Source organism: Phyllostomus hastatus, unplaced genomic scaffold, assembly GCF_019186645.2.
Source record: "Phyllostomus hastatus isolate PE091 unplaced genomic scaffold, TTU_PhHast_1.1 phas_contig_57, whole genome shotgun sequence".
Classification (NCBI taxonomy): Eukaryota; Metazoa; Chordata; class Mammalia; order Chiroptera; family Phyllostomidae; genus Phyllostomus; species Phyllostomus hastatus.
Window position 1 is genome coordinate 2,361,711 of NW_025333912.1, and position 72,089 is coordinate 2,433,799.

The 72,089-nt window shown below is 39.4% G+C and overlaps 3 protein-coding genes and 1 long non-coding RNA gene across 5 annotated transcripts; 3 read left to right on the forward strand and 1 right to left on the reverse strand.

The window, feature by feature from the left end:
• The first annotated feature begins 3,995 nt into the window (after nt 1-3,995).
• On the forward strand, nt 3,996-15,548 carry CUNH2orf69 (chromosome unknown C2orf69 homolog). Its single transcript, XM_045847584.1, has 2 exons — nt 3,996-4,439; nt 12,460-15,548. The coding sequence occupies exons 1-2, from the start codon at nt 4,110-4,112 to the stop codon at nt 13,285-13,287; spliced, it is 1,158 nt and encodes a 385-aa protein (XP_045703540.1). The 5' UTR covers nt 3,996-4,109; the 3' UTR covers nt 13,288-15,548.
• A 225-nt stretch (nt 15,549-15,773) lies between these two features.
• On the forward strand, nt 15,774-29,638 carry LOC123824442. The gene is made up of 2 exons (XR_006786698.1): nt 15,774-15,840; nt 27,842-29,638. It is a non-coding gene; the product is annotated as an uncharacterized LOC123824442 (long non-coding RNA).
• Nucleotides 19,298-38,736, reverse strand: TYW5 (tRNA-yW synthesizing protein 5). 2 transcript variants are annotated; one of them, XM_045847586.1, is made up of 8 exons: nt 36,175-36,193; nt 31,052-31,206; nt 27,402-27,471; nt 25,680-25,724; nt 24,743-24,880; nt 22,918-23,005; nt 22,409-22,525; nt 19,298-20,153 (listed from the first exon to the last, which is right to left on the reverse strand). In XM_045847586.1, exons 2-8 carry the CDS (start codon nt 31,180-31,182, stop codon nt 19,897-19,899), a joined length of 846 nt encoding a protein of 281 aa, XP_045703542.1. In that variant the 5' UTR covers nt 31,183-31,206; nt 36,175-36,193; the 3' UTR covers nt 19,298-19,896. The 2 variants fall into 2 exon arrangements, with proteins under 2 accessions (XP_045703542.1, XP_045703541.1); XM_045847585.1 differs by lacking the exon at nt 36,175-36,193 and adding an exon at nt 38,578-38,736 and having other exon boundaries at nt 19,306-20,153.
• Nucleotides 38,737-38,831: 95 nt separating this feature from the next.
• On the forward strand, nt 38,832-47,556 carry MAIP1 (matrix AAA peptidase interacting protein 1). The gene is made up of 5 exons (XM_045847587.1): nt 38,832-39,437; nt 43,908-43,979; nt 44,402-44,528; nt 45,733-45,880; nt 47,261-47,556. The coding sequence occupies exons 1-5, from the start codon at nt 38,985-38,987 to the stop codon at nt 47,337-47,339; spliced, it is 879 nt and encodes a 292-aa protein (XP_045703543.1). The 5' UTR covers nt 38,832-38,984; the 3' UTR covers nt 47,340-47,556.
• The last annotated feature ends 24,533 nt before the right edge of the window (nt 47,557-72,089 follow it).

Genomic DNA, 72,089 nt, shown 5'->3' on the forward strand with positions numbered 1-72,089 from the left:
CTCCTTACGATTTTCTGTATACAATATCATGTCATCTGCATGATTAATCTTCTTCCTTTCCAATCTGGATGTCTTTTATTTCTTTTTCTTGCCTAATCACCCTGGCTAGACCCTTCAATACAATGTTGATTGGAAATGGCAAGAGTAGACATCTTAAATTCTTTCTGTTCTTAGGGAGCAGACATTCAGTCTTTCACTATTAAGTACAATGTTAGCTGTGCTTTTTTATTAAATGCCTTTTATTAGGTTGAGAAAGTCCCTTCTCTACCCAGTTTGCTGATTTTATTTTTCTTTATCAGGAAAGGGTGTTAGATTTTGTCAAATGACTTTTCTATGTCTACTAAGATTACCATGTTGTTTTTGCTTTTTATTCCATTGATAGGGTATATAATGTTAATTGATCTTCAGATGTGAAACCAACCTTGCATTCCTGGAATAAATTCCACTTGTCATGGTGTATAATTCTTTTTGTGTGTTGCTGGATTTGGCTTCCCAGTATTTGATTAAACATTTATTAAGATTTTAATCAATTTTTCCTACCCTTTTAATAGTGAGTCAAGTACAATGTATAGAACTACATGTACCAACATCATTGCATTTGAAGATTGATTTAAGTATTAAAGATAATCCATAAGGTCTTGGATTATAGTGATTTGTATTTTGCTGAGTCATGGATTTTGCTGAAGCATATGTATAAATCATATACTAGAAGAGAAGTTAAAAGGTGCCACTTAGCTAGTGAAAGTAGTTATAAAATAAGCTTTCAAATCTCCAAATGCCTTTACTCTCATCTTATCAGGTATGTTGGGGGAAAAATTATATGCTATAGTTGTGAACTTCATGTGAAGCCTGCTCTTCTCAAAAGCTTAATAAAACAGAAAAAAAACCACCTGTCCAATATCAAGAAAAATTGTAAAAGTTAAAATATTTATTGTAATCTCTCAAGGATATTAAATGGTATCCAATCCAATCCCACAAAAAAAGCTTCTCAAAATCTGCCCCCCCATTCCTTTCCTGTTCAATCCTCAATAGAGACCCACATTTAAGGTCTTCTGTCTTTTCTCCCTATTTTTTTTCTCCTGTATCTATTCATTTTACTTTTTGGTAGAGAAATTGCCCATTTGTGGTCCATATGCCAAATTTGGCCTATGCATGCATTTAATTTGATAAAATATTTTAAAAGCATTATTAATTAGTTGTCAACATTTGAGGAATGATACATAAATATCTTTGTATCTTATTTCCCTTGAAGAATTTTAAAGTTTGACAAAATGTTGCATTCATTTTATAACTGGCTTCTAGTAAATATGACTGCCTACTTCAAATATGACATGCTCCTCTGGTTTTTTTTCAGTTTTTATTACTCCTTATTGATTACATATGGCCCATTTTGCTTTTTTATTATATAGTCCTAGCCTCTATAGATATCGGAATCTGTGATCTTTATGTTGCCCTTTCCATGTAAATTTGCCTTTCTTAGAATCTTTCTAGTTTTGCAACTTTTTCTACTTATTATACTGAGTAGTATAAAAAGAGTTCTGAGAGCCCCACAGGATCCCATGAGAATTATAGAGTCCAGAGTTGAGCAGTAGCCTTTGGGTTCTATAAGCTTAATAAAATCCCAGGGGAGATCTTTGTCAGTTAGAAAGGAAGAGTGAACTCAAACAACTGGTTGCAGTAACTTTGTATATGTGAGACTTTTTGTGGGGAAAGTCCCGCTGCAAGAGAGAATAAAGAGGGAAAATGCTGGGCTGTCTGTGCTGTGCCTATTGATATTAGAAAAGTACTGATTTACAAAACTGGTCTTCCTGGAAAAAGGAAGAGGAGAGGGAAAGAGAAAAACTGATATTACAATAGTACCAACAGGGCCTATAAGAAGAAATGACAATTTCCATGACTGAGCATAAATCAACTGATGAATTAGAACTGTTAATTTTTCTGGAAATGGCTCTTGTAGGGTTGTGTAAATCCTTGCCTGTGGGGAAAAAAACTTGTGCTTACTTTAGTCTGCTTCTTTACTCTGCCCCTTAAATCTTAATTTGTATTTCTCAAGGACCTCAGTATTATTAGAGATATTGAGACCTTTGTAGTATTTATCTTTACTACAATTAATTTTCTTTCCAAAACATAAGAACTCTCCATTTGCTTCAATAGTGATAGATTCACTTAAAAGGTCAACCTAAAAAAAGACCACAAAAATAAAAAACTGCATTTGAAGTGCATGTACAAATTTGGGCTTTCGGATTAAATTTTTAGTAATCATCTACCTAATGAAATAAAGTAACAATATGTATATTATTTGCAAAATAGAGTGAAGGCTGGTTGCCTGAATATGGTTACATATTAATTATTATATAATTAGTTTCTGCTTCCTTGTAACCAGTTAGTTTAGAAAGCAGATTTACTTAGTAATATCAATGAAATAATTTTTGATTGATTACACTATTATGATGTCAGCTAGAATCCAATAATTTAGACCAGATTAGACGGCATGTTATACCTCTATGCCACTAAGAAAGTATCATTTGCTCATTTGTGTTCTTAAAGCTATCAATACTTGGTATGTGGAACTGAGAACACAGTATGTGTGCTTAAACACACACATATATATAGAATCAGGACAGTTAATATATGAAGTGCTTAGTTTGATTCCTGGCCTATAGTAAGGCCTCAATAAATATTGGCTGTAATTTTTATAATTCTCACTAATATTCTCCCCCACAAGGTTCTTTACCATTCCTTGCCTCACAAGCCCTTGAGTTTAGAGCATTGGGTCTCCCCCTACTCCCTTCCCTGTCTATAGCATACACTTGGCCAAATCTTATTCCTACCCAACTGGCCACAGATAGTTGTTGGCCATCTATGATGTGCCTATTGTTCAAACTGTTTTTCAAAAACCCTAAAATAGCAAATAACAGCAAATGTATAATAAATAATGTCTTGCCCCCATTCTTCCTGTCCCAATCAATCTATATGCTCTGCTCCCCACTACCAATCATAATAGGACAAAATCCACTTTTTCAGGCCCTCTTTCCCAGAACTGGCCGGACCCCATAATGCATGACTGACCCTAACTGTTTTATGAGCCTTTATCCTCAGGAGTTGAAGATTACTGGAAACGCCCTGAAGGTGCAGAGGCTCTAGGAACTTACAAAACTGACCACAGCGACAGAACCCTGGTCCCAGAACCCTGCTCCCAGGGAGACAAGCTGCAGCCTATAAAAGACGAACTGAAACATCCTGCTGTACAACTACCCCAATCACCTAATAAAAGCTCAAAGTTCCCACCCCTCAGGCTGGGGCATTTCTCTAAACCTAGTACTTTCTTGCCCTTGGGAAAGTAAAAGTAAAAAAAAAAAAAAAAAAAAAATCTTTAACTTTCTACACTTTCTTCTCTTTGTGAATTCTTTCACAGCCCGGGTCACCAACCACCCTTACAGATCGGAGATGCATTAGAATTCCTATCAAACCACAAATTCTTGTGAACCTAGGCATCTTCATACACCTACAAAGAAAACTCCAGGATATAAGAGGGACGTTCCCTTTACCCAGAACATGTAGAAGACTTCCCACAGATTTCTGTACAGGGCAGAATTATGCCACTTATAACTTTATGTCTATGTTCATTTTAAGGCTGAAAAGACTAGAAAACCATCACTGAAAGGTAAGCCTATCAAAACTGGCACATGGTATACTCAAATCCCTGTTCTCTATTACCGGACATGGACCTTCAGGCCGCGCCTGCTGCTGCGCATGCGCCACAAATGCCCGCCTTCTAGCCGGGTGTCTTTGGTTCATTCTTTCTTTGCAGTCCTCGGGCTCTTTCCCAGACTTTGGTTGGAACTTCCCGCTAGGGCAGAACTCACCAATCACAAACGCCCTTCCTCAGGTCACGCCCCCCCCCCGTCGCCCCCTCCGGAAACCCGAGTCCGACTACACGCACACCCCTCCTTCCTTACGCACGCTGCGCGCAGACGTCTCCCTGTGACGCCGTCGTCGCCCCCGCGCTGACTCCCGCCGGGGGCGCTCCCGCTGACCGTTGAGCGGCCTGTGAAATCCCTCCCTAAGGACCTTCCCCTCTCCGTCAACCGTTCTCGCGGCGGCGACTCATGTGGGGGTTCGGGCTCCTGCGGTCGCCGCCGCTGCTGCTTTTGCTGCCGCATCTAGGAATCGCAGCCTCGCGCTCTCAGGCCGGAACCATGAACTTGGAAGGCAGCAGCTCTGAGAGATGCTCCCCCTCCGCCGAGGGGCGTCGGCACCGGTGCCTGCAGCTGTCCACGGTGCCGGGAGCCGATCCGCAGCGCAGCAACGAGCTGCTCCTGCTGGTGGCAGCTGCGGTGGAGGGACCTGAACGGCGGGATCTCTCTGGAGACCGGGCGGAGGTGGAGCTGCCACCGCCGCCCCAGCATCACGTTCTCTATTTCCCTGGAGATGTGCAGGTAACCTGGGGCCTGCCTGGGCACCTGTTCCTTCCTCTTGTGCATGTGTGCGCATTTCCCAGATTCTGTCCTCTTAGCTGGCACCAGGTACCTTGCGTCACCTGAACACTACCACACGTGGTGGCTCCTCCGTAATCCCACGAAATCCAAAACCACCTCTTCCACACCCCTGATCCCCCTTTTTTGTAGCCCCAGAGTGAAGGTGTCCTTGGAGAGTTAAGACCTCGAAGAGTCTAGGCTTCAAGGGAGTTGAATTTGAAACAGAAGGAATAAGACACATAATACCGAATATATGCTCATTCTATGACTTGGTTTCTCAGAGGAGTGTGTGTGTGTGTGTGTGTGTGTGTGTGTGTGTGTGTGTGTTGGGTAGGAGCCACAGCTGGCTTTTAAATTAACTTAGGGCGTAGTGTTCCACTGGCAGTAATTTAAAAGCAAACAAACAAAAACCACCACGACAAGGGAATGACACTCAGTAACCCTTAAGTAAGGGAGGGTGGGTGGAGAAAAGGGACAGTACTTGCTAAGCATGTCAGTATTTTGATGCTCACCTAAATTCTGTACTTATGTTTTTTTGTGTGATTTTATCGTTATTGTTATCTTTATTATATTATCTTTATAGCTGCAGGCAAGCAACCGTAGCTCTGTTGTCCTGGAAAGTTGGGTGTCAGTCGAGATCTTAATCCGGAACCGTTTTGTCTAATACTGCAACCATTAGTTATATGTAGGAATTTAAGTTAATTAAGTATAATTAAAAATCTAGTTTCTCAGTTTCATTAGCTGCATTGCAGGTGCTCAGCAGCAGCTGGGGTTTGCGTGTGTTGTAATGGATAAGGCACATACAGATGAATGCTTCCAGCATCACAGAAAGTTCTATTGGATAGTGTTGCTGTAGACAGGTAGAGCTAGAATATGGCCATTAAACAATATTAATTTATCGTTTTTGAAATTGATGCTTTAAAATGATACACTTACAGACTTTGTGCCTTGAGTCAAATGAGGATTAAGATATCTGTAGTTTTTTCTCTATATAATAATTGGCTGATCTAGTTGACTGAATAAACACTATGGGGAAAAAAAGTAAGATTTAAGAGAAGCTTGATTTAATCACTGCTCTATTGCTCAGTTTGGGAAAATAGCATAACGTTGCTGACAGACTTCCAGTTTGTGGACCAGCTGTTGTGTGCATCTTTAATAGTGATGGTGATAGTGTGATAACTAACCTTTATTGAGCACCTACTAAATATTGTTTTTTTTTTTAAGTGTGCCAGCCAAAGTACAGTACAAGTCTTCAGGTGAGATCTAAAAAGTGCTCATTACATTTAGAGTAATACCTGCTTTTTTTTTGACATCATCTGTTTCTTTATGTAGCCTGAAATTCCATTAGCTTTTTGGAGAGTGATATACAGTTGATTTATGCATAGTATGAAGTCCTCTAAAAATCCAGGTCTTTTAGAAAAGAAATAGAGGATAAGGCATCAAAAGGCTTTTAGGCCAAATTGCCCAGGTTTGAACCTTGTGTCAGCACTTTTTAGCTATTACATCTCTGATCAATTGCAGCTACCTCAACTATAAAATAGCAATCATAATTTATAAGATATCAGTGAGGGTTAAATATGTGAATACCCAGTGAATTATAGTTCTTTCCCATCATTCTGATGACCTTTTTAACTGTGGCAGCATCCTTGTTCTCAGTTCTTAGGCTTTTTCTCTGTCTACTGTCCCTCGGTGATCTCTTTCAGTCCTGTGGCCTTACATAGGACCTGTACTCTGCTGACCTTCAACACTTGTGCATCTAGCATGCACATACACTACAAACTTTAGACTGACCACTTCTGTGTGCAATATTTTATTTTGGATTTTTAATAGATATCTCAAACCTACAATGTCTAGATCTTTGCCTCTAAACCTGTTTTTCCTGCAGTCATCTCAGTTAATGGAAACTTCCTTTTTTAGTTGCTCAGGTTAGATATCTTGAAGTTATCCTTTAGTCTCTTTCACCTCATCTCTTAATCCACCAACAAAGTGGCTTTACCTTCTTAATGTATCTAAAAGTGATCACAATAGTCATTTTAAAATGTAAGTCAAATCATGCCACACCTCTCTGCTGAAAGCTTCAAGAGTTTCCCATATCACTCAGAGTGAAAGCCTCTGGATGACCTATAAGACCCTTCACTGCCTTCACCTTTTCCACCTTGCTGATTTTCTGATTATCTCCTTTTTCTTTTTACTCTGCTCCAGCCACACCAGTCTTCTCCACCTTCACCTCAGGCACACTCCACCTCAAAAGCTTTGAAGATACTGCCTGCAAGAACAGTCTTTATGCAGATACACGAGGATTTATTGCCTCACCTGTTTCAAGTCTTTGCTCAAAAGTTGCCTTCACACTGAAGCATTTTCTGATCATCCTGTTTAATAATCAAACACATTAGTTATTTATTTTGTTTTTTGTCTATCTTCTACTACTACCGTGTAAGCTTCATGTCTGTTTTCTTCACTGATGTAAACATCACCACAGTGAAGTTAGTCTGTGATGCTTAGTGATTGCCGTGTAGTAGGAGTTCAGGAGATACCTTGTTGAAAGAATGAATGAATGAATGAATGCTGCTTTGAACAATGCATGAAGTGTTTAGTAAGTCTTGGCTATTATATGAAATGCTTTTAGGCACAAGTTTCCTTATCCATATCTCTGTACTTGATTGTTTTGAGCTTAATGTTTATCCATATGAAATTTACCCTGTTACATACAGGCCATCTTTCTAGTGTATTGATCCTTTTAGAACTATTATTTTGGATTGTATCACATATACATTAAGTAAGCATTCTTTTTATATCTTTATTCATAACTTGGATACGTAATGAACAGAATAAGGCCAAGTGGAACTTTGCAGGGTATCATTGGAAGCTTTGCCTCATCTTAACATAGATTCATTGTTTAGTGTTAATTGGATCTGGTTGTCCATGTAATTTTAAATCCTAATTACATTACTTTCTTGATGTTCCTTTTGAAATCATCTTTTATTGTACAGTGTGTCCTCTTTATTTTATACTTGTTCTTTTATCATTTGAATTATAGGAAGGCTGAGGCCATAGTAATTCATATTTCTTAAGGTATCTCTTGATGTTTTTCTTGTCCATCAGTAATGATTTTGGAGGCAGATCAGGATTCTTTTAAGTAGACACTTTCTAATTTTCTTGCTTTTTAAAGCCTCAGGATATAGATTTACACATCTCTTTTTTTTTAAGAGTAAACTTACAATTTGATGAATTTTGACAAATATTATCGTTATGTAATCAATACCACAACCATGTTATACAACATCTCCATCCTAAAAAAGTATCTTGTGTCTCATTTCCATCAGTCTCTTTTTTTCCTCAGCCCAGGCAGTCACCGATCTGCTTTCTGTCAGCTGGAAGAGCTGCATAGGGTAAGGTATATGGGAAGGGGTGCAGAGCTTCCTTGGTCTCTCTGAGAGCATCACATTCCAACACTTCCACATGTTCACCCGCCCAGAAGCTACCCAAATCTTTATTTTGGGGATTTTTATGGTGGCTTCATTTCTAGTCCCTCGCTGGAGAATGGGTAGTGGGGCTGAAAGTTCCAAACTTCTGATCGCCAGCTCATATCCAGGAGCCCACCAAGAGTTACCTCGTTAGAACAAAAGACATTCCTATCACCCAGGAAATCCCAGGGGTTTTAAGAGCTCTGTGCGTGGGGGGGTGGGGGGGAGGGCAAAAATAGGTTTACAGTTATTCATATGGAAAAATAATATAATAATAAATAATAATACAAGAATAAACTGTGTGTTTCACATACTCACAATTGTAAACCTGCTTTTGTCCCACCATGTATATATTTTCTATTATTTGACACCTGGTCGTGTACCCCTAGGACTGTGTCAGGCAGCCTTGTTCTTAGACTGGATCCTGTTGTGGTCCTTCTGTTTTGCTCACTTAGGATATCTGCTTTATGCACCCTTGCCCCATTTTTTGATGAAAGTACAGCTTGTAGCCAATCTAGTTCTCTTCACTCTGCTGTAAGACAAGTCCACCTAGCTTAAATCGTTATCATGAATGTCTACAAATTCTTGGAGACACGTGTCATGTTTTCCTAAAAATTCTTTGTACCTTCACTTCAGTAGTAGTATGAAGGAGCCCTGTAAGTTTTTGCAGCTTAGCTAGCATCTGCCCATGGAGTAAACACTGCTTAAACTCTCCAAGAGATTCTCTTGCCACCTGCCTCACTGGGGATGAGGAGAAGCACAGGGGTTATTTACCCCTACAGGGAGAATAAGTGCATTACATTCCCAACTGGGATGAAAACTCTCCAAAGAAAACCCTCTCTTTCCATAGTCTTCAGCCTTTTCTGTAGATTGACACAATCATTATCTGGGTTGCAGAACCAGTTATGGCTACTTATTAGCAAGTCCTATGAGAATGTCTGGTGTCTTTTTTCTAATGGGGAGGACTTAGCCATTGTTCTCCAATCTGGGCTTTAACATAACAGTAAGAATCCCACTTTTATATTTTATACTCACAGTTCCTTAGTATGAGCTTTCCCCACTCTGATCATGGGGGAAATAAAACAAACAGGTTTTTAGATTTACCACCTCCTATATGGTAGAGACTCAACAGAGAATCATAAAATCATAAATAACTATACAAATAACTATAGTCCTAGGCGCTCAGTTTCCTTAGCTGTAGAAAGAATTTAGATGAGCCCTTAGATATAAGCTCCTGTGATACTTTTATCATACTTGTATCACAAATGTTATGTGCAGAAGGCAATAGAATAATCCATAAAAATTAAATGATAGCCTTTTAACGTATGTGACAAACTATTAATGAGATGAAAACTGTTAATGAAGGACTTGGAGCATCCTATTAAGAAAATGATTAAAGGACACAAAAGGAGAATTAGCAAAGGAAAAGAATGAAAATTGCCAATAAACATAGAAAAATACTCAGCTTGATTAGGAATCGGGCATGCAAATTAAATCAAAAGTAAGACATTTTATCATAGTAGGAAAGATTTTTTAAAAATCAATGTCAATAGCCAGTGTGGACCAGGATGTGGGAAAATAAACATTCTTTTATACTTCCAATAGGAATGTAAATTGATACAAATCTTTCTGATGGGAAGTCAAAGTTATGATGCAAATCTATATTTACTGATTGGAATCATACCTATAATATATTTTTAAGTGAAAACTGTATTTATAAGCTTGCTGAGGGAGAATTAAAGAATACTCTTGTTATATACATACTTGTATATGTATGTATACTAAAGAAAATGAATGCTAGACACCAAAATTTTAATGATTATTTTAATTGGTGATTTTACAGAGTTTTCTATCTTATGCCTTTGTACATAGACTGAATTTTTGAAGTATGACTTTTATTAGTTTTAATTTTTAATGGAAAAAATGTTCATTTTGCTACAAATATAGTCCACTTAAGGTGGTACATTGTAAGGTTAAGTCTCCTTTCCTCCCATACCCTCTAGTCTCCCATTCCCTTTCCCCAAGGCTGTCCCTCTTACCAGTTCTTAAGTCCCTCCAGGGATATTCTGTGCTGATGCAAACTTGTTTTAAAAAACACAAATGGTGGCATAGCATACATGGGCTTTTTAGTCAAGTATTTTACAACCCATGAGTATTAATAGAGCTGCCCCATTCTTTTGAAGCAGAAATGTATATCATATTTTCATATGATACACATATATCACATTTTTATGCATATACACAAGTATATGATTGAGATAAATTCCTAGAAACACAATCACTAAATCAAAAGGGAGGTACATTTAACTGGTATCTATAGTACATGTTAAAAATAAAGAAAAATTCTATATCCAATCCATCAGCAAGTGCTGCTGATTCTATCTTTAAAATATATTCAGATTCTACTAATTACTACCTTCAGTTCTACTACCTATAGTTCAGTTCTTACTACATAGAGGTGGTTCAAGCCACCTTCTCTCATCGGGATTATACTTCAGTAGCCTCTGCAACTGTTGCCCTTTCACACATACTAATCCTTTCAAAATACAGATATCATCACTCTACTCCAAACCCTGTAAGAGCGAAAGCAAAAGTCGTCATAATGTCTTACAAGCCCCTCCTCCCCAGTAGCTTTCTGGTTTTTGGCATTGACCCTTGCTCTTGTTCACTCCGCTGGTGCTCCTCTGGCCTCTTGGTTGTGCCAAACATGCTTCCACTTTTGCAGTTGCAGTTTCCTGTGCCTGAAATACCATGATTCACTCCCTCAGTGCCTTCAGGTCTTTCTCAGTTACTGCCTTGTTGGAAATCACCCTGATTTTCAAATAAGAATCTCCCACCCTCTCCAAAACTTTGTACTCCCTTTTCCCTGCTTTGTTTGTAATACTCCATTGTACTTAACCACCTTCTAATATTTTGTGCTGTCCAGCCACTAGCCACTTGTGGCTGTTGACCACTTGAAATGTTAGTCTGATCAAGGAAATAAATTTATAATTATATTTAACTTTAAATCTAAAAGCTAGTAAGTCAGGTCCTGGAAAATTGTTAAGTATATTTGAACAACTTGGTATGTGAATCTAGTTTTTCACCTGAAAGTTTTATGGAAATCTAAGTTCAGATTAAGTATTTCCCATGGAAATTTAGCACCCAAATTGAGATAATGCTGTTTAAGTGCAATATAGACACTGGATTGCAAAGACTTAGTAAGAAAACAAATGTCATAATTTCTTAGTACTTTTTCATATGGGTCATTATGTTGAAACAGTAATACTCTGGATATATTTGGCTCAAATATATTTGGATATATTTTGATATATTTTCACCTGTTAACTTTTTAATTGTAGTTACTAGAAAATTTTATATGTGGCTCTCGTATTTCTGTTGGACAGTGCTGCTCTGTTTACTAATGGAGTTGTTCATTGTGTGTCTGTGCACCTAGGGTGTGAGCTGCATGTGGACAGGAGTGTTTAGTCTGTTCTGATCCATAGCCAGTCAGGAGGTATCCAATAAATCTTATAGAATAAGTGAATAAATTTGAATGAATTTCCCTTTTTAAAAAATTACATATGAAAATTAAGAGGAAAACAATTTACATACATGTCCTGGAATCTAAAGTTGTTAATACATATAGAATACTTACAAATAAATAAGATCCAATTTGAAAAGGGCAAAGATATGAACTTGCACAAGTAGACACTCAGATGGCTAATAAATATAAGAACAGAATTCCATCTTCATTCAGATTTTGAATAAATCCAAACTAGAATATCATTCTGTGCCTATGAAATTTAACAGAGATAAAAGGAAAGTTAAACATGCCTCTCTGGAAGATACTATTATAGTCTCTATAAACAACCTTATGTTATATTCTTTGACCTAGATTTTCCACATCTAGAAATTTAAGGATATATTCACAGATATATAAAAAGATTTTTCTATCATGTTTATTGCCGCTTTATTTGTAAAACAAAAACTGAAATCAAACATATAGCATTCAGGTTGCTAGAGTAATCCAAATAGGAAGGGGTTCAGGATTGCAGGTTTAATTGGAAAATATTTTAAAATACTGTGTTGGTCAGAAACTCTAATAAACCAAATTTTTATTTTCAGTTAATGTGTTACAAATAATAGATTGTATGCTTACTAAATAAAATTTATTAAAAATATCTATGATCCTTCTGAAGTGTGTTATTTAAATTCCTGTTACTTAGCTATTATGTCCTTTTATTTTTTATTGAATATTTGTAACATTACCATTTATCTCCCTTATACCCTCTTCCACCTAGCTATTATGTCTTAGAATCTTGTCTTGATGGATTTGAGGCTTAAACTGAAAAAATGATTTGTTCAAACTTTTATAACCAGAAAGTAATGACAGATTTATAGTTTTCATTTATGGCATATTAACCATAGGTCATAACAGCTCAACTTCTTCCACAATAAAAATGGGAAACTATTTTGTGGAAATAATTTTATATAAATGTGTATTTAATTCTTGTTTCATCTTTCTTACCTTTCAGAATTATCATGAAATTATGACTCATCATCCTGAGAATTATCAGTGGGAAAACTGGAGTCTAGAAAATGTTGCCACCATTTTAGCTCACCGCTTCCCCAATAGTTATATTTGGGTGATAAAGTGTTCCCGAATGCATTTGCACAAATTCAGCTGCTATGACAATTTTGTGAAAAGTAATATGTTTGGTGCTCCAGAACACAATACTGACTTTGGAGCTTTTAAGCACCTTTATATGTTATTAGTTAATGCTTTTAGCTTGAGTCAGAACAGTTTGCTATCAAAGAAGAATGTGAAAGATTTGAATGAGGACTCCAAAGCATCTAATTGTAGATCTAGTTCCTCTCATACTACTAATGGTTGCCAGGGAGAAAAAGAGAGCCCCTGTGAGAACTTTGATGAGTCTGCCGTGAGTTTTTATCCACCATCACTAAATGGTGCTTCTTTTACTTTGATTGGATTCAGTAAAGGTTGTGTTGTTTTGAATCAGTTGCTTTTTGAATTGAAAGAAGCTAAGAAAGACAAGAACATACATGCTTTTATCAACAGCATAAGAACAATGTACTGGCTGGATGGCGGTCATTCTGGAGGAAGCAATACTTGGATTACTTATCCAGAAGTCTTGAAAGAATTTGCGCAAACAGGGATTATTGTTCACACCCATGTAACACCTTACCAAGTATGTGATCCAATGAGATCTTGGATTGGAAAGGAGCACAAGAAATTTGTTCAGATACTTGGAGACTTTGGTATGCAGGTGTCTAGCCACATACATTTTGCAAAGGAGGCTCCTTCCATAGAGAATCATTTCAGGGTTCATGAAGTATTTTGAGACTACAGAAATATTAATGTACTTGTTCAGTGGAAGAGAAGAAGCACTTTGAGTTTTATAAATTCAGATAATGACATGTAATTCACAGATAATGCATCCATTTTGGGTGGGAGGGAACACACATTCCTAAAATATAAATGTAATGTGCAATAGTACTTCTTGCTTCTGAATGTGAACCGTTTTTAATTTGGACTGGGTTAGAGTTAGTGCATTTGGAATCTAAAAGGTGGTTTGTGATAATCCTACGAGACACAAGACCCTTAATAATGAAAGTTACAATACAGTCCTTATAAAAGGTAATTAAAGTTGTTATTGTTAGAAATAGTTTATTTTCTGAGTGACGTTTAAAACTAATTTTGGTGGCACAGTATTACCAATTAAACAGTAATTACCAATTTTGGCACTCAAAACTCTTGAGTAGAAACACCATTTCTCTTCAAACAAAGCAAAGGCACACAGATATTTTCCATCGTTTTGGAATAACTGTACCCTGCCTTGATGTTTTGTAAACTCGTGGAATCATTCTTTAGTGTGCCACCAAGTGTTTTTTCTCAGGAGTCAAAATATATTTGTTTCCAAATATCCAAGAACATGCAGTAGTGTAAAGTTGGTTTTTAAAAACATTGCACTTAAGCACTGTGGCTAAATTTTTAATTGACAACTTTTGGCTAAGACATTTTGGAGTTTCTTAAATCTTGGCCAAAAACCAGTTCTTTTGGGAAAATTGTTTTAAAATGAACATAATTATGTAAATTGGGTAAAAATATATTACAGATTGAAAATTTTTTCATATCAGTCTCTTGAGATCAGTTTAGGTAAAATAAATATATAATATTCTATTTGTTAGTGCTCTGTTGACAAGGGGGACAGATTCTATAGATCTAAGTCAGCGTTTCTCCAGAAGCATGATTTTGTCTGCCAAAGAAAGCAGCTCCCTTTGGCCAGAACGCAAAAATTATATTGCTATAAGAAAAGTTATAAGGGAAAGTTTAAAGACATGATTTAATTTTGGCTCAAAAACTGAATTTGCTTAACACTGCTGCATAATTTGGGTGAGGTTTCCTTCTGCCTGTTTTTCTTGACCTAGATAAATACTTTTCGAGAAACCGAGATCTAGTTAATGTCAACCAACATTGAAACATAGCTGTGTGATTAAAGTAAAAGGTGAGTGGTCACTTTTTAATTGTTTATTTATAATTAGCTTTTGCAGGACATGAAATAAAGCAGGGAAGAAGTAACATGCTGCTTTCGGACTGAAAAACGACTGAAATTAGTATCTTAATAACCCAGAGGACCTAAATTTATAAAACAATATAGAAAGAAAATGTTAATTTCTTGTTTTTCCCCAGAATTATATTTTAATATCTATGAATGTATTCCAAATATTTGGTCTTAAGGTAAAGGATTCTTAGCAAATGCTTAAAAATAACATCTTTTAGTTCTATAAATCAGTAGTATCTCTTAAATTTTTTTTAGGACAAAGTTTTATATTTCTTCACCTTATTTAAATACCTGTTTCTTTTGACACCAAAAATTTGCAACGAGTCAGTCTGATTCCAGCATTTTATTACCTTAAAGCACCATAATTGGCTTCTTTCAGTGTTTTGTAATCCTTTGTTAAATTCATATGTATCTGATGTAAAATAGCTAAGTTACTGAATGCTCTCAAGGGGGGAAGGAAAGGCATTTATTTTTATATGATTAACTAAAATGGAAGAAGTAGGACTTTCAGCCAGATTCATTAAGAAAAAATACCTGAGATATTTAAAAATCGGGATTCTTTAGCTATCCAGTCATGTGAATGCTTGCTTGTTATATGTTGAACAGATACTGAAAATAAGTCACTGGATACCTGGAACTGCCATAGCATGTAAATGAGACAACATTGGAGAGTATTTTTTGAATTAAAAATATTCAAGTTTATCCATATTCAAATATTTTAATACTTCAAATTTGTTATTTCTTCACATTTAAAACTATTGTAAATGTTAGTGTATTCTTTTGAATTGTGCCTTTGTGTTTGTGTCATGAGTCAACTGAGAGAAGTAGTCATACAAATAATGTGAAAGTTACTGCCACAGCATGAATGTACGACTGTATTAAATTTAATCCACAGAAGTCTGTTTGGATGTGCTTTATGTTATTTGTTAAACTTCAGATCTCCCTTAGGAAGGAAGCTATGTTCTCTTCACTTGCTGGCTTGGGTTTGTATGTGCTTTTATTAACCCCATGTTTTTTTCAAATGAGTGACTTTGAACCTTTTTTATAACAATACTCTCTCTTCTGTCTTATAATGCTCCACAAAAATTTGCATTATTTTCATTTTTTCAGTTGGATTTCCTAGAGAACAAAAAAATCTCTCAAAAATAAGTTCTTCCTTTTCTGTGCTAATCATCTCAGGTATCTGTTTTCCTTTAGCTGTCCTTAAGAGATTTAGTCAGAATATAGTGTGACTTTTTTCCCCCATTTCATTTATGTAGTATCTACGCACCCACCAAGGACAAGGAAAGTCTAAGCACTAAGGACATAGTACCGACAAAACAGTTCCAGCATGTGAGTACAGGAATGTGTAAGGCTTAAGAGAAAATATTCTTAAAAAGAGCTATTGTGTTCTACTTTAAGGGCCTTTAAGGAAAACAAGCTTTTGAAGATGCACATGTAGATAGACCTCATCTGTAAATTAAGATTGCTTTTTACAGAGGCAGAGAAGCTAGTAACTTTAAGATGGTCATTTTAGTATGTAATAGAACTTTTAAAACTAGAATATAACTTAAGTGTATTTAAGGCATTCAAGCGCTTCATAGCCAGTATGCTTGAAATGAGACTTTAAGGTAACACCAGCGATAAGTGGCTGACTGCCAATCCACATTAGTTCCTCATGACTACATCTGTCTTTCAGCACTGGGAGAAGGAGTCTCAGCAGTGCAGTTCCAACTCCACCCAGACCCACGTTCCAGCTTCCCACCTTTTTTTTCCTCCGTCAACTTACAAACTTCAGCTTAGATATCTGTTGGCAACTTTAGATAGGTGAGAGAAAAGCCTTGTTATTAAAGTTCTTTCCAAATGTTCACATAGCTAGCTGCAATTCAAAAGAACAGAAAGATACAAAGTAAGACTGGTTGACTTTGTTTCCCTTGTTTTGATCCATGGAAAGAACAAGTTGATTACTGAATAAATACATAGAATTCCAGTGTAATTATGTACCAAGACAAATACTGTTAATGTTCATGAAAAGGTAGGAATTACAACCTACACACATATGTTTAAAAGCTATTTATTTATAATAAAGGGCAAAAACAAATACACAATTCAAATACAAAATTGCAGATTCGCCTTCCCAGCTACTTGTCTAACCTCAGAAGCAGTCACTATTCCTGGTTTCTTGAGTATCTTTGCAGAGATAATTCTGTGTATATACAAATATATGGAGGTGAGCAAAAGGTTTGTAGTTGTAAATGCATGAAAGTTTATTATTGTATAATAACTGTAAATCTACTTTTGCTCATCCCTGTATGTTTACTTACAGCATAAATGGCAGCATACCACACCCACTTTTGGTCCTGTTTCTTACTAGTCCTTGCTAGTACATGTATATGTGTGTGTACACACACACATCTGCCTCATTCTTTGGCTGCATAGTATTCCATTTTTCTATTACACCTTCTTGTCTACCTGTGCATCATCATTCGTCTTCGTTTATATCCCTTGTCTATGTAGCAAGCAATACAATGAAAAGTTTCTGGTAGAGGAAACCTATTCCTTTGTGGGTCAGGTCAAGCCCCCAAACTGTAGCCAAAGAATAACTCTGTAATATATTCATAAGTGTCTGAGATGAGCTGCACTTAAAGGAGAAAGAATGGAGAATTACTGATATGGTCACTGCAACTATAATTCCAGTTTCTACCACCCAACTGTGTGAGTCTGGACAGTCATTTAAGCAATCTGGATTGATTAGGTGATTTCTAAAATCCCTTTCAACAGTAAAATTCTAAGATTTGGAATTCCTGAGAAGTTAGAGCTCACAAATACCATGTGATATTCTGTACATTAAAACATCTCATTTGGTTTCAACCAGGTAGGCAAAAAAGATTAAAATAAACATTGACATTAAAAAGTATAACCAGGGAGATAAATTTAAAACTTCCCAAAGTGTTCATCTCAAGCTTTCTAGATAAAATTCACCTCAAATTTCTCAGCAGAGGAATATAATGCAAGCTTGCACCAATTATATGTCTACCCTTAAACCATCTCCTTGTATTTTTGTAGCAACCCTGTAAAGTATAAGTTCAATTTTAAAGATGAGGAAAGTAAGTTTCATAGATTAACCTGCTTAAGGTCATTCATTCTGCTTCTTAAATAAAACTGAGTTGGATTACTCATTGAACAAATTATAATTTTTTTACTTCCATGTTTTCTTTGTTGCTATATACTTTGCACTGATTCTCTTACTGATAAAAAAAAAGGCAAAATGAAGGAGGGTTTATTAAAAAGCTGGCTATAAATACTGTTCAAATTAACAGGGGTTTTATCTTCTATTCCTTCCATAGGAAAAAAGCTTTTTTAAAAGTTCTTTAAAAGCTCTTTTTAAAAGTTCTTTGCTTAACATAAGTAACCACATATCAAAAATCTAGAAATTAGATGTAGTTAATATAACAGTTCCTTTTCTGACAGACTCTTCACTTTTGTTGACCTGAGTAACTTAAATATCTCTTCTCAAAGACTTCTAGGAAGTCCAAAGCAATTTTTATATATTCTTCCTTTACTATTGTAATTTTCTTTTCATACTTGAAATTAATCAAACTATAAACACAGGATGTGAGCCAGAAGGGACTGGCATGAAATATTCAAAGGGATGAAAAGCAAGGACCTACTATACTACTTGACTCAGCAAGGCTATCATTTAAAATTGAAGGAGAAATAAAGAACTTCCCAGACAAGAAAAAGCTAAGGGAGTCTGTTCCCACTAAACCAGTATTGCAAGCCCATTCCTCCCACCTCCACTTCTGGCAACCACCAATCTGTTCTCCGTACAAAGAGTGAACCCTAATGTACACTACTGACCTTTAGTTAATAAAATATCAAAAAATTAAACACAGGATATAACTACACAAATTATTTTCAATAGAGGAAATTATTTTCTCTAAAATGCACCAAATATATATATATTCGGACTGCTTTAGATGGGCAGATTTGTGTTCAGTAAATCTATTTTGTCTTTAATGACAGTGCAAATTACTAGGTCCAAACAAAGAAGGGCACAGATCTACATACAATGGCTCATTGTCTTCAATGACAACACTGTTGGGATATCTCATGTATTAAAATTTCTTTTTAAAATATGAGAAAGGTGGAAAGGCATTGAGGAAAACTTTAATTAGGTGAAAGCTTAGCCTTCGGTATAAACTAAAACTGATTTGAATATTTTTCTGACATTTAAAAACTGCAAGAGAGGACAGGCTTGACTTACACTGGATGCCAAGAAAAACGAGGATCAGATGAAACATTTGTTTTGGCTGAATCGCAGAACTAGTAATCCAAATTAGCATCAGGTAATCTAACTGTTCTCAACCCTAATTATGGATTAAAACCTATAAGATCTATCAAATACAGATAACCTACCCAAGTCTATAAAGGTTGGACCTAGGCATCTATTTTTAGAAACTCAAAAGATTAACGTAGTAGACATTGTTGGCTGCCCGCCTTTTCTCCTTACCAAAATCCTGATGTGAACAATCACCTATTTTGCCCACGTGTGCCTCAGAGGAAGAAAATTCTACTTCCATCTCTTATAGACCAGGCTGGGTTAAGGGTTAGCCCATACCATGCGCTACTGGCTGGCTCAGGGATGGAGAGGTCTAAGCCACTTCACATCAATGAGACCCAATGATCTGGTAGCGAGTTTTGGGAAATCTCTCATCTTGAGAGGGCCCATGGAATCCAGCCTGACTCCTCCACAGCATGTAAATGAAGGTGTATATGGCCTGAACTGCTAGTGGCAATCATTCCATGAAGGCAGCCCGCCTTAGGATGCTGCCAATGCTGCAGCTGAAAACAGGAAGAAAAAAACCCAGAGGTTCTTTTTTTTTTTTTTAAGATTTTATTTATTTATTTTTAGAGAGGGAAGCGGGGAAGAAAGAGAGAGAGAGAAACATCAATGTGTGGTTGCTGGGGGCTGTGGCCTGCAACCCAGGTATGTGCCCCAATTGGGAATTGAACCTGTGATGCTTTGGTTCACAGCCCGTGCTCAATCCACTGAGCTACGCCAGCCAGGAAACCCAGAGGTTCTTAATGACACAACTGATCACTGGATGAGAAACACTGAAGCCCAATATCTTAGTAGATTTCATGTATTACAAGTCAATACCTTCTCTTGTCATTTTAAGTTAAATTTTTAGGGTTTTTGCATTTGAAAGCTGAAGAGTGGTCCCAGTACACCATCTTTTGAGCCACAATGATCTGTATTAAGTACATACCACGGGAACACCCCTTTGTACTTAAACTGTAAATAAGAAATTGATTTTCCTTTTTTAACAAAGAATTATCTTTTTTTCCCCTAATATTTGAGCTTAACTGTATTTAAGTTTATATGTATTACATTCACTTTGTTATTTACTCGAAGTTTTTGCTGTAGGCTTTGTCTTGAATGTGTAAGACCATTCGCCGTGCATAGAAGTCCCTGTATTCCTCTGGTAATTCAGCCAGTGTTTTCAAGGCTCTGTCCAAAATTTGTGCAGCTCTTGACGCTGCAGTAGGATCTTTGTTTCCATAGGTATCTGTTTTATCATAGCATTCAGATGGAAGGTGCTTCCAAAAGACATTCACTCCCACTCCAAACTCTTCAGAAATTACGTTATGGAACCATAAAGCTGAGGGAAAAAATGTAGTAAGTTAAAAATAAAACTTGCAGCTAAAGAAAAACCAAAATGTCACTGAAATATCACAAATTGTGTATACCCAATGTAAGAAATAATTCTTATAACTAGATCTCTTCGTTAGCATACTCAGCAGCTTTTAACAGAATCATTTTAACTTTTATGAATTGCCAACCAATTTCAAGTGTCAATAGCACAACCCTACATTTCAAATTTTTGTAAATAGCAATCTTTCCTTTTTAACTTGAAAGACATAATAAAGTTATATTTGTTTTGTAGTTCTGTGATTTGGGGCTGTGTTTTGTTTACACTTCTGAGTCACTCAACCACATCAACAGTATTTACTTTTTGCCCTGGCTGGTATGGTTCATTGGATTGAGTGCTGGCCTGCAAACCAATGGGTCGTCAGTTCGATTCCCAGTCGGCACACGCCTGGATTGTGGGTCAGGTCCCCAACTGGGGGCATGTGAGAGGCAACTGATCTATTGATCTATCTCTCACACATTGATGTTTCTCTCCCTCCCTTCCCCTCTCTCTAAAAATAAATAAAATCTTTAAGTATTTATTTTTTGTACACAGAACATTTTAATTATTTGAGGAGTATATTTGACCTTTTCTGACTCAGTAGAATACTTTCATTCTCAAAGATTTCCTGTTCAAGCTCCATCTGCTTTTCTAACTTGCTTAAATTTGCATTCACTATAGCCTCCTCAGTTTGATATTTCTAATGCAATTATAATTTTATTTCAGCTCCTTTAAAATAAGTATGTTAAACAAAAGCAAATACAGGGTGGGAAAAAGTAGGTTGATAGTTGTGAGTATGCAAAACAGAATTCCCGTATTTTTATCTATTAATTATTGTATTATTTATTTGTATTATAATTGTAAACCTACTTTTGCCCAGCCCTGTATTTTGGTGAAAGAGATGAGTAATCGTTATCCTATTATATATATGGCTAATTTTTTACTTCCACTAGAAAGTTTACCTCTTTGCTTTCAATTGAGCGGAAACATTTTCAAAATATAGGTGCTACAAGAATACTAAGGCAATATCACAATATAATAAAGGTGAAGTACTATCACATCAAAAATGTTTTAATTTTGGAAACAAATTCAAAGAGTACCATAGGAAAAGCCAAAGCTTAAAATATTTTGATTTGTAAAACTAGTTTTCAAACATGGTTTTAATCTTAACCACTCTTTCTTTCAGAATCTTTTTTTTTTTAATTCAGTATAACAGGAAAAATGCTAATCATTTTGTTCAATTTAAATCCAAAGATGGAGCTTTTAATTTTATTTCAAAATATATACAAACATTGAGCATTTCTGGCTTTTTTTATTTTTTAAAAATGTTGTAGACAGAATAATGGAAAACTATATAGTCCTTGACCATGCTCTAAACATGAAAATAATTTAAATAATGGCAATAGATTTAAAAATTAGTGTGCTGGTTGTTTTCAATGAATATAAGAAGATGACAATGTATCAAATTTTTTAGGCAATCAATTATGTGAAGGACATTGCATCAGGCCCCTTGGGGCCCACAAAGATTAACCAAACATAGTTCCTTGTCCTCAAGGAATTTATAATCTGTCCTCAAATGAGATCAACATATTTTTATTAATACTTTTTACTTAATTCTATCACCAAAAAGAGGTATTAATGTTTTTGAATATATTAACGTAGATATAGGAAAATAACTATATATATAGAATTTGTTAATGCAACCATTTAATCTTAATTATGATTTTTATGACTTTCAGGTATTTAGAATAATTACAGATGTTTATTGTAAGAAGATGCCTATTTATTGTATAAGAAATTTACACTATTTCAGACTAAAAAAATAATAGACAAGACAGGTGTTGAAGATATAACATTTTGATATTTTATAAAATCTTTCTGTTTTGGCTTTGAAATATATTTACCACTTGGAAAAAAATGACATAGTTCTGAAAATACATAAATATTTTAAAACAAAATGATTAAAAACAATCTGGTATAATCTTTTTGCTGATATAAAGCATTTTGCTTTATGTCACTTAATAACTTAAGAGTTTAATAATATATGTATAGGTTGCCTTTGAAAAACAAGACTCCATTTTATAAGAATTTGTCTACGCATAAACACACAAACACACAGCTGTGTATAGCTGTGTATAAACATCATCTTGTATAGGCCAGGATACGTGTAACAAATATGCTTTTGTACATTTATAAATAGCAAGTCACAGGTCCAGAATTCTTACCAGGAATGAATAATACATCTCCAGCTTTAAGGGAACACTCATACCTTCTAGCCTTTGAAAACAGTGGATATTTCGCTAAGTCTGGGTTATCTATATTCAGCACTTCTGATTTAGTACCTGAAAAGTTCCAAAAGAGGATAATAAAAATTGAGCAAAGTTAGCATTTTTAAAAACATGATTACAAATACAAATTTGAAAATTTCTTCTTTTCCGTACAATTAATTTACTGCACCCACACTGTGAGGACAACTACTACTCTCCTAAAACCTGTGATATTTTCAATGGCTTGTCCTTCATGACCACTGACATCCATGTAATGCAATTAAGAAATCTATAAATCTCATTCTTCCTATAGCCTGTCATTACATGTTCACATGTACACAATGGAGAACACAATATGTTTTAATTAGAAGCCATAAAATGTTTTTCTATGAGAATGAAGAGATTTCTCAAAATCAAGTACCGAATAAGCCAGAGTTTAAAAACAAAAACTTTAAAAAAAAAAGTACCTGATAAATACAAATACTGGGCATCTCGAGGACTGAACAGTACAACACGCTTTTTTCCTTTCACTTGTATTAAGAAGTTATCCATTACCTAAAGACCAAAAAGAACATAAGAATGAACAGTACCTAAAATTTACATAAACAGAACCAATGGTACTCCAAACAGTTAACTATAAATCCTATCCTTTAAAAAGACTTGACTCAGACTACCTAAATCTCTTATAGTAATGAAAACATTTGTATTCCAAACACAAATGTTCCTTTATTAAACATATTTCTGTAGCACTGCCTTAAAATGCAAAGGGTTGGCAGGCCGTCAGGAAACGTGAAGTCCCAACTGTTTGCCTTGCCCCACCATTATGACAGGAGGGGTGTTACACCTATTTGAGGCTCCCCTTGCTAGTGTACTTGTGTGTTACTTACCTGTCAAAGAGTGCTACAGGGCCAACATTCAACAAGAGGTTAAAAGCACTTAGACAATTAGGTGTTGGGAAAATACAATGCAGTGTGGCAACCACTGCTCTTTTCACAAGTTCTGATACATGGCCAACATAATTTGATTACAGGCATCTTGATTTCTAAATTATTTCCTATAGGACTGTAGGACTGTAGCCTTGCACATTTCCTTGGCACAGTTACTGACGGAGCAATCTTGACTCTTCCTGTGCATGCACGGGTGCACTTCATGGGTGGAGAATGTGTAAAATGTTGGAAGGCAGAGCTACATTAATTCTCAACTAAGGAATTAAAATAAATGCTAAAGAAAATATATTCGTGATTATTTACATATCACCTCTACCTAAAGATTTCTCATTTTACCAATAACCCTTTCCTTACATAAACCTTAACCATATTACTAGCATTCCTTTGACTTATTTTTAATTTAAGAAAAGCTTTATAATATCCCGTTGTAAGTCAATATAACAGACATACTACTTAAAACTATAGTCATAGAATTCAGTTAAAAATGTATTCAAGTTATCACATTTTCTCACCATACATATCATTTATGTAAAACTTTTAAAAACCAATAAGCTATGATTTTATGTATATTTCAGTTAATTATAGAGTTGCTATGTTAAAATCTGCGCAAGTGGTCCTCAGCTGGAATTAAAAACACTCATAAAAATATAGCTGGATTTAGAACTTTTTAAAAAATACCTTTATAAACCCATTAGGTATTGCTTTAACTTCTTAAATTTCTCTACCCAACCCCAAACCATACACAATGCTAGCTTTTTCTAAGTTTTTAAAATATATGCATATATTTAAGCAAATAAAATTATTAACACCATAGAATAAATAATCAAGATGAGTAATCTACACATCTTGCTAGTCAACAAATACAGTAGACAATTGACATCCTAAGACCTTCAGATTCCCAAATTCTTATAATTTGAAACGGCTCTCCACAAGCTCCTGCTGCCCTTCTCCTGAATTACAGTTCCCTTTAGTCGTGTGTGTCATTTTTAACACCTTCAAAGCACAGCCTTATCACCTCTTGCACTTTCACCAGTTGGCCCCTCATCTGGTGACCACTTCACATGTACAAAAAAAAAAACACTTCATAAAACTATATGTGTGTGTAGTGATGAATCAAGGACAAAACCACAGAGAAATGCAAATGTGATCAACTAGGCTCTAGTATTAGCTAGTAATTCACTCCCACATCACTACCTTGCAGTGCACCTGTTTTCAAATGTCCTGTTTCAACAAATTACATGTTAAAGATCTTCAGGGCACCCTATAGAGAGCTGAAACAGTGGCTGTTAACTCTATTAACACTAAGATCTACAGCAGCTTTAGATTTCTCATTTATATAGCTTACGTCATAGTGGGTCCAAAGTTGTAATCCTGGGGAGCTAATTCGAAAAACACTGGAAAAGAACTGTTCCTCTTTGAAGAATTTTGGAAACTTAATATCTCCTTCCAATAAAGGAAACTGCTTTCTGATATCTGCAACATCCTGCATTGAGAGAAACAGTAAGCATTTTAATAAACACAACACTGGTGTAATGCTCATTTTATCTAAGGCTGCCATCAGAGCCTATGACATAAAGGAGGATTGGAATAAAATTCTGTTCACCACTTTAAAATACTAGGATATGACCAGAGCCAACGAGTGAAGGAATACACACTGTGTTACAAGAATGCAGATTCAACATCACTACTGTTAAGCTGAATGTGCTGCATTTGTAGTTCTTCCTACTTTAAGCAAGATTCAGACAGTTGTTAATCTAATATTCAGTATTTTAAGTTTAGGAGTCCACAACTTGAATGTTACCAGCTATGTAAATCCTGTGGTTCTATTGGGAGAGGAGAATTAAAAAAGGTAAACAAACTAAACGGTGACATAAATGGGAAAAATATTATCTTAATCATTTAGGGAATACTCATTAACATTGTAGCCTTATTAATTAGATTCCAAATGCATATCAAAGCTTATATAATGAATTATTTAGAATTTTAAAAATTATTTAAGATTCTATTAGCAAAATTGCAATCCATAAAATATACAGTAGAAAGAATTTAATTGTGTAGAGAGATTACAGTAGATGACTTTAAACACTAAGATTCTATGGTCCTACTTAAAAACTAAGGTATCAACTTTTAATAATCGTACTTATTCAAGGACATGAATCACTGAGAAAAGAATGAACAAAGATAAAACAGGTTGTATGTCAGACAGTAGGTACAAAAATTGTAGTGCCAGTTAAAGTGTATACTTCCATTTAGGCTTATGTTTTCACATTCAGAATTCTTACCTTTCTGGGGTCTTCCCCAAGTGACCGTAAGTAGTACTTCTCATCCTTAAACATCCCAAAGAAAAAATGACATCAATATTCACTTAAAAATATTAGAAAGTAAAAATGAAAGGAAATGAGTTTTAAAACCTAACTCAGTTGTTTTTGAAAAAGTTGTTTTCTTACTCTTTCTAGTAATGCTCTCTGGTGGCCGTATGAAGAAATGTCTTTATATACTGTGTGAAATAATGACTGGATCCACAAAATATAAGTAAAATAAATTCTAAAAGCAATATACACATACCACATCTGAAACCACAGTGCTCAATTTAGACTTTATACTTCAAATTATTTAGACTCGTAAAAGAACCCCCATGTGTATAATACACATGATCTCAAGGTATCATTGAGTGCCAACAACAAACTTCTGTATATAATACAAATGTACAATAGGGGATAAATAAAATATACTTTAATGATTTTTTAAAATCTAGAACACTGTATTTTATCAAGCTATGGCTATTTCTGATTATATAAATTCTTAAGCCAAATCCTCCAGTGTAAGTTCCTGTAATGAATAAGAAATGTCATTTTATAGTAATAAATTTGATATTTCAAAAAATTATCAATTATACTGTACCAAGTAGCTATAATAGGGGACTGTCTGAACTGTAAAACATTACTGCTGCTGGCCTCTCCCGTGAGAAGAGAACTGAGAGATACTGGGTCCAGCACAGGTTAAGCCAACGCAGGGGTTCTGCCGCTTGGACACCCACACTGGCCTCTACAGCATGAACTTCAGAATACATCTCACTTCCCTGAACAGCATGTCCTAAATCTATGATTATGAATATGCCATATCAGGTAAATTCTATACATTTACTGCTCGCTAAAAAGGTTTCAAAATATGTTCTTCAAATTTCTAAGAGTCTTCTACCAGGATTTAATAATATTTCAGGATTTAAGAATTAAGTTCATGTGGCAGATACAGAGATGCACTTCTCAGACCCCTCTTTAAGAAAGAACCCACTGCTAAGCCCAAAGGAGTGTGGTTAACATAGCTGCCACCTGTTTACTCCTTCAAGGCCACCCTAGCCTTTGAACCAAGGTCATGACCTTCTTGGGGCAGCCCCAACTAATGACTCAAAAAAAGGCCTACTTGCTACGGAACACACGACTCCTTTAACAGTCAGTCTTTGCTTAGGAGTTCCATGATACTTAAGTTGAATTATTTAAAGGAGGATTATAATATAAATAAGTAAACATTTTTGAATAAATGCTATAGCAAAAACAAAAAATCACATTAATAGTAACTAACAATAGTAAAACATAGTAGTAGTTCTCCATTAGCATTTGAACTTGGTATATCAAACCAAAGCATTGTGTTTCATAAACACAAAGTAATAAACACAAACTTTCAAAGGAAGTAATACTAACAGCTAACATTTAGTGAGTAGTTTCTAGTCAGACACTGTGCTAATAATTTCTCTATAGATTTTATTTAGTTAATTGTCAAAAGACTCTATAAAATGGGTACTGTTACTCATATTTTATAGGTGAGTATAGCGGCACAGAAAAATAATTTGGTCAAGGTTTGAGATCTAATAAACAGCAGAACTAATATCTATAGCATACACAGCCAAACCCTAAGAGTGGCTTTCAGAGAAGGACACAGGTCTTGTATATACAATATTCTCTTATAAGAAAGTAATGCTTTCTAAAAAACATGTTAAAACCAATTACCTCAGAAATAAAGAATTCTTTATGCTTTTCTTCAGCTGCCCTTTGAACCAACTTGTCAAAAGGTAAAGTTCTGAAATAAACACAAAAGAATCCTTGGACTTAATAATAATAAACCAATTCATACTCTAATCATTATATATTAATATACAGGAGTTTGGAAGTTAGATATGGCCTTCTGTTTTACCATATCCATCAATTTTTATTATAACCTGTTATGTGGAACTCTAAATTTTCAAAATTCATTTAACAGTGTGCCTATTTGACAGAGATTGTCTGAAATTTCACTTTAAAAAATTAAAGCTCTTTAAATCTATATTCAGATGAATCCTTCTTGTATGTCGATATCCCCCTATTCCAAGTTATTGTTAGAAAAGTGTTTCTGTGGTGTCTGGTTGCCTCTGGAAATACACACTTTCAACCTCTTGCTGCTCTCTTTTCAGGTGTCCTGGCAAAACCTGTCCTGTGATGAGGGGCAAGTGCCAGTGCCCCTCTGGAAGAGACGGGAGGCACAGGGTGGACGGACACCCAGGCCCCCCCACCCACTGATCCTCCTGCCTTTCGGCATCACCACAGCACAGAGGCCGGTGCCACTGCTCTCAGCGGCCAGCACCGGTCGTGATAAGCCTCCTGAGGAATATCTCAAGGTGAATTTCAAGTGCAGTGACACAGAGTCATCTTCTTCTTCAATATTTTTGTCCACATGCCTGGCTCCTTCCACCCAGGTGAACAGGGCTGAACATTGTAGAAGCAAAGTTTGTTTCCTTTACCTCACATTCTTGAGCCTCGAGGGTTACTTTCTCCCCAGGTCCCATCCTATCCCTTCAGTCTTCTTGAATCAAAAGCACTGTCCCCTACATAAAAATGATCCCTTATTGGTTACATCAAAACAATAAAGTCCTCAAAAGCACAGGGTCAAAAGTCTCTCCCTTCCTCCAGCACTGCACCCCAGCCTCCAAACCTGATAAAAAGTTAGAATTTTTTTACTCTTATTTTCCACTTGAAATCTGTACTGGGGCGAAACCTGTTCTCCTCTGTACGACCTTAGGCTTACTTTCTCCTAGCCACATTTTCCTAGAAACATATTGGGTTAAGATAAATGTGGAATGTCAACTGTGATATCACATAATATTATTTATTGTAAAAATGGTCCTTGACTGGTGAACTACGTCTGACTAGAAAGCTGGTGGTAGAATATAAATACTTGTTAGGAAACAGGGGATTTGGCCTCCCTGTGTGCAGTGTAAGTCTTGCGACTGAGTATACCCCTTGGAGGAACCTAGAAAATAAATTCATGGGTTATTGTGTGCTACTGGTATCTAAGTTAGAGTGTTTTTGCACTTACCTCTACAGTCATGTTCCCTGACAACTAAGCTGTTATGGTTGGAAGGCAAAAAATGGCTCCTGGACTGGTATGAGGGCTCCTACTGACACTATCCACTAGAATGCTATTTTCTGCAAAGCCAAGTACAGCTGATGCCAGAGTATGGACTAGTGGGTCCTGTGTGCAAGACTGTCAATCTGAACTCAAGGACACTGCTAGTAATGTTGAGTGAGCACTGCAACAGAGACGAAAGGAGTCTGCCACCTATTCAGACCAATCTCCTACTATAGTTTCTGGCTAACTATATCAACAAACTTACTTGGCATCCTCCAATTCAATGTTTCCATCTCCGACTCCACCATATACCCTCATTCCCACCAAAGCCTCTTTGAAGAGTTGGGGAATAACATGGAATCCTACCTCTGAAATTGGTGTAGTTGCCTGGGCTTAACTTTTTTACTAAGGAGAACCTGGCAGTGTTTCAAGACCTTTGTAAGAACAGGACAGACAGAGGGGTCAGTCCATAAAAGAAAAGCGGGGGTGCCCCACCACCTTTCTCCCTTAGGTAGTGGTGCCTGTCAGAGATTCTGCAGAAGCAAAGCTGAGAGAGGGGAAGCTGAAGTATATGCACTGGAAGTTCCTTGGCTTTGAGATCTTATCTACCCTATGCATGTTTCAAAAAAGGGCACCTGCTACTGACGTTCCACTTACCTGGACTGGCACATGGTCTGGGACGGGAGGTAGTATGAAAGAGGGGTTAGGATCATGGGCTTTCTGTGGAGTCAGCAAATCTGGGGATAAGTCCTGGTCCCATCATTTTGAGCTATATGAACTTAGATAAGTTACTCAATGTTTTTAAGCCTCCGTTTGCTCATCTGTATAATTAGTATTAAACTGAAGTGGTAATACTGATAAATGTGTGTAGGATTTCCTACTTTCTAGTCTATGGCCTAGATGCCTCCCTTCTTTCCTACTCCCCATTAACTGCCAAAAATAACTAAATCTATTTTTTTCTTGCACTAAATAATCTTGCAGCTCTTTAGTAGCTCTAGTGAAAGGTTTGGAGGAACCTAGCATAAGAACTATTACATAATATATGTGCCTCAAAAACAAGTTTTATAAAGTTTATAGCACATGACAACACATCAAGACAATTCAAGAGGAAGTTTCAATAACCACTTGCTATGGCACTGGACTCTGTGGAAAATAAACATCATTAACTGCAGGCCAAAAAATGCTGATCATTCCAGCACTTTCTTCCACTTTATTTAATGAAAAGCGAAAACTTCTTACAACTGGAAAATTTTATGGCAATTAAATTCAATTCACTGGCCTATTAAAAACCAAAACTATAATGATGAATATTCAAAGGATCAAAAACTGAGAAATGCTTTGGCAAGCTGCTTTATGAGCTTGGAAAACTAATGAGAAAGGAATGGCCCTGGACATTAGAAGCTCTGTTTAACTCATCTCTAAACTCTGGAAGTAACAGTGAGAGCTAACTCCCTTTAAACATTAGGCTATTGTGAACTACACAGTTTTTAGTAGATTGAATTTGCTGGGAACAACACATGCTCAGAATAAGAAAGATGTTTGTTTTTTTATTTAATATTTTTAATGAAAACTCATGGGAATAAATATATTAAAACTGTAAGATTACAGCATTTCAAATTTAAACATCCAGCAGCTTTTAACTACATCTCATTTACTTTTAAGAGATCCCAAAACAAACAAACAAAAAAAATGACAACCATGAGGAAAATTAAAAGTATTTAAGGTTATTTTGTCAAAAGACAAAATTAAGTATGATCTCTTTAAAGTTATCTGAATTGATAAAAGATTATACCAAATAAAGCAACTACTTGCCCTACATTTCTGGAGAAGACAGAAGAAGAAAACACAGGCTTATACTTATCTAAAAACAATCTGGATTTGGAAAAAATAGGTTGTGAAGGAAAGCTTTAGAATTTATTACTCTAGGTAATTTTTAATATGGTAGGATCAATTAATGAAGCATTAAATGAATACAGCACAGCCAACTTCAGATGTAATCTAACTCTAGTTACCACAAATCTGTTTCTTCAATGGTTCCAGGAGGTATCAGGTATACACCCTATGTAAAAAATGGTGTTTGGAAATGTCTTTGTATAATTATGTAAACTCAAAATTCTTGTCTTTTAAAAGTCATTCTTCAAAAATCAGTAAGCTATTCCATGATTATATCAAACTAGCCAAAAGATGATATGGCTTTTGTATAATAATGCAAACATACTTTAAAGGTTTAAAACAAGTTACATGTATCCCCAAAGTAAACCTCAGAAGAAAGTACCTATACACAAAGTTCTTACTAATGAAGTCCATCTGGGCAACGGCAGCAACGTGAATCTTCACTTCTCTCCCCGCTCCGACCTGAGTCAGGTAATCCACTGTCCATTTGCTTGTGCATGTCCCCAAATCCATTCCTTCCAATACCAGAGGTTTTCTCTGTACATGGGGGGAAAGTACGAAAAAATTTAGGGAAAATCAACAATATTTCATGAGCTGTATCTGGCAATAGAGGGACAAAAATAAAAAGAAATGATTCTTGATTCCAAGATACTCAAACCTAGTCACGCTGTAACTAAAATAGGAAGAGGACGCATGCAAAATGCTTAGAATAAAACGCTGACACCATCAACAGCTAAGAGATAAGAAAAGATGAATATTATTTAAAGCATTCTCATGCGTGTTACTTATGACTAAATGGTTGAAATTTGTACTTCATAGTCAAATATTGTTTCTAGCTTTCTATTTTGATACCATTTCAAACTTACAGAAAAGCTGCAAGAGAATTACAAAGAACTCCCATTACCCTCTGCTCTTATTCACTATTTACCTAACATTCTGCCCCATTTCCTTTGCCATTCATTGGCTCTTATTCTCACTACGTGTATATAGAAAACATATTATTAAAAATAATTTATTTTTTTCTGAACTATTTCAGGGTAAATTGCTGATACCATACTCCTTTATCTCTAAAAACTTGAGTATATTTTCTGTGAACAAAAACATTATCTTATATATATCAAAATTATAGTTAACACTATATACTAGGATTATCTAATCCACAGTCTATATATTTTGCTAACTGTCCTAATAATACCCTTGTAGTTTTTTTCCCATTTCTGAGACACCACATTGCATTTAGTTGCCAAGTCTCTTTTAAAGTGGAACAGTTCCTCAGCCTTTTTGTCCATGACCTTGACATTTTTGAAGAGTACAGATCAGTAATTTTGTAGAAGGCCCTTCAGTTTGGGCTCATCTGATTTTTTTTTTTAAGATTTTATTTATTTATTTTTAGAGAGAGAAGGGAGGGAGAAAGAGAGAGAGAAACATCCATGTGCAGTTGCTGTGGGCCATGGCCTGCAACCCAGGCATGTGCCCTGACTGGGAATCGAACCTGTGATACTTTGGTTCGCAGCCCATGCTCAATCCACTGAGCTATGCCAGCCAGGTGATGTTTCTTCATAATCAGATCCAGGTTATGCATTTCTGTAAGGAATGTACCACAGAAGCAATGTTGTGTCCTTCTCAGTGCAACACACCAGATCACACATGATATTCTGACCTATTATTTGTTATGAAAACCTATTATTTTCATCAACTGGTTCTTCCTGCATGAGTCAAGTACTTCTAGGGATAAAGCTGTGATGTTTAAATATTCCATCATCATCTAAATGTATTAGGTGGCAGTGTAATATCAAAATGACCTCTAACTTCTCCATTTATTTTATTCAGTGGGTTATAAGCTACTGATGTAATTTTGATGCTGAAACTATCCCAGATTTGGCCAGTAGGGGCCCCTTCAAGCTAGCTCTTGTGACTTTTTCTCGGAGCACTTCTTTATTTTAAGGCAAAATAGCGCAATCCAGCACCCTTTTATACCTTCTCTGTCTCAGCCCTACAGTCATTTCTTCAAGCTGTTTTTTCTTTTAGTGGAGAATGTTATTTAGAAACCATAATGCAGGTGCTGGGTGTGTTCACTGCTATTGGGGTGACACTACTTCTCAGTGGGTAGAGCTAGGAAATATATATACATATACACACACAACATAAATGATATACCTGTATCTATCTCTCTCCACATATACTACACAAACACACACACTTAATGGATGTGTATGTATGAACCATGATAATTCAAATACTATCTTATATCACAAGATTCATTCTAATATTTGTTTATATATTTGTAACTCCCTTCTAATAGTGGGAAACCAGGTTCCTATGATACTCAATGTTTAATCAACTGCACAATCCCAGAATTTGCAATAAGTACTTTCACAGTTGCTGTCATACCACTATAAAAAATAAGGCTAACTACTATTTGTTTATAGTTCTTTTGTCTTTAAACTGAGAACACATAATCAAAGTATTATATTTAAAACTGAATTGGGTTACTTCTCATCCTCCCTATTACTCAGATTCACTTGTTATTTTTTAATGTTCCACATTAGAGTTTTGTCTTTTAAAGATTTTGTTTAATTATTTTTAGGGATAGGGGAAAGGAAGGAGAAAGAAAGGGAGAGAAATATCAGTGTGTAGTTGCTTCTCGTATACCCCCTACTGGGGACCTGGCCCACAACATAGGCACGTGCCCTGACTAGGAATCGAACCAGTGACCTCTTGGTTCACAGGCCAGCACTCAATCCACTGAGCCACACCAGCCAGGGCTAGAGTTTTGTCTTTTAAACATTCCTCACTCTTGTTAATATTATTATTATTTTAGAATGTAAAACATTAATGTGATCCCCAAAGTCAAAACTATACAAAAAGATCACCCCATCCAAATTCTTTCACCTTGTACTCGCTCATCCCCTATAACCAGTCTCATTAATTTCTTGCTTATGGTTCGTGTATTTCATTTCAGCAAAGTAATCAAAAACATATATATTTCCTCATTTCCCCTCCATTTTTTACACAAAAAGTGTCATATCGTGTATTTTCTTTTGTAGCCTGTGCTTTTTTTTTAAATTTAAAACTGTATCATGGAAATCATTGCTTAGTTCAGATTATCTCCCTCATTCTTTTTTACACTTTAGTACACTGTAGTATAAATGCACAGTGTAATCAATCACTCTCCTATGCATAGGTTTTTAGGTAATTTGCAATAATTTCCAAGTATAATTTACAAATTAACACTATTTAGATATTTTCATGTTGTAGAAGATGTATATCCAGAGTAAATTTCTGAGTTAACTGCAGATTGGAAAGTAAACACTCACAGTTTGTTAGATATGTCAAATTCCTCTCCAAAGGGTTGTACCACTTCACACAGTGTGACAGTTTTTTTAGAGCCTCGCCAAGAATACACTATTAAAGCCTTTTAATTTTTGCCAATATGATAGGTAGGAAATGGTATCATAGTATAGCTTTCATTTCTCTTAAGAGGCAGAGATGAACATCTTTTCACATGTTTAGATGACATTTTTAGCTTTTTAATTTTTGTTAACTGCTCACTTGTAGTCAGATTTTGGGCTTTCTCCACTTAATTTTTGAAAGTTTTTAACACACATGGGCTTTCACTGCCCTTTTATAAAATACATGCTGTGAATCCCCCCATTTGTATTTTATGTACTTAAATTTTAATCTTTTCTATTATTACACCCAAATTCTGACTGATAGTTAGAAAGCCCTTCTACAGACCTATATTATAGTGTTACAGAGGAATTTACCCATGTTTCCTTCCAGTACTTGTTTAGTTTTATTTGTTTGTTTTTTCTTTTTTTAGAGTTCTGATCCATTTGGAGACTAGTCTTGTATACAATGTCAAGTATAAATCTAATTTTAGCATTTTTCTAAATGACTATCCAGCTATCCCAGCACCATTGATTTAAAAGTGCATCTTTAACATGGTGGCATAGGTAAACACAGCTTGCCTCCTCTCACAACCACATCAAAATTACAACTAAAATAGAGAACGACCATCACTCAGAACCATCAGAAACCAGGCTGAATGGAAGTCTGACCACTAGGGAATTAAAGAAACCACATCCATCCAGACTTGTAGGAGGGGCAGAGATGCAGAATGGGCTGGTCGCACATCTGTATGTGGTGGGTAAAAATTCGGTAGCTATACCTTGGGAGCAAAGAGTCTCAGCCTCACACCAGGCCACCGAGCCCTGGGTTCCAGTGCCAGGAAGACAAGTCCCCCAAAATTCTGGCTGAAAAAACCAGCAGGGATTGAGTCAGTGCAAAAAACTTCTAGAGTTCCAAGCAGTTCCCCTTAAAGGACCTATACACAGACTTACTGACTCACTCCCTCTGAGCTCCAGCACCAAGGTAGCAGCTTGAAAGGCACCAGTGGCATAAATGGAGGAACTGAATCATGTGGCATCAAGGCAGAAGCTGGGAGTCAGCTTTCTCCCAGACAGAAAGGCAGTCAGAGACCATCCTCCCTTTTCTGAGCCCTCCCCCCAAAAGAGCCACAGACCCGGCAGGCAGGTGCCATATCTGGGTCTCCATCAACCTGGCAAACACTGCTCTACTGTTTGAAGATACCCTGAGACTTCATCCCACCCAACTTATAAGCCCACCCAAAAGTAACTGTTAACACTTACTTTTTCATATGAATGGCTGGTCTTGGCTCATGCTTCATAATATCCTAAATCCTCTCAAACAAGCAACAGCAGGCCTCTCCTAGCTGCTAGCTCCCATACCTCTAGCTAAGTGGCCCAAGTCCAGTACTAGCAGCAACCAGCCTAGATTCACAGCTTCGCTTCTCCTGGAAATCTCTAGCACAAGCAGCAGCCATCTCAGATTGCTTTATAGCTCAGGCAGGGTGGCCCTGGGCAGAACACAGGTTGGAGATGACCTTGGCCTGCACCACCCAGGAAACCCCAGAGCCTGTGCACCCAGTAGACAGCTGCAGACCTCGTTGGAGCACCAATACCCTGCCCCTGCACAGGTGATTCTCCACAGATGGCGGAAGTTGGTGGTTAAGTGGTCATAGCCAGTTCTTGCAATTAACTGGCCTAGGTAAATCCCTCCCATTGACCTGCCAACAGCCATCAAGACTCAACTACAAGAGAAGAGTGTACTGAGCCCACACGAAGGGCAAACATTGAATACCCAGCTGTGTACCTAGGCTGTGCCACTGGATCCTACAGGACACCTACTACATTAGGCCACACTACTGAGACACAGAGTCAAAGCAGCAGCTCTACCTAATACATAGAAACAAACACAGGGAGGCTGCCAAAACAAAGAGACAAAGAAACATGACCCAAATGAAAGAGCAAATCAAAAGTCAAAAAAAAGAGCTAAACAAAACGGAGATAAGCAATCTATCAAATGCAGAGTTCAAAACACTGGTTATAAGGATGCTCAAGGAACTTAGTGAGGACCTCAGCAGCTTAAAAAAGATCCATTCAGAAATGAAGGATACACTAATTAATATAAAGAACAACTTACAGGGAAACAACACTAGAGTGGATGAAGCCAAGAATCAAATCAATGATTTGGAACCTAAGGAAGCAAAAAACAACCAATCAGAACAAGAAGAAGAAAAAGAATCCAAAAAACATAGATAGTGTAAGCAGCCTCTGGGACAACTTGAAGTGTTCCAACCTTTGCATCATAGGGATGCCAAAAGGAGAAAAGCAAAGACCAAGAAATTGGAAATCTATTTGAAAAAATAATGAAAGAAAACTTCCCTATTTTGGCAAAAGATATGCAAGTCCAGGAAGCACAGACAATCCCAAACAAGATGGATGCAAAGAGGCCCACTCCAACCAAGACACATCATAATTAAAGTGCTAAAGCTGAAAGATAATCTTAAAAACTGCAAGAGAAAAGCAGTTAGTTACCTATAAGGGAGTTCCCTTAAGACTGTCAGCTGGTTTCTCAAAAGAAGCTTTGCAGACTAGACAGGATTCTTAAGAAATATTCAATGTCATGAAAAGCAGGGACCTATAGCCAAGATTGCTCTACCCAGCAAAGCTATCGTTCAGAACTGAAGGGCAGATAAATAGCTTCCCAGGCAAGAAATAACTAAAGGAGCTATTACATAAAATGTTACAGGGATTTATTTAAGAAAAAGATTAAAATTATGAACAATAAAATGGCAATAAATACATATCTATCAACAATTGAATCTCAAAAACAAACTAAGCAAACACGAACAGAGACAGAATCATGGATACAGACCATGTTTTTTGATGGTTGATTGATGAGGTGGGGTATGGGAGAATGGGTGAAGAGGTAATGGGTGAAAAAGTACAAATGGGTAGTTACAGAACAGCCAGGGGAATGTAAAGTACAGTATAGGAAATGGAGTACCCAAAGAATTTATACACAGGACCATGGACATGAACAATGTTGGTGGGATTGCCTGAGGGAGTGGGGGGTGCCAGATAGAGGGGGGAAAGGGAGAAAAATTGGGTCAACTGTAATAGCATATTCAATAAAATATAATTTTAAAAAATGTTCACCTTTGCCCCAGCAATTTTTAAAGTGTCCAGTTCATCACATACTAAATTTCCATATAAATGAAAATTTATTTCTGTATATTTGTGTTTATATATCCAGAAAAAAACATATATATCACCAGACTTTCTATTCTATTCCTCTGGTCTGTGTATTCATGCATCTGCACCACACTCTTATTAAAAATGTTTAGAAATTGGGTAAGACTATGCCCCCGTCACAGCTTTAGTGTTTCCAAGTAGAAAGGTCTTGCTTTGCAATTTTGTTAACTTCAGTGTTATCGCATTGTGACCGGAGTGTTATTAGTAATTTCTCACTTTATGGAACTTAGTGGTGCTTTCTTCGTGACATTATGTCTTGTCTGGGAAGATTAAATTAAAAAATACCCTTTGCTATGTATCTTACATAGCACTTCCACATATACTTGACCTTCATATTACTGCACTGAAAGCATCTTACACTAACACACCTTGAGGTGGGGGTGGGGTGGACAACAGCCCATCCAGCACCAGTCCCCCAAATAAATGAGGGTTTGAATCCTCTGTGGGATTCAACTAAAAGAAAACTCCTAAAAGAAAAACTTTATCCTGACTTTTATATTACTCAGAACTGTATCTCTATGATACCCTCATAGAGGTAAATATCAAGTAAAACTACTGGGTGTATTTTCTACCATAAGCACAGTAAATACAACTTCAGGGATTTCTTTTCTTTAAATATCTGCTAGACTCTTTACTCTCGGTTTTTCAGAAGCTTGGACTCCCTCACAAAGCACTGCAAATAAAAATACATTTTGCCCTTAATATGTTTTATGAGGTTCGAATTACACATATAAGAGGCGCCAACGTTTGAACTAAAACCTAGATTAGTTCGAATCTGAGCCCAAGACTAGTGCTGGTTTCCCCGGGGTGATTACAGCTTCCCTTTGGCTCAGTTCAGTGAAAGATTACTCCTTTAAATCCAGTAACTCGAGTGGAACGACAGGTGCTATTCGCTTCAACAAGGGAGCCTCAAAATGCAACAGGAAGGCGGGAGCGGGTGATGGAAGTAAACTCCCTTCATCGCCAAGGTAACACAGAAGGCTTCGTAATAAAACTCCTGCAAGGCTACTCTGCAGTGAGCAGTGCTTATTAGGCAAAACGTTTCTCGCACTCAGCTCTTCGCGGTCATCCGTCTCCCCAGAAACGTGGAGCTCTTCTCTCCGGAAAATTTAATGGATGAGCCCATTGACATCCCCACGCACCCTCTCCCTTGGCCGCAGAGCTAACCAGCCATCTTCAGCTGCCTTCTCTCCACTCTGGGTGGCAAGAAACAAGTTCGGAGCTACCCGAGGAGTACAGCCTGGTATCCCCTGGCTTCCCGCTGTTCGGTGCAGCGCCAGTGCCTCACCTGAGGGTAGAGGTGCTGCATGAAGTGCTCCTCCGAAACACCCTCGAGCCGGGGTACCTGGAGGTGCCGCCCAGCCATGGTGGCTCACGCTCGCCCTCTCCCAAGTCTCGGAACCCTAAACTCTCTAACAGGTTCTCCTATATCCGATCCGCCCGGAAACACGGCTTGGAGAGAAAAGGGCCGGGAGGCCGCTGAACTCGCGAGAGCGGAGGGTTTCGAGCGCCGGGCTCAGGGTCTCCGTGCATTGGGTCGCTGGAAAGCGGTGATGGAGCGGACTCACCAGAGGTGGCAGCAATAGGCCAGCTGTACTCTTCAGCCTCTTTCTCGGAACCCAGCGTAGGTGGCGGTTTCCCACCGACTTTCTTTCGATTGTGCACATGCAAGCACAGGGGTGAAAGGTCACAAAAATGGCGCTGGCCGTTCGTCTATTACCTCGCTTGCTTTTTTGTGGGTCTCTGCCCGGCGGAGCCGCCAGACCCTGTACCTCCGGAGCAGCCGAAGTGAGGGCGCCGTTGGCTGGACTCTGCTGCTTTTGCCGCCGCCACCACCTCGGCTCGAGAACGGCCCCTTTCCTTTCAGTCACTTGGGTCTCTGCGGCCTCTCCACTGCCTGCTCTGGGACCCCAGCGTCCCTTGCTAAGCCCTCCTGGACTGGCTGCAGCCCTCCCCGTTTTCCCAGTCGGCGCTCGGCGCAGCTACAGCACTGAGGAGCAGCCCCAGCAACGCCAGAAAACGAAGATGTTCATTCTGGGCTTCTCCAACCCCATCAACTGGATTCGGACTCGAATTTACGCCTTCCTTATCTGGGCCTATTTCGACAAAGAGTTCAACATCACAGAATTCTCAGAGGGAGCGAAGCAGGTTTGTATTTCCCTGGAGTTGACCTGTACGCCTCCTGCATTCAAATTTACACGCAAAAAATGTTTAGCGGTGAGGTGTCCTCACTGGCTCCCACATTATCAAACCTTAGTAGTGACCCTTCGGCCACTTCTTGACTTTAAATTTAGTGTCTGCTTCTTTTTCCATGTCGCCGAGGCCCTCCTTGTTGATGGAGACACCAGGGTGAAGTCCTCCAATTACCTTTTTCACTCTCTACAGGTTTTGAATCAGGTAGAAATGGATTCAAAGCCCGTTTCTAACACTTAAAAGTAACGTGGCTTTGTCTTTTCTGAATGTGACTTTCTGTAAAATGAAAAAGACAATGTCTGGCACATTATAGGTACTCCATAAATGTGTGCTGAATAAATGAATGAGTAGTTAAGACTGTTTTGAAGAGTAGATGAGATAACATTTCTAAAGTGTATAATGTTATTTTGGGTAGAACATCAAAACTTCCTGCCAGCTACTGTCAGAGCTCCTCTGCCCTTTACTCCTCTTGCCCTCATTCCCACCTCTCCCCATCCTCCTAAAGAATAACCTAGGGATGAGCAGTTTCCCCTTTCGAGGATTCGCTGAGACAGTCTGGTCACTGATAAGTGCACAGCATCCTGAACACTGAGAAAGGGCTTTGGGTGAGTCATTGCCCTGACCGTGACAGTTCTGTCCCTCTTTCTTAGTGGCTGGTAATATTCCACCTTACTCTTGCCACATGTAGGTCACTTTGGTTCCTGAGATTTGCAGATTTTGTGTATACATGCATTTTTCTAGGATGAAAGTCCATCTATAACTTTCTTTTGAACCTTTTAGAGAGTTTGTCATCCCCAAACATTTTTGAACTATTGATAGACAAAAACGCAGTCAGTTTATTTTGCCATTCATACCTCCATGTACCTTAAAATTATGTCATCAATGTAATCATTTTACAGTTGATGGTATACTGGTATTGATATATTTACTCCTAATTTATTTCCAATTCTATAAACACATCTATTTATATTACATGACCTGTCAGTTATAAATTAAATGTTATTATCAGTGTCAATATAAATTCCTTTCCTGATTCAACAACTCTTGACTGATTTATGTCTTGATTTAAAAGTTAAAAAGCAAAGAGAACTCGATTAATAGCATCATAAGGGGTAACCCTCTGCTCAAGTCAGTCTCCAGACCTCTTGTCCATTCGGAGGTAAATCTGCATGATGCTGCTGTTCTCCACAATGCCCGCCAGTGACATGGGAACTTGTCTACCTCATGACATGCACATGGCTGAGCTTATTTGTGTGTCAATAAGGAATGAAAATCATCTCCCTACCATAGGCAGGGGTCAGGTTTCCTTTGAATGCAGAAGCATGGGATACTCGTTAGTCACTGTGATCTTAGAAGTCCTCCAGCTCTCAGCTGTTTTAGCTTCCCCCACTTTGCTATTAAGTAGCATCCCCACCCCATCATCAGCCAGTCTGTGTGTAGTTTTGTCTCTTCTAAGTCAATTTTTGTATATTTAGCTATTCTGATACCCAAAAAGGACATCCATGGCATATGTTTGGCAGTTTCCTTAAATTACTGGTTACTTAACATATCTTTCAGATCAAACAGATTAGTTCTTCAACACTTAAGATTTAAAAAGACAGGGCTAAAAAACCTCCTCCCTACTAGATGTCATAATGCGACTATACCTTCCTTTGCAGGAGTGTGATTCAAGGGCTCGGGAATAATCCAGTCTGGTGCAGAAACACTAGTGTATTTGCTCTCAAGGGCCCCACTTGCCCTTTCTCCTTAGGCTGACCTCCCAGCAATAAGGTGTTATCTTGGATTGTGACTATCAAGTTATCAATTAAATCAAGTTTTTACAATTTTTCCTTTTTTAATTATAGGACATAAAAATGAAAAGGCACCTTAGGGCTTATCATTCTAGCCTAATCCTCTTTCACAGATGAGAAATCAAGTTCTAGAAAAGTGAAATGATCAGCCCAAGGATGCATAGCTAGTGACTGCTGAGGTGCACTGTGCTGTGACCACTCCACAAACAGTCTTGGATACCCAGAGTCACTAAAGTTGAAATGGCTGAGTACAGTCTGGGCAAGCATTTTATTTATCACCTGAGCCAGGAGAATAGGTGACCCAGTGCTGTAAATGGCTTTATTAGCTCCACAGACCATGCTTTCCATTAATATGTGTATATGACATGCTGTCTTCCCTATTACTGCCATCAAACCACATTCATCACATTTTAGCTTTTTCTGTGAAAAAGAGGGCTATTTCCTGGAAGCCTGTAGGTTAGATACTCCGTATCAGTCCAGCTTACAACAGTTCCATCACTGACTCCCCAGATTTAATGCAGACACCAACCCAAGTCCCAGCCTCCCATACTTTTGATCAACTGGCTATACATTGGGGGTCCTCACATCCCCCAATAGTTTGCTAGAATGGCTCACAGAACTCAGGAAAGCACTTTTACTTGCTATTTCCAGTTCATTTTAAAGGAACCGCCTAATGGAAGAGATGCACATGGCAAGGTGTGTGGGAAGGGGTGTGGGGTCTCCTTGCCCTCTCCAGGTATGCCAGTCTTCCTGCATCAACGAGGGTCACCAACCTGGAACCTCTCCTAATCTTTTCCTTCAGGGATTTTATAGAGGTTCTGTTATGTAGGCATGATTAATTAAATCATTGGTAATTAACTCAACCCCAATACCATATTCTCCCTGAAAGTCTGGAGGTGGGGCTGAAAATTCCAGACCTCTAACCACAGCCAGCCCCCATCTTCTAAGAGTCACCTCATTAGCCTGAACTCAGGAATAGTTGAACAGGTTAGGACCTCTGAACCAGGAACCAGAGTGAAGACCCAGTATATGTTACTTATATCACAGTATCACACCATGGATCTGTGCATACTGACAAATCTCCCCTCTTATGGCCCTCTAACCACATTAATCACTTACTCTTTGTTTTCCTGTATTTTGCTTGCACATTTTAGCTTGGCTATGCAAAGGGAGGCTATTTCCTAGAAGCCTCTTTAGGTTGGACACTCCTATATCATCAGAACCTCCCTTTATCAGAGCAGCCTCCAAGTGGTTCATTATTATGTAAGATAATTTGCTCAGGTGTAATCTTTCTTGAGCACACAAACTGGAGTCTCACAGTTGGGCTTCAATATGATGGTTATGGTCTTTGGTTCTTTTTACCAAAACACTACCCATCTTCCACACATGAAGGCTTACTAAAATGTGTAAGGGTCTCTGAACCCTGAGCACCCCTGAGGTGCTTGCAAGGGGTCCTTGAATCCATTTGGACTTGTGTGCATTTTCCCAAAATTCAGCTTCATTGTACTAGTTTGTTATGATGCCATAACAAAATACCACAGTCTGTGTTGCTCAAACCAGAGAAGTTTATTTTCTCAGTTCTGGAGGCTCGAAGTCCAAGATCAAGGGGTTGGTAGGCTTGGTTTCTTCTGAGGCCTCTTTCCATTGCTTACAGATAGCTGCCTGCTTCATGTGTCCTCGTGTAGTTTTTTCCCTCTGGGCACATGTGCTCCCTGGTGTATCCTTGAGTGTCCAGATTCCCCCTTACAAGAACACTGGTTAGGTTCGAGTAGGGCTCACCCACATTTACTTAGTCATCCCTTTAAAGGCCCTATCTCCAGATATGATCACCTTCTGAAGTACTGGTACTTCAACATATCAATCTGGGGAAAACACAATTCAGCCCATAACAATTACGTAATGTCTCTCTGACATGCCTGTGCGTCCTTTCTCCTGCCAGTTCTTCAGGTTTCACCTCAGATGTTACTTCCTTCAGGAAGTCTTCTCTGGTTCTCCCAGATTGGCTTACATACAGAGCTCTTCCGCATGCTCCCACATCATCTTGTTCTCACCCCGTCTTTGTTCTTGAACTTGTCTGTTTACTTGCCTTCTCCTCCTTACTTGAAGACAGGTCAGGTCCCGTGCACAGTTTCGTTTCTCGCTGCTAGGGATGTGGAGCATTGCAGGGGGTTCCTTGGCTTCAAGGTGGCACCTCATACATCAGTCAGAACCACTGCAGTAGGCTGTAGAAACTCGTGATCTTTTCTGCCACTTTCCCAAACCTGCCTCTAGCTTATCTAGCTTAATGGTTCACGCTACATTATTTTGAAAGGAAATACATAGGAGGATTTTTATGCAGGGCCTACTGTGTACACCCTGCCTTATCTTTTCCAGGTCCTGAGAGTGGACACGTAGTTAGCAGTCTGCCCACTCACTGCTGTGTATGTGGGGAAACCACAGGAGAAAAGGAAAGCCAGCCGACCAGGAGTCGTGCCTGACAGTGATGTCTTAGTGCTTGACACTGTTTATCACCTTTATCTTAAAATAGTCTTTGTTACACTTAGCTATTTAAATTTGAGAATTGTACATTGTATGGTATTCTGCCTGGCGTTTTGAAATAATAATCACCACCCTCCCTCCACTAATTTTTTTTAAGGCTTTTGCGCATGTGTCCAAGTTGCTGTCAGAATGTAAATTTGATTTGTTGGAAGAACTTGTGGCCAAAGAGGTAAAATATGCTTTTAATTTTCCTTTGAAAATGAATGTATTATTGCCTTGCAATCAAATGATATACAATACATTGTCCTTACATATGCTTAAAAATACTGTGTGTGCCATCAGCGAGAGTCGAGTCCCCGTGTCATTCCTTCTGGGTACTTTGGGTTATATAAAAGCATAGAATGACATGCTACTAAGGCATAAGTAAGTAAATGTGATGTCTCTCAGTTGTTCTTATGTTAGACTGTTCTGTTAGAAATACCTCATTTAATAACTAGATGGTTTTCAGCCTTGCTGTTGAAGCTGAGTAAATATGGTAGTAAATTTAAAAATAGGATTAAAAAAATACATTCCATGAACAATTTATTGAGCTTCTTGAAAAGCTTTCAAAAACTCAAGAGGTGAATTACAGTTTGCTTTTTCCAAACTTAGGTGCTACAAGTATTGAAAGAAAAGGTTACTTCACTGCCTGACAACCACAAAAATGCCCTTGCCGCTGACATAGATGAAATTGTGTACACGTCCACAGGAGACATCTCCATTTACTACGATGAGAAAGGTAATGCCGGGGCACAGGCCGCTTTAAATGATTCACAGTTGTCCAGATAAGCTGAACTACTGGGAAATCACAAAATAGTGGGAGTTTGTTGGTGTAAGTGGATATTTATAGGACTTCAGGGAAAATAATACATTGTTTGAAGACCTAGCCCTGGAAGAGTTCAGATACAGTAGAGTTTCGTATGCCCTTCCATCTGGAACTTTTCTGTACTGCTCTTTAATTCACAGGAGAGAGCATGGTCACTGAAGTTGCTGAAAAGAGTCTGTCCAGGACAGGCTGCTCCCATGTCTCAAACTAAGAATATTTGTGTTTCAGATTTCCTAACTTGAAGGAAACAAACCAGCATTTTAAATGTCCAGCCATATGTTAAATAGAAGGAATAAAGGAAAAAGTAGATAGTATCAGCTAAAGACTGTTTGAGAGTGATACTAACTGCAGAACTCCCAAACTGGATTTACCTGGAGACAGTGAGAAAAGTTGAAAGGAACTGCAGTGCTGATTCGGTTCGTCTTCTTGTCCAGTGCACACGTTTTCCCTGCAGCATGCCTGAAAACGTGCTGATGGACTTATTCCTGCTGCAGATGTTTGCGTGTGTTCTACGTGCCAGGCACACAGGAAATTAGCTTTTGCTTACACAGGGAATTCTGATTTGAAACATTTGTAAAAGTACTTGTACATATTTTTCATAAATGTTTTTTCTCCCCTAATATTTTAAATTACACGTCTTATGTAAAAATCAGGCCTAGTCACTGCCTGATTTTTACATAAGACGTGTAATCGCTAGGCATGGTAAAGTGAATTAGGTAGAACAGAAGTCTTTCTTCTTTCCGGCAGTTGGTATTAATTAGCTAGCAGCAAGAAATGTTTTTCCCCCTCATTTTTGGTTTGACAGCAAGTATCTGTTATAATTTCAGAAAATGCCACAAATGTGTATAGTACACTTAGTAAATAGTATGTACTCACTAAATAGTAGCTATTATTATTGCGATTCAGAAAAGAGAGCAAATATATGTCATTTGCTCTAAGAGAATTTTCTGAAAATAAAAAGGTAGCAATATAGGTATCTTAAGTTAGCCTGGAATAAGCAAAAAATTTGATCTGTAACAACTGTGTAACTACTACCAATTTCTGTTTCATTTTGGATGCATGGGTGATAGATGATTGTGATTTGTATCTGTGTGTATTTGTGTGTTTTTTCTCTAAGGCAGGAAGTTTGTGAGCATCCTGATGTGCTTTTGGTATCTAACCAGTGCCAACATCCCCAGTGAAACGCTGAGCGGAGCCAGCGTGTTCCAGGTTAAGCTGGGGGATCAGAACGTGGAAACCAAACAGCTTCTTAGTGCAAGCTATGAGTAAGTCTAATCCCATTTCATTGTTTCCTTTCTCCAGAAAATGGAAGGTAGCATGACAGTATGGAAACGAAAGGGAGCTTTAGGAAGAAAGCACTGAAATTTGACAAGTTATTTATGAAGAGAAAAAGTCATAATGACTTACTGGCCATGAAGCAGGCGTGTTCAGAACTTAGAAGGAGGTAATATTTCTGAATGTAATTAAACAGTGTGTCAGCTGTCTGCTGGTGCATTACCAACCACTCCAAAGCTCAGTAGCTGTAAACAGCCCATTTATTTTGCCTGCTATTTTCCTGCTCGGGAATTTTGGGAAGGCTCAGGTCTGGGGTTTTCTCTGCTTCACCTGGCATGAACCCGGGTGACGAGCTGGAGGATCCATTTCCGCAATGGCTTCTTCGCGTGTGGTGCTCCTTGGCTTCTCCACATAATGTCTCATTCTACAAGGCCTTTCTTCGTGGCGAGGGCTTGTGTCAGTCTCAGGCTAGTCACATGTTTTATGGTGGTTGGCTTTCAAGAGGCAGAAGACAGAAGATGCTAGACCACTGAAGGGCTATGCCCGGGGTTGGGACACCATCACTTCTGCTGTAGTTCATTTGTCAAAGCAGTCACAGGACTTGCACATGTAAAAGGGCCTGAAAGACTCCACCTCTTTACGGGACAACAGCAAGGGCACATTGCAGACCAGCTCTGTGGATGGGAGATATGTTTATGGCCCTTGTTGGAAAATGAGAGCTGCCATAATTGGCACATGCGTGGACTGTCCACTCACTAGACATTTATTGACCATCTTCTGTTTACCAGGTACCCTAGAAGGGGTTCAAATACAAAATTAATGGGTTCCTGCCCTTAAGGAGTACTATTTAGTAGGAGGTTAGCAAATTATTTAAAAGTGACACTAGTTTGAGATAACATTTATAGTTAAAGAACACTGTAATCAGTACTGACTTTTAGTTCCTCTGATATTCCCTGCCAAGACCATGGGCAGCTCATAAGCTCTGTTACTTTCAAGATTGATCCAATGTATATAAACCAGATCACACTAAAATGCTGTTTTCATCGCCATATCCAATATATTTCTCCTCATATTAGGCATATGTTATAGCTAGTATTTAATGACAGACTAATACCCCAGCTTCTCACAGGATTAGCAGGTGTGGGAGATCAGCCCATTAAAAATACTCATTTTAGTTGAGAATGTATAATTAATACTTTTGAGTTTGTGGGGGTATTTTTTGGTAAAACTTCTTTTTATTTTGATTTTTACTTTCCATTGACCATTAGCTTATTGCCAACAGCTGCCTCTGATAGACACTTGCACATTAGTTATCTAAAGAGTGTTTGGACTGATGTCGGATTCACATTATTTGACATTTTTTCCCCTAGATTTCACAGGGAGTTTACACAAGGAGTAAAGCCTGACTGGACTATTTCACGGATTGATCACTCCAAGTTATTGGAATAATCTTTTTTTGGAAAAATCAGCTTATTGGACTTCTAGCAATTGCTGTGAAAAACTAAGGGAGAAAAATTTTGGATCAGTTGATCTTCACTTAGCCAAGTTTGTGGATTACTTCTGTATCACTATACTCCTTATAGTATACTGGCATGATACAGTAAAGCGTTCTCATGGATTGTTGTCGCCTTCTGTGAGAGAGGTCAAAATAAACTGCAGCCCCCCATTGCTTGTGTCATGGTCACTGTTGTTGTGTGTATGTGTATATATACACAAACTAATTTTATAGGTAATAAAGGAGGTATTGAAAAACTACACACTTCTAAATTAATAGTCCTTAAATATTTTATTTGCAGTTAATACATTTAAACCAATAATTCAAATATGAATAAGGTTTTTATTATTTTTTAAATTTTATTTATTGATTTTTAGAGAGAGAGAAAGGGAGGGAGAGGGAGGGGCCTCAACTTGTTTCCATTTAATGATGCATTCATTGGTTGCTTCTTGTATGTGCCCGGACTAGAGATAGAACCACCACAACCGTGGTGTATGGGATGGTGCTCTAACCAACTGAGCTGCCCAGCCAGGGAAGGTTATTTTTAAGTATCAGTGCTGCCCTGGCTGGGTTGCTCAGTTGGTGGGAGTGTCATCCTGTACACCAAAAGGTTACAGGTTCAATTCCCCATCAGGGCAAATACCTGGGTTGCAGGTTCCATCCCCGGTTGGGGCACATGCTGGAGGCAACCAATGTTTCTCTCCCTCTCTCTCCCCTTCCCTCCTCTCTCTCTAAAAACAATGAAAACATCAGGTCAGGATTAAAAAAAAAATCAGTGTTGCTATTCAGTTACCTCTGGTCACTAGCTAGATGAGAAAGAGGAATGGATAGAATTGTAGCAGATTGGTCACTGCACAGTGAATGTGAAACTTTCTAAAGTACAAAGGGAAAAATAAATAAAACAGCCCATTAGCCACTTGTTAGATAATATCCATCTTACAGCATACTTGAATTTGGAGTCCTAGAAGTTGGGGTGGGGGGAGAAAAACAACATAAGAAATGTCATACTTTTAAAAATTAATTAAAACTATAAACTCACATATCCAAGAAATTCAACAAGCACATTAACACAAAGAAAACCTCACAGAGTACATCATAAAGCATTGAAAACCAGAGAAAATTGTAAAAGCAGCCAGAGAAGCAAAAAAACACTCTATACAAAGAATGACTGCATTTTTATTTTTGAACTGCAAGTCAGAAACCTTGGCGTGATGCCTTTAAAATGCTCAAGAAAATAACCTATTGAACAACAATTCTATATTCAGCAAAATTATCCTTCAGAAAAGGTGAGAAAAGACCTTTTCACAGACAGTATGAATTTGTCAGCAGGCCTGTTTTATAACAACTGTTAAGGACCAATGGGACAGAATACATTCAGAAGTGGACCCATACACGTTAGACAATTGATTACTTAGAAATTGCTCACAAGATTGTGGAGGCTGGGATGTCCAAAATCTGCAGAATAGGCCAGCCAGCTAGAGACCCAGGGAGGAGATGCAGGTCAAGCTGAAGCGAGTCTGGCAGTACTCCTGGGGGCATCAGTCTTTTTCCATTAAGACCTTCAACTGGCTCAAAAAATTCCCAACAAAGAAGTCCTGGACTGGATGGCTTCACAGGTGAATTTTACCAAACATTCCAAGAAGAACTAACACCCCTCCTCAAACTATTTCATAAAATTCAAGAGGGGGAATGGCTCCTAAACCCATTTTACAAGGCCAGCATCATCCTAATTGCAAAACCAGATAAAGACACTACAAAGAAAGGAAATTATAGGTCAATATCCCCAATGAACATAAATGCTAAAATCCTCAACAAAATATTGGCAAACTGAGTACAGCGATGCATCAAAAAGATCATACACCATGATCAAGTGGGATTTATTCTAGGGATACAAGGTTGGTATAATGTTCACAAATCAATAAATGTGATTCACTACATACACAAAATAAAAGGTAAAAACCACATGGTCATATCCATAGATGCAGAAAAAGCTTTTGGTAAAATTCAGCACCGTGTATGATAAAAACCATCAGCAAGGGAGAATAGAGGAAATGTACTAAAACATAATAAAGGTCATGTATTACAAACTCACTGCCACCATTATACTCAACAGGCAAAACCACAAGTATTCCCCTTAAGATCAGGAACAAGACAGGGATGTCCACTTTCACCTCTCTTATCCAACACAGTACTGGAAGTCCTAGACACAGCAATCAGACAAGAAATAAAAGGCATCCAAATTGGAAAGGAAGAAGTAAAACTGTCTTTATTTGCAGATGACATTATACTGTATATAGAGAACCCCAAAGCTTCCACCAAGAAACTACTAGAACTGATAAATGAATTCAGCAAAGTAACAGGATACAAAATTAATATCCAGAAATTAGTTGCATTTTTGTATGCCAATAACAAACTAACATAAAGGGAAATTAAGAAACAATCGCATTCATGATTGCTTCAGAAAGAATAAAATACCTACGAATAAACCTAACCAAGAATGTAATAGACCTGTACTTGGAAAATTATGACATTGAAGAAGGAAACTGAAGAAGATACAAGTAATTGGAAGCACATACCATGTTCATGGACAGGAAAAATTAACATTAAAATGAGCATACTACCCAAAACAATCTATAGATTCAAGGTCATCCCTATCAAGATTCCAATGGCATATTTCACAGAACTAAAACAAATATTTAAAAAATGTATATGGAACCACAAAAGGCCCTGCATAGCAACAGCCATCCTGAGAAAGAAGAACAAAGTTGGAGGAATCATGCTACCTAATATCAGACGATACTATGAGGCCATAGCATTCAAGACAGCATGGTACTGGCATAAAAACAGACACATAAATTAATGGAACAGAATACAGGGCCAAGAAATAAACTCACACCTTTACAGTCAATTAATACTCAACAGAGGAAGCCAGCACATACAATGGGCTAAAGATAGCTTATTCAATAAATGGTGCTGGGGAAATTGGATAGGTAAGTGCAGAAAAATGAAGCTAGACTGCTTTCTTACACTATACACAAGAATAAATTCAAAATGGTTTAAAGACTTAAATCTTCAACCTAAAATCATAAAAATCTTAGAAGAAAATATAGGCAGCAAAATTGTGGACATTGTTCACAGCATATTTTATTGGCTATTATCTCCCCAGGCAAGGAAAACAAAAGAAAAAAACACATGGGACTATACCAAACTAAAAAGGTTTTGCACAGCAAAGGAGACCATCAACAAAATAAAAAGACAACCCACAGAATGGGAGAATATATTTGTCAATACATCTGATAAGGGGTTAATATCCAAAATTTATAAAGAATTTCAAAACTCAACACCAAAAAAAAACAACCTAATTTAAAAGTGGGCAAAGGACCTGAATAGACACTTCTCCAAGGAGAACATACACATGGCCAACAGACACATGAAAAGATGCTCACTGTCACTAATCATCAGAGAAATGCAAATTAAAACCACAATGACATATCTCACACCTGTCAGAATGGTTATCACCAATAAATCAGCAAGAGTTGGTGAGGATGTGGAGAAAGCAGAAAACCCTTTTGCACTGCTGGTGGGAATGCAGACTGGTGCAGCCACTGTGGAAAGCAGTATGGAGATACATCAAAAAATTAAAAATGGATCCACCTTTTGACTCAGCTATCCAACTTCTGGGAATATATCCGAAGGAAGCCAAAACACTAATTCGAAAGAACATAAGCACGTCTATGTTCATTGCAGCATTATTTATAATCGCCAAGATATGGAAGTAGCCCATAGTGTTCATTAGTAGAGGAGTGGATAAAACAACCCTGGGACATTTACACGATGGAATACTACTCAGCTGTAAAAAAGAAGAAAATTTTACCCTTTGCAACAGCATGGATGGACCTGGAGAACATTATGCTAAGTGAAATTAGCCAGTCAGAGAAAGACAAACACCATATGATTTCACTTATATGTGGTATCTAATGAACAAACTGAACTAACAGGAAAATGGGTATAGACTCATAGATGGAGAGCAGGATGATAGCTTCATGGTGGGATGTTAAGGGGGGTAGAGATTGAGCAAGAAGAGAAAAGGGCTCATGGACAACAGTGTGGTGATTGCAGGGGGGAGGAGGGTATAAGGGGACTAAATGGTAATGGAAAAAAACAGTAAAGATTAAATTTTAGCCCTGACTGATGTGGCTCAGTGCATGGAGTACTGCGAGCCAAGGGGTTGCTGGTTCAATTCCCAGTCAGGGTATGTGCCTGGGTTGTGGGCCAGGTCCCCTGTGCGGGGTGCATGAGAGGCAAACACATATTGATGTTTCTCTCCCTATCCTTCTCCCTCCCTCTTTCACTAAAAATACAATAAAAATCTTTTTTAAAAAGATTAAATTTAAAAAAAGAAAAGTCCTTCAACTGATTGAATAAGGACCACTCATATGATGGTGGGTCTCAAAATCTGCTGACCCAAAGGTTAATCTCACTTAAACAGTATCTTCAGAGAAACATTTAAAATAATGTTTGACCAAATACCTGAGTACCATGACCTAGTCAAGTCGAGAAATAAAATTAACTACCATAAGTATGATACACAACTACACACACACACACACACACACACACACACACATGCAGATTAATCCGGTACTAGATTCTAGCCTGTGTGTTGGGGAGGGGTTCCCCCATAATGTCAAACATTTCTGGGACACCATCTGGGTATCCTACAATTCAACTCAATTCTAACACTATCGGGAGACAGCAGCAGATTCACTGGTTAAAGGTTCAGTCCTACAAGGTTCCCCTCTCCCTTCAGTCGCCAACCACAAGTCCAGGCCATCGCCTGGGCTTCTAACAACTGGTTCTAGATTGGAGGTTGCAATGACCTCCCTCCTTTGGTTCCATGAATTTGCTACAGCAGCTCATAGAACTCAGAGAAACATTCTCATTACAGATTATTCATTTACGTAAAAGGATATAACTCAGGAACAGCCAGAAGGAATGGATGCACAGGGCAAAGTATGTGGCGAGGCGTGTCACACCCCACAGCGGCAAGTACACGCCAACCTGGGAGCTCTCTGAACCCCGCCCTTTTGGGTTTTATGGAGGAGTCATTACCCGGGTGGCTGATTTCACTATTGGCTGTTGGCTGTTGATTTAACCATCAGCCCACACTTCTCCCCAGAAGTCAGGGAGATGGGACTGAAAGTCCCCACCCTCTAATCACATGTTAGCAACCCACATCCTCAGGTGCTTTTCAAAAGTCACCTCATGGATATAAACTCAGGTGTGGTTGAAAGGAGTTGTTATGAATATCAAGACACATTTATTGGTCTTATCACTTAGGAAGTTCCAAGGGTTTTAGTTCTGTGCCAGAAATGGGTATAAAGGCCACATGCATATTATAAATCACAACATCATACCCACAGTTTTAACCTAAACCATTTGAAAGTAAGTTTCAGACATACCTTACTGTTTTAAGTCACTATGTTTGTAGTAATTTGTTACATCAGTAACAGGAAACTACTATACAATATAATCTTTGCATAATAGTTGGCAAAATGATGATTCTCTATGTACCTTCTATTTGCATTCTTCTGTAAAACAGTGATATTAAAAACGTCATTGAAAATGCATCCATTTTAACCACCCAGCATAGTATTGAGAACAGTTGTTACTCTTCCTGGTGCTTAAACAGCACCCAGTTGGGCCAGTGGGAGCCCCCGCCACCTGTCTGCTCTGACAGGTGGAAGACCAACGTGACCCAGTTCTCAGTCTGAGGCTTCTGCACTTTCTGGCCTAACACGTCCCAGGATCTTCTGCCCGTTTCCCGCCTCAGCTGAGAAATCAGTGTTGCTCCAAGGAATCATGGTTTTTCTCAGGGCCACTGCTGTACCCTGCATGTCTGTGCCCCTCCCCACACCCCAAATTTATATGTGAAATCCTAGCCCCTAATGTGATGGGAGGTGGGGCCTTTGGAAGGGACTGAGTCATGAGGGTGGAGCCCTCATGAGTGGGTCTAGTGAACACACACACACACACACACACACACACGTATATATGAACATACCCCAGAGAGCTTCCTCGCTGCTGCTGCTGCCATGTGATGACACAGTGAGAACATGGCTAACAAGGAAGGGGGCCCTGGCCAGACACTGAATTTGCTGACACCTCGGCATTGGACTTCCCAGCCTGTAAAACTACGAGAAATAAATGTTTGTTGTTTAAGCTGCCCAGTCTGCAGTATTTTTGTTATAGCAGCCTATATGGACTAAGACAGGGATGATGTTTAGATACCCAAGATCTGGGCATCTTGAAGCATTTTGACACTTCACGTCTGCAAAAGAACGTTCATATTTATAAATATTTGAGATTTTGGATCATTTGTCTAAGGGAACAACGGGAGAGCTAAATGTGGGCTGTTTGCCTTTATTTCTGTCAACCTTGTTAAAAACATCCTCCCCCATAACTTTTTATGCTCTAACCCAGTTTTATTTTGGTTTGTAGCACAGATCTGGCTCTGTAATATGTATTACTACATGGATTTGTTCCATTACCTGGCTTTCCAACTAAGGCAGGAACTTTTTCTATCTTGGTCCTGGAGCAATATCTGGTACATAGTACAGCTCAGTGAATATTAGTTGAATGAGAAAATAAATGAGGGAATCTCACTACTCTCGAGCTTCCTGACTCACATGATAAGAACGGTTCCCTCCTTGCTTTTAATGTGATGCCCTAGCAAGCTAAACGTGCTTTCTCTTAGCAGGTGCAGTCCCCTGCCCAAGAGGTGTGTTGCATACATGACCTTGCCTTCATGGTTTTGTAATAAATGTCATTTATCCTAAACACCACACGGTGGAGCTGATTGTGTACAGAATCTAAACACCAGAACCATCCGTTATGTTTGGTAAGGTCTGAAGTCACCAAGCAATTGGAAGATTATTTTGGTTCCTGACAGATTTTTGTAGGTAGATACAGGAAAATGCTCAACAACAGCACAAATTTATAAACAAAAGTTGTTGATGTTAAAGGGGTAAAGGCATGGGTCGGATCAGAGGGGATTTTTCCCCACATCTCTTCTCCGATTGCTGGAACCACAGATTGTCATTCATTTTCTCTGTGATTACCCCCGTCCTCACAAGGCTTTTTCTGGGTGGTGTGGTGCACTAGTGTAGATTATTCTGCAGTAACCAAACATATCTCCAAATCTCAATGGATTGAGGAAATATATATATTCCTCATGAATATATGTATTTCACACTGAATGTCCAATAAGAGACACCTGGGTACTCTGTCGGTGGTATCGTCACCCTCCCTCCTGGACACAGCAGATGGGCAGCCACTAACTGACACTATGTCAAATGAAAAGCACAACTCTGAAGGGTCTCACATGAGTGATTACATGCTGAACTTGTCATGTGTACAATTCACTGGCCAGAACACTGCCCTACTCAACTGCGGAGACCCAGGAAATTCGATTCTATCATGTAGCTGGCAGGCAGAGAGTGAGAAGCATTTGGTGAGCGGCAATAGTGATTGCCACATGCAGCAAGTAACTATTTCTCTCGCTGTAACCCTAGGAATGGCTTTCTTAGAGCCACTCAGCACATACCAATGCATCAGAGATCAGGATGCTCAGGAGAAAGGGCGATTTCCTAGAGCTTTTGACGCTATATTATCATTACTGGAGATGTATTGACTTCTCTGCCACAGGAACCTGAAGACAAGGGTCTTTCTTCCTGTATACTAATGACCGCAGTTCTCTTACACCAGTTTTAAATGAAAAAGGCCATAGAACGCCTGAATTCCATTCTCTTCATTTAATGAGCTCTGCCAAGGTGCAGTAAAACTCCCCTTGGATTTTTAATGGGGGTGCCATATAAAATGAAAATTGGTCAGCTAAGACCTCACACACTGTTAATCTTATCATAAATTATTGTTTCAAAATAATAATATTAAGAAACTTAGATAAGACCTTATGAGAGTAGTTCATCTTAGTCATTTGACCTCACAATTTAGACAGATTATGCAAATGGTTAGCGTGTCATTTAGGATTAGTTCTGACTGCATGAAACAAAAATTTTAAAATCCTGACTTAATATGATTTCTCTTACACATAACAGAAGTCCAGAGATAAGAATATTTGGGCTAGTATGCCAACTCCACAATGTCTTTGGAGATGCAGGCTTTATTCTAGTCACCACTGTCTTTCTTTTTTTTTTAAATGTATTTTATTTATTTATTTTTAGAGAGAGGGGAAGGGAAGGAGAAAGAGAGGGAGAGAAACATCAATGTGTGGTTGCCTCTCACACACCCCCTACTGGGGGCCTGACCTGGCCCGCAACGCAGGCATGTGCCCTGGGAATCAAATCAACAATCCTTTGGTTTGTAGGCTGGTGCTTAATCCACTGAGCCACATCAGTCAGGGCACCAATTCTTTTCTTAGCCTATAACACATGTCCTCATAATACAAAATGGCTGCTAGAGCTCCAGCCATTGTCTCCATATTCCAGGCAGCAGAAGGAAAGGAAAAAATGGGCAAAGAGTAATACACTATCTGTCTTTTAAGATGCTCTCCCAGAGTTCATACAAAACCCTTCCACTTGTCATTGGATAAGAATTAGTCAAATGGACACAAATAATACTGGTGGGGCATGGAAATATAAATATTGTCTTGGCTGGATACATTTTATTGGCTCAAATATAGCTGAGTCCTAAGCCTAAGGAGAGGAGAAGGCAACTAGCAATCTTCGCTAACTGGGTTACTTGAATCATGAACCAATGCAGACTCTAGTAAATACCTGGCAGGCTTGCTTTGCCGGCTTCATTAACTGAGAGATTAGTTTGTAAAGACCCTGAAGTCTGGTAATAGTCCTAAACATTGTCCTAAATGTGATGGAGCGCCTAGAAAAGCACTTTCGATTTCAGAGCTGTTTAAACATGCTCCAAATAATTTGTCCTGACCTCTGAGGGCTCACTAGCTTTTGTTTACACCACACACATTTCTGCCTGGAGGGCCCCCGCTACAGTTTAGCCCTTCTTCAGAAATAGAAACTTCCTCCTGCCCGCCCCCAACCCTTATAAACCAACCAGTCTACTGGTCATTCTATCAAAATTTACTTCCTTCACTTAATAAATTACAACTCTGGCTCCGTTTTGTGAGAAGTAGGCAAAGTAGTCTGTGATACTTTTTGCTTCATGTAAAGAAATCCACGAGGAGCAGTGGAAGAATTAGATAATCAGTTCCTTGTATGAGCCTCTCCTTAGCCTCTGTGGTTGTGAGTGCAGCACAGCTACCGGCAAAGCTTCATGAGTTAGCAGAGCTCCCCGCCTGCCCTCCTCCTCCCTGCCCCCTACCCTGGCTTTATCGATTCTCAAAATGTGCACTGCAATATGCATCCCACTCAGGCAGCTCAAAAGCTTCACGAGAGCAAAGTGGAACTGTGGTTTGGTTTCCCTTCCTTTTAACTTCCTTCTGATGGTACAGCATTTGAATAGCTCCCATGCTATAGAGAACAGGAAGACAAAATATGGCTGTGAAACTGGAAATAATCAAATCCAAAATTGACTTTAGTAAACAATTCATTACTAGAAAAAAGACTTCCTATTATTGCTTCCTAAAGGAAAAAAAATAACTTTTAAAACCAACTTAAAATGTATAACACATATCAAATCACACATTTGAATCTTCATCAAGTACTTTGAGGCAATATTTTTTTCTAGGAAATAAACCAAGAAGCAGCATTGTCCCAAAGCAGCCACTCTATGGGGCCTCATCGGAATTTCACTTGACTCCCTACCTCCCCTCCCACCACGGCTCTCTGACCTCCCATTCTTCGCTCCCCCCTCCCCCTCACATCAAGATTGCCCCTGCGTTGGCACTTTTGCAGGAACTATCAAGTAGTCAGCCATACATTTTGTTCAGATCTCCAATGGCTTGTCCTGTTTTGTCATTCGGGCTCCAATTTAAATGCCACCTCCAATCTGAAGCAGTTCGACCCTATCACTCTCTATCTGCCACTGGGTTTTATTTTTATCATAGTTTTTATTGTCACCTAATAGTTTCTTATTGCTTGATTGATTGTCTGGCTTCCCTCAGTTAGGATGGGGACTTGCAGTTTCATCCTAGCGCCTCATCATATCTGGTGAAATATTCTCCACCTCACTGGAGCTCAGTTTAGGGTAGAATTTCTCATTGTTGGCACGATTACATGCAGGGCCACGTAGTTCTTTGTTGTGGGGATGGGGGGATGGGTCCTGTGCACTGTGGGATGTTTAACAATATCTTTGGCTTCTACTCATTCATTGCCTCCTAGTTGTGACAATCAGAAATGTCTCCAGACATTGCCCAAGGCCACGCGGAGAGGAAATCGCGAGCGGCTGAGGAGCACTGGTGTCGCCAGTGCCTGCCTGGGTGCCGCTTTGGTGTTCAGGAGGCAGTATCATCTGAGTAAGAATGGCTATCGTTTCTTGAGTGCCTCTAGGTATTGGGTTTTACATTTAATCTTTGCAACAACCTTACTTACAATAGGTATTAGTGATCCTCATTTTAGAGAGAGGGAAACTGAGGCACACAGAATGATGGATCTACTTGTCTAAATTCACACCGTTAGTATGTGGTGAAGCCCAGGATTCAAACTGGATAAACAGTCGCCAGAACTGCTGCGCGAATCTCACTGCGCCACCTCTGCTGCCAGTGACGACATCAGACACGGTCCCCACCCCCACCCCCCAGTCATTCCCTTGGGGAGACCACAGGTAAGTAACAACTTTCCTCTCCAGGCCTCAGTTGCAATGATACTACTTTTCATGCAGGTTTGCTTGAGGAATAAATTGCAATAGCATATGTGAAAATACTTAGCCTGGTGACTGGCACATAGTAGTAGTAAAGTCCTGAATTCATTTTTCCTCTCTTTCCTTTTTCTTTGGCTCCAAGCTCCAAGGTGTGAAAGCAGCCCCTAAAAACCTTGGGCAGAGAAGTCCATGGTAAAAATCTAACCTTTAAATTATCCGCAGGGCTCTTGTGTTTGTTGACCAGGAGCGGAGGGAGAGGGGCAGCAGCCCCTCTAGAAGCGGCCGGCCAGGCTGGCACCTTGTCCTCTGCTGATGACCAACCGCACAAACCTGCGGCACTTTTCCATTAAGCCAAATGGGGCTTTTAAATCTGATTAGATATCCCTGGGCCTGGCTGACAAGTAGCCTCCCCGCTCCATTTCTTGACGTGAGTCAGTGCATTAATGGGCTGACCTATTGTTTTCTAGCACGGCAGGTCGAATGAGTTTTGGTTAAAGAGCATGAGCCTTCGGCCAGCAGGGGGCGTCCTCTGCTAGCATAACTGACTTGGTGCTGAAGCTCTCAGAGCCCCTACTGAAAATTGGGTGCTTTGGAAAAGTTTGCTTAGAACAGGGGTTCTAAATTTGGGGTCCCTGATCTCCCTGGATAGAATTCTGTGAACTTCGATGAAGAAAAAACTGTTTATTTTCACTAAGCCTCCAGCCGAAATCCAGCAATTTCTTCCATTATGAATGGAGACAACAAATCATAGGTATTTGTAGATCCCACTATGGTTTCTGCATAGATCTTATAATATCATTTATATCTTTCATAACTTCAAAATTATGATAGCTAGAGGACCTGCTGCTGGATCTTGTGATTTAATACATTAATAAAGAAGCACATATGGACCATATCATAAATTTGTTCTTTTAACTAATGGTATTTTAATACAAAGAACTGTCATCTGATCGTTAGTATGCTTTGTAATCTTATGTATTTTATTTTACCTTATTTAGTTTAAAATATTACTCTGAGAAGGGGCCCATGGACTTCACCACACTGCCAATAGTGTTTATGGCATAAGAAAAGGGTTAAGAAAACCTGGCTGAGAAGCTACTAGGCTGGTCTCTGGAGAAAAGAAGTTAAGACTTCAAGGGAATCTTTATACTTAATAAATTTTAGTCATAATTCACCTCTTGCCCTTCCATCTCTTCTGGTGACATAAAGATGTATCACACTTATATCAAAACTATGAGCTACAATGCTTGGCAGTGTACAATTACATCGGAATGAAATTTTGGTGGGTCCAAAATTGTGTTGACTAAATTTCAGAGCATCTACGGTGCCTGTCATCCTAGCCTTGGGGAGGAAGCGGCCGAGCTTTGCCAGCTGCCTTTGACTTCACATTTTTGTTATGCTTGGTTCATTGCCAGGGCTCAGGAATCTTCTAAAATCATAAGAATTTCTCTCCACACTTAGCACTGTAATCATTTACTGTTCAGTGAGAAGGCCTCAGCTCTCTGGGAGTGTTGCTTCCAGAATCAATTCTCCTCTCGCTGTCATAAGAAAAATTCTGAAATACCTAAACCAGGGGAGGAAGAAGTAGGCGCTTAAGAGAGTTTCTTTCCTTAGATTCTTCTGTTTCTTTTTTCTCAGGAAAATAAGGCCACCCCGGGGGAGACGACCCCACAGGCCAGGCTGGGGTGTCCAGTTTCCCTGACCGATGCTGACAGCTTGTCCTGGGTGTGTAGCCGTGCAGAGACTTTCTTTCTTGACTCTGACCTTTTCTCTTTTCTTTCCATCGGATTCAAACCGGCCTCATCCAGCACCCCGACCTCACCTGCCTCCTTCTCCCTCGCACACCCACTCCCTTAATCGTGAAGCCCTCAGGATGATGAGGTTCTGGCCAGCATTAAACAGTCTTAGGAACAAAGCCTCAGGACTACTGACCCCAGAGACAGAATGTCCCTCAAACTAAAGAAAACACCTGCGCCTCAGTTGTCTTTCAGCTCCAGGCCCAGAAAAATCAGTGAGGCCGGCTGAAGCAACCCGACAGCTGACGTTGGGACCGGATGCACCGATCAGCTACCCCCTACCCTAGTGCTGACCAGCCAGTAGGCAGCACCACCCTAACTCCCTTCATCACCGTGATTAAAGATTTTTCCCCTAAATAACCCGCCCCTCAGAATCTGTCCAAAAGTCAAGTCCTTGGGCATCAGCTCACCTGTGACTCCAGGCATTGTGCCACTTCTTCAACCGATAAACCCTTACTCCTGTTCAGGTCTTCTTGGGCTCTGATGCTAGCAGGAAAACAAACCCCTTTAGTCTGGTAACAGGTGTGGGCATTTGAAAGCACAGGAACCACGAAAGCCCAGTAGACGACTGTGTCCTTAGTACTTTCTCCCCGCTTTCTGAACCTCCTACTCTGGTGCCACTGCCCCTTCTCCTGCTGCTGCTCGGGTCTGCACTTCCACCCCCAAATCAGACCTTTTCCTTCATTCCCTCGGAAACAACGATAACCCCTGCACCAGCAATAATAACAACAAAAAATACATAACCTCCTCTTTGTTTACTAAAGACCATAACACGTAACTATTGTTTGAGACACTTCCCATTTAACCCTTTGACCAGCTAGCTACCATGGGTTGGTGGTGCCCTCTTCCCCAAATGTATGTCCATCTGGACACTTAGAATTTTATGTTATTTGGAAATAGGGTCTTTGTGGGTGTAATTAATTGAAGAGTAAGATGAGATCATCCTGGATTAGGGTCGACTCTAAGTCACAGGTGGCAAACACAAGGCCCACGGACCAAATCTAGCCCTCCACCTTGTTTTATCCAGCCCCGCACCTTGTTTCTTCCCCGGGGGGCAGCGCCGAGCTCTCCCTTAACTGTTAGGGAGCAGCTACATTTATACAGTCCTAAAATTACACTCGGCCCTCTGAAGACAACTGGGAGGCCGATGTGGCCCCCGGTGAAAATGAGTGTGATGCCCCTGGTCTAGATGCAGTGACTGATGTCCCTGTGAGAAAAGAGGAGGACGCAGAGACAGGGAGAAGATGACCGTATAAAGATTAGTCAGAGATTGGACTTATGCTGCCATAGATTAAGGAACATCTGGATGAGGTGAGGAAGAACTAATTCTTCCCTAGAGCCTTCAGAGAGAACATACCCTGTTGGTGCCTCAACTTTAGTCTTCCAGTCTCCAGAACCACTATTTTAAGCCATCTAGTTTATGGCACTTTGTTACTACAGTCCTAGGAAATGAATTACACCAGCCGATCTGTCAAATGAAGAAACCAGCCCAGTGCTGCTGGGAAGCCAGGGTTCGAGTCAGTCTGCCTGTGCACATTGGCCCAAAGAAGGGCATGAGCAGGAGTTTGCAGCACAGAAAAGAAAAAGAGCTTAATGCAGAGAACAGGGAGCTAATGCTCTAAGGACCCGGCTCCCCGAAGGTGTGTAGGTTGCATATTGTATAGGGAAAAATCACAAGACACTGTGGATTAGGGGGTTGGGGGTCATGCTGGGAGGTGATTGGTTGGAGGTGAGTTAAGAAATAAATCATTTTTTCAGATCTTGAGGTCAGTTCAAGGTCTGCACCAGCATCCCTCTGCCTGGTCTCCTGGGAAAGTGGCGGGGGGGCGTCATTCCACTTTAGGGCTCAGGAGCTGAAATTTGGGTGGAGCTGTTATCTCTAGTCTCCCAGAGGCCGGGTCCTGTGACTACTGGTCAGATCTGGACTATTGTCTTTTGCTGCCTCAGAGGTTGCTGATTATCCGAGGGGAGGGCTAGGTCTCTGAGGGGTACATAGGATAAGTCCCTCTCATGCATGTAGGATTAGAACCCTGGGGTTCGGGACCTGGGATTAGAACCCTGATCTTAGAAACCTCTGATGCTTTCCAAGTTGTCCTTCAGTAATACTGAGCCTGATTAGTTGCTGACTTTAGTAACTGATCAAAGTGCAGCCATGTGCCACTTAACGATGGGGATATATTTGGGGAAATGTGTCGTTAGGTGACTTCCCCAGTGTGCAAACATCAGAGAACATACTCTCGCGAACCTGGATGGCACACACCACCCTGCACAGCTGGGCTGTGTGGCTTCGTCTCCTGTTCTGCAGGGGAGGAAAAGTAATTTTCCCGCTGCCCTTCTGCGCTCCTAGCTGAGCCATCCCTGCAATAAAGAGAGATTAACAGGAGGAAAACACACAAAAGTTTAATAACATGTATACCTTCTGTGTAGATGAGAGAGGCCCAGGAGAACTCTGAAATGGCCCAAGCTATTACCTTAAATAACACCTCCAGCTAAAGACAAAAGAATATATTGGGGGATAGAGAACCAGTCAGGGGAGGCTATTAGGAAAAGCCCTGTAAACCAGGGTAGGGTTGTTATGCAGATTGAGTCTTTGTCTTCTGCATTGATAAGAGTTTCCCTTGAGCTAGAGAGGAGGTTATTTCCCTATACAGGGGAGGGAGGCACCTTTACAAATGGAGATTTCCCTTACAAATGTAAATGTCTTTTAGAAAGGGTAACTTCTACTTGGCTTTCAGACTTTATCACAGGTCTGCTGTTTCTTAAAATTAACCAGCCTAAAGTAATCCTTACGCCAAGAGACATATTTAGGGGTGACAAACTCTGTTCCCCCACAACTCTTCGGCTACACAAATGCTGTAAGCGATGGTACCACAGTGGTGTTTGTGCGACGCATCGCGCTTCACGTTAGGATGGCGAGGACAGCACTATGTGACAGGAATGTTTCAACTCCACTGTGATCTAACGGGCCCCCCGCTGTACATGCGGTTCGTCTCAGCCTAAATGTTGCTATGAGAAACATGACTATAATTTATTTTCAGGTTTGAGGAGAATTTTTGGCACAAGCGGTGGGTGGTAGGTGCATTATGAAGAGGAGGACAGATTTTCGGAGGACTCCTGCCTATCCTATCCGGCAAGGGAAGCAGAGAAACGGAAGCGGCTTTCCATCTTCTTTCTGCTTAGCTATCCCTGGAGTGAATTATATGGAACCTGCATTCCAGGACCATTCCTTGGGAAGATTTGTGTTCCTTCCTTCACTTTCATCCCCATCCAAATTATTTTAAGGGGTTCTACAGGCGTTCAAATAAGGAATCAGGCTCTCTCTCTGAGGCAGACCTCTTGTTGTTGGAGTGAACCCTGTATTTCCCAGCAGACTAGAGTCCGAAAGGTTATTAGGGAGGCAGGAGGGAGGCAGGAAGGAGGAAACTCTGGAGGTGCCCCAGATAAAGGCCATGGATACAGGACAGAGACCCTGTTCTAAAACCAGTTGTTCCTGCTTTCTGGAAAAATGCTGAATCATGGTGAATCATGAATGCACCTGTGCATAAGATGCTACATGATCCCTGCTTCATTATAATAGCATTATAAAAAATTAACATTGTGTGACCCATCCATCCCCTGGTGGCCAATCAAGGAAAGTCATGGGAAACCACCTGTGCAGAAACTTTAAAGTAATATAACTACTTGTACACGTGCAATAAAAGCTGGCCAAACCTAGCCAGGAACTACGTGCCCTATAAGAACAGAATCCCTCCAGCCCATGAGGTCAACCTCTGCTTGGAGTTGGCCTGCTCCCATGTTCTCTGGAGTATACTAGCCCTTAATAAGTCTGCCCTCTCTCTTTCCACTATAAGCTATCTGTGTGTTCTGTTCAATTCTTTGTCTGCGGTCACCAAGAACCTGGTTACCTGTGCCCACCTGTGACATTAGGAACTTCTTTATAAGCCTAAAGTGTCACTATAAAAGTGCTGGTTAAAGTCATCTGTTTCTGAGCGGAGAAGAGTTGCTTTTGCTCAGGTACAGTTTTTTGTTTTTCTTTAATAGGAACATACTAAGAAAATGGGTGTCTGTCCTTATTAAATTATTCCATCCCTTTAGGCTCTTGGAGGTTTTGCCATATTCCACATATCAGACCTTGTAGTACGAGGTTTCCAGGGATGTTAGAAATCTGTGGATCCCAGATGGTGTCAGATGGTGATGCTGCCAGAATTCAATGGTGTCAGGTCACTTGGCTGAAGGGCTGGCAGTTTATCAATGTCCCTATCCTCGACTTGTCACGAGTTACAAGGTTACGCCCTGACAGGAGAGTTTTTATTTAAAACATAGGATTTCTAAGACAAGGCCAATTTTAATCTTAGCAGTTCTACTGCTGTCCCGTTAGGTAACACTCATCACAAGTTCACATCCCAGCTCAGGTGGGTGTACTCGGACAAGTTCTGAAGCTTCTCTGGGACCTGAATCTTCCTGTGGTAAAAATGCTAACCCATATCAAAGGCATGTGGTAGACTGAAAATTTAGAAGCCAAACAGGATATAAAAATAGATAAAAACAAATTAACAAAAAAAAACGTGTGTTATCCCCTTCCCAATTTAATATTAAGGATTACAGTGTTGGCACTCAGAAAACGATTCATTTAATGGGAACCCCAAGAAGAAGTGTATCCCCGTGGTCAACCGAGGGCCCACGTTTTGTAAGAGTCTAGGAGCCATCCGCTGAGAGGAGCTCCTCGTGTGCCAGGGCTGAACCGCAGGCTAAACCGCTGGCTTTTTGCGTCACGCCCAGCTTGTCCGTGCCGTCGGAGTCAGCCCCTGCAGGAGAGCCCCGGGTTTGTCTTTCTACCGGGAGACTGAGACCTGCTCCACCTGATCTGAACTGCCCAACTTGGGTTTACAGAAGACGGACCTGATGGAGAACCTGGACAGGAACATTTACTGTAAAAGACCGCCCCCCTTTTGTCCAGGTAGAAGCCAATTTAGGTTGCTACCTGAACCTGTGCCTCCCAGACTGCAACTGCTTTGTGCTTACATAGATGTTTTTTATTATTTATTGCCACCTAAAATTAACTTTGTTTTACAATAGTCAGATGTGGCCACAGAGCCATGTGCCAAAACAAAACAAAACAAAAAAACAGATTATCCTAGATCTTTTTTTTAAAAGCCGTGATCCCTTCTTTTTTATTTCTCATCTAATAGATGATGGGGAATAACAACCTGTGTCAAGTTGGCAAGTTTTGTACTGTATGTACAAGACTACATTACTATCAATTTTTTAAAATCAGAGGGTCGGTTAACATATAAGAGGAGCTGTTCTTTCTAGTTGTGGTTTAGCCAGGACCCTGAAGCTCTCTTGTATTAAAATCTGAGTGTCTTGCAGAAATAGCCATCAAGGTCACCCGGGCTGATCTCCTCGCTTGGCAAACAGGGAAACACAGGCCAGAGAGCGTCGTAGCCTCTTCAACCTTCGTTTTCCTCATCGGCACAATGGGGCTGGCAACCCTTACGTCCGAGAGTTTTTCTCGATTTTAAGGGCATAGAAAACTGCCTGGCATTTGATAAGCTGCATGTAAATATTTGAGAGGCAGCGAAGCATGGTATTAAAGAGAAAATCTGTATATATTAGACTGCTGGGTTGATACGCTGGTTTTCCCATCACTATTTTGTTACCTTGGGTGAATTAACTGGAGCCCATGATCCTCACAGACCAGTTGTAAGGCGTAAATTATTTAACATATGTAAAACAGTGCCTGATACATGATAAGTGCCATACAAGAATTAGTTTCTTTTGTTATTTTAAAAGAGAGTATGTGGTTTATGTAAAGATTGCCCACTTAGTGGCAGAGCCGGAAATAGAGTAAAACGTGTTGGCTCCTAACCGTGTGTCCTCTCCACCAGAACAGTGTTCCTTACCAAGGACACAAGTTACACGTAAGCACAGAGTTCTTTTCTAACCTCTCTGAGGCCGTTTCCAATTCCACCATTACGACAGAACTGAGTTGTTTATTTCATCCAGGATGGTAAGGTTCGCAGCATAGCTTAATCAGAAAGCTGTGGTAAGCTGAATGGGAGAACATATTTGCTAGTGATACATCTTATAAGGGGTTAATTTCCAAAATTTATAAAAAACTCATACTACCCAACACCCAGAATGCAAAAAATCTAATTAAAAAATGGGCAAAAGACCTGAATAGACACTTCTCCAAAGAAGACATACAGATGGCCAATAGACATATGAAAAGATGCCCAATAGCACTAATCATCAGAGAAATGCAAAGTAAAATCACAATGAGATATCACCTCACACCTGTCAGAATGGCTGTCGCCAATAAATCAACAAACAACAAGAGCTGGCGAGGATGTGGAGAAAAGGGAACCCTAGTGCACTGCAGGTGGGAATGCAGACTGGTACAGACACTGTGGAAAACAGTATGGAGTTTCCTAAAAATAATTAAAAATAGAACTGCCTTATGACCCAGAAATTCCACTTCTGGTAATATATTCGATGAAACTCGAAACAGTGATTCAAAAGAACTTATGCTCCCCTGTGTCCACTGCAGCGTTGTTTACAACAGTCAAGATAGGGAAGCAGCCCAAGCGCCCATCAGTAGTTGGGGAACACTACTGGGCCTTCAGATGAAGGAAAGCTTACCTTTGAGACAACATGGATGGGCCTGGAGATTACACGCTAAATGAAACAAGACAGTCGGAGAAAGACAAATGCCATATGATCTTGGCCCCCGGTCATAGATCGTGGGGCCAAGATCTATGACCCCACGACCTGGTGGCCGCCAGGTCTAGCCACCACGTGGCAGACTTTGATGGGTGCCATGAAGCCCCGCCTCAAACGTTTCACTTACATATGGAGTCTAACAAAAAAAATAAACAAATGAAATAGAAACAGATTCATATTCTAAGACCTAGGAAAATAAGTTTCAATGAGCTCTTATAAGACAGGGGTATATGCTTTATTAACTAAATCTGCACCCATTTTTAAGCCCTTTACCAAAAAGTGCAGTGAGAGGTATTAAGGGAAAACATGTCAGATATTGTTCCTGCCTTTAAGTTTCTTATGATCTGTTTGGGTTCCCTTCCTGGTGCTTAAACAGTACCTGATAAATATGAAGTAATCCATGCTAGAAAAATTCAGAACAGGAAGGAATCACTTTCTTTTTAAATTTTTTTTCTTTTGGTTATTTTGCTTTTTCCATGTTTTTCTTTTTTAATTGCATTTTTTTCTATTACCATTTATGCCCTACATGCTGCCCCCCCAATCGCCACACTATTGTCCATGTCCATGAGTCCTTTTCCCTTTTTGCTCCACCCCTACACTTCTTAACCACCCCCCGCCACCCGCATAGTTGTCAGCCTGCTCTCTATCTATGAGTCTGTCTCTATTTTGCTGGTTAGCTCAGTTTGTTCATTAGATTCCACATATGAGTAAAATCATATGGCATTTGTCTTTCTCTGACTGGCTTATTTCACTTAGCATAATGTAATCCAGGTCCATCCATGCTGTCACAAAAGGTAAAATTTTCTTCTCCTTTTTTAAGGCTAAGTAGTATTCCATCATGTAAATGTCCCATAGCTATTTCTGAAGAAACCCAAACCACTAATTCAAAAGAACATATGCACCCCTATGTTTATTGCAGCATCATTTACAACCACCAAGCTATGGAAGCAGTCCAAGTGCCCAGCAGTAGATGAGTGGATAAAACAACTATGGAAGGAATCACTTTCAGTTGGAGAAGCCAGCAAAGACTTCACATGGGAGACAGAATTTGGGCTGAATCTTAAAGGGTGGCTTGGGCTTGAAAAGCCAGCGAGAACTTTAAAGACATCTGGTCTGTGTGATCTAGATTCTCTATTAAGGTGAAACAAGTTACTTTCTGCATCACAGAGCAGGATTACACAAAATCCACCGTGAGGTGGGCCCAAGGAGGGAACCCTCTACACATAAACTATGTGATGAAGTGGCCCCAGAAGGAAAACGTCTATTTCTCTAGTGTAGGGTGAGATGGTTCTGTATCATCCTGCCCAACACACTGTGAAATTCATTTTCTGGTTTCTTCATCCTCCCACAGTTCTGACCATCAGTCCACCGACCCTCTTTCCCATGCAACTCCGCTCAAGGCCCCCCTCCCACCTCAAACACCCCAAACCCTCCCTCGACACACAAACAACCAGGAACAAATTCTAAAAATCTACTTTCTTATTCACAGAATTTGCAGACCCTGGTCTTACATTCAAAGTCAAGCAGCCCTGTTGCATTATCATTTGTAATCCTTTTACATTTTTCCTTAACATCTCAAAAAAATTCTGTCATAAACCTCTTCTTTGCTGACCAAGTGCTGTGCGGTTGCTGATTTTGCAAGATATGTGCTAATGTGAAGTATGTCTCCTTTGAGTCTCTTTATCACTTGGTTGCTCTCTGCTCTACCTTCTCCATATTTATGTCCTTATCAGAGCCGCACACAGTATTTCAAATGAGCCTCAGTGTTCTTCCTGCCAGGCCAGAATATTGACTGTAATCCGATAGCCTATCTCAAAATTGGTTTGAGGGATCCTTTTTTCCACTGGTTCAAATAGCTTGCCTTGTAAATGCCAGAATACGTTTTTGCAGATTAGGGTTTTTACAAAGAATGGTGTCAAAATCTTTCCGGAGAGGTGTTTAAGTTATTTGGAGAGGCTGCTTCGGCCATTAACATTTCTCTTTGCTGTTTAACCTCACAGGTGTGCAAAACCTCCCCACAGAAAATTTGTGCTGATTTCTTTGTAATTAAACATAACTTTCTTAGTGATTCTTACATTCAAGCTGTGGTTTAGAGCTTCCACACACTTTTCCCCCGCTGTTGAAATAGGAAGCCCATGGTCTCTCAGATCCTTTCTAAAAGCCTCTCTTCACAGAGAGGAAGCTTTCACAGCTTCTGTCCTATTCAGCTGTTGTCACTGATAATTTCAAAGACATTCACAGACTGCTCTGCATTGGGCGGCTGTCATGTGGTTACTGAGTGTTTGTGGGAGAGTTTGTGGCTCTGCATCTCCTTTCAAGTTTCCACTCGCATGCAGGACTGTGTGTTTGAGAAAGGTTTTGTGCTTTTCCCCTGTGCAGCGTGTTTCCTGTTTTCCTTGGGAAGGCTCCGAACTGTGATTATTTTTCCATTCCAAGTTCCTGCTACATTGATTTACTTAACTGTTTGGATGCCTTCTGTGTGTCTATATTTGCGTTTCTGCAATACAGTTGTGGCGCTTGTTTCCCATGGGTAATGGGTAGAGCACATTTCTCTTCTGTCTCGCCCCCTCATTGCTCTCTCCTCAGTTTATCTGTGCGCATGCCGTATCCTTCCAGGCCTAAGACCCGAAGCCTTAGTTTTGCTTTTCAAGTGCTTGGATTGATGTCGAGATGATTTATAAAGCACTCTCATCCCACTGCCATGGGCAAAGGATGCCATCAGTTTAGCAGCTTCTGAGTGGCTTACCTGGGCTTGCCCATTGATTGAGGCCACTACCAAATGTAGCTCGCCTCACATGTTCCATCCAGCAAGCCCTGGTTTATCAGCCAGTCATCTACGATGAGCATCATTTTGGTCATCATTGCACAACGTGCCTTTGGCACTTTTCTGATTCACATTCACAGACTGCAGTCACCCGTAATTAAAGCCCGTCACTGTTGCATGAATTATTTTATCTAGTCATATTTAATTCACCTCCTTCTTCTTTTGGAAATCTCTCGTGAGCTCCGGGCCTCTTCCTGGAGATCTTTGTCTATTTCTGAAGCTAGAGCTAGATTGATTACACATTCTAGCCTTTGAATACTTCATGCTGGTCCTCATGCCAAGAATAAAAAGCAACCTATTACCAACCTAGTTTTCTTCTTTCATTAGTGGGAGCCAAGTTTTGGCAGATCAACTGCAATCCACCTGAAGATGGTCAGCCTTCCTCTAGACCAGAGGTTCTCAACCAAAACGATTTTATTTCCTGAGGACATTTGGCAATTTCTGGAGACATTTTTTATTGTTTACGACAGACAGCAGGATGGTACTGGCATTTAGTGATGGTAGTAAAAGCCATGAAGAGAACAAGAAAGTAGGTGTCCCCATCAGAGGGACTGGTCCCCAGTGGGCAGGCTCCAGCTGCCCTCAGAGATCAGACATCTTGGGAGACACAGTAAGCAGAGCAAAGAGTGCTGTTGCTCCGCTTACTATGTTGTTGTCCCTGCTGTTGTTCTAAAGTAGAAAGCCACAGGAACAGCAACAACCTCTTGTTTCTCCACCTTGTGTTGGTAGCAGGAGGGTCCTACCTCTATTCTTCCTAGAGCATTTGGAATGTGTCTCCGTTGTAACCCATAGAAATGTTAGTGCAGATCATTCTATTTATAGCCTCCTTAACATAAGCAAGCCAGCAGTGGGTCAGAGTACTGTCTAAAATATAAATTCTTCTGTGTTCAGAGTCCAAGTTTTCTTGGTTGGAATGGTCTGGAATATACCAATTTGTACTTAGAGCAAAAGAGAACCTACTTTAATTGCAGAGCTCTGAGCTCTGGGGAGTCAGCCATTCTGTTCCTTGGGTAATCTAAACATGACCTTTCCAAATGTTTTCATCCAGAGAAAATGGTTTCAATCTCTTTCCCCAGAGGAACATAGTCCTCTTATTATTTTCTTTATTGTTTCTGAGATGTGTAAGGTTTCCTATGTGCTCAAAGTTGTTCTTTGGAAATAAAGTCAGACCATTCCCACTGTGTTTCATACGTTATACTCAAAGGAGGATTATTCTTCTTTTTTGGCTCCAGTATTAACCAGAACCAGTGTAAGTGTCGTGAAATCCTCTCTGCAGGTCACTCTGTCAGGCTTGGTTACTTGGTCAACCCGAACCAAGGTAGAATGGGTATCTGTACGAAGGGGGAGGGTGGGGAGGCTGCGGACTAATCAAAAGGAAACTTTGCTCAGACTTCAAAGTCATAACTCTTTGAGTATCAACTCTCTTGGATACTGGCTTATCCACAGTTCTTCAGGAAAAAACCAAATCAATTGCCCAAAATAGCTCTACCTCTATCTCCATTACCTACATCTCGCTCTTTATCACTATTAATGTAGGCACAAATATACTTTTCTTAATTGGTGCACAGAATGTGTAGGCAACGTGGAGTAAAAAAGGTGCTTTTAAAAACTGCAACACCCTGCAGCCACTCTGCTTCTATGGGACTGGCCTGTTTTTGTGGGAGTAGGTGGTCCTTCGTTATTTTGAGAGGTGAACATCCCTTTTCTGCTCCCATCTTGCCCCTTCACTCTGGTTTGAAGGAACAGGAAGAGAGCACTAAGCTGTGCCCGAGAGAAGTGAGAGGAAAAGCAGAGGGAAAGGAGGAGAGGGGCCAAGCAGTGTCACAAGGAGAAAATCACCAACGGCAGGGTGGCGGTGGTGATCAAAGGACTTTTAAGGGCAGAGATGTTCGATATTGAAATTTAAAGCTGTGTGTCCTTCAGTGTCGTGGGGTAAACACTCTGGTGCTTCCTGGGCTGCTGCTTCTCCAGCCCGACCACAGTCCCAGTACTGCAAGAAAATCTGCTCCATTCTTAAATGCTTGGTAGAGTGGTGTTTGGGGGCAAATGAGAGGGAGAAAGCCCAGTTTCTTATCTGGGTCACGGTGGAGCAGAAAGCTAAGAAAAGATGCATCAGAAGAGATGTGAATGTGATTGAGACATTACAGGAGCAGCAAATTAAAGCCAGAAGTACTCTCGAGAACATAAACACCAGGAATTCACGAATGCCCTGCGGAGGGCATTGGCCTTTTGCAGGAAAGGTGGGTCCTTTCAACTATATGTAAATCTGAAAGAATGCGTACTTCAGCTGGTATCTCAGTTAGCATTCAAATGGTTTCGAAGGTAAGACCAGATATCTCAAGAAGGCACAGGTAACTTGACAGATAAAGCCCATCTGAGTCATTTATTCACTATCCAATAAATATAGAGAAATGCTATATGCCAGACCATATGATGGTCAACAGGACAGATATGGCCTCTGACTTTGTGAAGTTTACATTGGTGTGGGAGGAGTGGGAGAAAAGGTGGGTAGAGATAATAAACATTGAAACAAACAAGTGGTCAAAATAATGATAGTTTCAATTCCATATTAA

Excerpts from the sequence above, each read along its gene's own strand:
- CUNH2orf69 (XM_045847584.1), top strand. The coding sequence starts at position 4,110 with ATGTGGGGGTTCGGGCTCCTGCGGTCGCCGCCGCTGCTGCTTTTGCTG. Across the intron at positions 4,440-12,459 it reads ATTTCCCTGGAGATGTGCAG|AATTATCATGAAATTATGAC; the intron begins GTAACCTGGGGC and ends CTTACCTTTCAG.
- TYW5 (XM_045847585.1), bottom strand. The coding sequence starts at position 38,655 with ATGGCTGGGCGGCACCTCCAGGTACCCCGGCTCGAGGGTGTTTCGGAG. Across the intron at positions 24,881-25,679 it reads TTGGGGAAGACCCCAGAAAG|GATGTTGCAGATATCAGAAA; the intron begins GTAAGAATTCTG and ends CTCTCAATGCAG. Across the intron at positions 20,154-22,408 it reads AGATGTATTATTCATTCCTG|CTTTATGGTTCCATAACGTA; the intron begins GTAAGAATTCTG and ends TTTTTCCCTCAG.
- MAIP1 (XM_045847587.1), top strand. The coding sequence starts at position 38,985 with ATGGCGCTGGCCGTTCGTCTATTACCTCGCTTGCTTTTTTGTGGGTCT. Across the intron at positions 44,529-45,732 it reads CATTTACTACGATGAGAAAG|GCAGGAAGTTTGTGAGCATC; the intron begins GTAATGCCGGGG and ends TTTTTCTCTAAG. Across the intron at positions 45,881-47,260 it reads CTTCTTAGTGCAAGCTATGA|ATTTCACAGGGAGTTTACAC; the intron begins GTAAGTCTAATC and ends TTTTTCCCCTAG.